Here is a 68,825-nt window from a genome sequence, read left to right as displayed (position 1 = left end):
TCTGCTATGGACTTAATTAATTAACATCTTATTAATTCCAAGAGTGGACTCAGCAAGAAACACTTATTTATTATTCATAGAGTAATAAAACTCCAACTGGCCAGTTTCCCGAATAATAAAACCTTGTTCGAGCTCCTCTTGAGGACATTATCAAACGAGACTCACCTCGCGCACGATTCAACATAATAGCAATCCTAGCACCGCTAGATATTAATCACCACTACCCAATATATCAGGATTATTAGGTTACGAAAAACCCGCACCATTTGATAAGTCAAAGTAGTGCATAATCAATACCGTATGCTCAATGCTAACGTATGTAGATTAAGAAATAGTTATTTATCAAGACCTAGTCTTTCAGTAGATAGCATAAAGACACGTCTTGCTGTTAGATCCATTCAGTGCTATACCACACCAACGTCATCTTATTTCAGTAAGGCTTAGAAATAATCGGACTGACATTGCAACCTTTCACGATAGGTAGTCTAAGCCTATCTGGGTTGTGAAATTCTTCTTTTTCTTTTGCAAAGCATTGCATAGAACCGACTGTGTTACCTTAAAGTGGACGACGCCCACAACCAGTCTACTAAGCAAAAGACTTAGACTTTGTTTGCTTCTTATACATTTAAATATTTATAAAACATCTTATAAATGCACAAGCAAACACAATGTATTAATATACTGATTCTATTTGTGCGAAACTGCTCGAATAATACTGAATCGGGTTAAAAGTGGATTATAGAGTTTTACATATACAAGCACGATTCTATTCGAGTGAAACTTGCTCGAAACATGCTTTTCAGTATACCAAACCTAACACATAATGCTCCCAATGACCCGTGCATTGTGCACCGGGTTCGCCCTCATTTTGCTCAAGTGAACATCGAGTTCAATTAGAGTCTTAACCGGTGCGCCATAATAGGCATTGAATTTCTTCAATATCTTCTCAACATAATGAGATTGGGTTAAGATGATTCCATCGGATGTTCTTAGAATTTTCATTCCAAGAATTACATCGACTAGACCCATGTCTTTCATGTCAAAGTTTCTCTTTAACATGGTCTTTGTCTCGTTAATCACTTGAGTGTTACTACCCATGATTAACATGTCATCAACGTAAAGACACACTATAATGTACCCGTTATCGGTGCTCTTAATATAGACACATTTGTCACACATTTGATAACATCACATTATCAAACTTCAAGTGTCATTGCAACGGCGCTTGTTTCAATCCATAGAGGGACTTAACTAGTTTGCATACATTTTTCTCTTGTCCGGGTAGTACAAATCCTTTGGGTTGTTTCATATAGATTTCTTCCTCTAGTTCAACATTTAGAAACACAGTCTTTACATCCATTTGATGAATCTCCAGATTGTTCAATGCAGCAATCGCGAGAAGCACTCGGATAGATGTAATCCTCGTTAGGTGAATAGGTATCGAAGAAGTCATGTCCTTCCTTTTGTTTTAAACCTTTTACCACCAAACGGGATTTAAATTTATCCACTGTTCCATCGGCCTTAAATTTTCTTTTAAGCACCCATTTACACCTTAAAGGTTTCGCACCTCCGGGCAAATCAACCAACACCCAAGTGTGGTTTAGCAAAATTGAGTCAATTTCTCTTTGAACAGCTTCTCTCCAATGTAACATGTCTGGGCCATCAAAGGCTACTTTTATTGACGTTGGCTCTTCATCCAACATAAAAGCAATGTAGTCATGATCAAATGTTTTTGGTGTTCTGACCTATTACCACGTCTTAGTACTGCATCACTTGGATCAGGCCTCACTAGCTTGCGCGATTTAGGCTCTTCATCCACTGATGTAGAACTAGTGGCTTCATCCAATGTTTTAGAACTAGTGACTTCATCTTCAATTCTTGTCTCAGAACTGATTGTGACTTCTTCTTTGTCCTTGCAAGGAAATGTATTTTCGAGAAATACAACATTCCTTGACTCGATTGTTGTTACTACTGTAATAGTCGATATTTCAGCCTTGTGAACAACAAATTTGTATGCACCACTGTTAAGTGCATATCCAATGAAGATACAATCAACCATTTTAGGTCCAATTGTGACTTCTTTGGGCGGGAGAACCATCACCTTCGCCAAACACCCCTACACTTTTAGGTATTTGTAGGATGGTTTCCTTCCTTTTGATAACTCATAAGGAGTGATGTCTTTTCCTTTGAGTGGGATTTTGTTTAGGATATAGTTGGTTGTTAAGATAGTCTCCCCACATGTTATGTGGTAATACTAAACTCAATAGCAACGCATTCATCATCTCTTTTAGAGTTCGAATTTTGCGTTCTGCTACACCATTAGATTGTGGTGAATATAGAGTTGTTGTTTGATGAATTATACCACTTGCGTTGCATAACTCCTCAAACGGGGCTACATACTCGCCTCCTCTATCACTTCGAATCGCTTTGATTTTACAACCAAGTTGATTCTCAAGACTCATCTTCTTTCGATTGTGCTTGAGATAGTGCTTGAAGTCCTTCCAACTAGGAGGAAGCTTCTGGATGAGTATAAAGTTGTCGGGCCAAATCATCCCTTCAGCCATGAGTTAGTGGATGATCATTTGGAACTCTTGAACTTGTTCCATGACCGGTCTAGACTCGACCATTTTGTAGTCCGTAAATTTGGATACTACAACATGTTCAGTACCTGCAGCATTATCGATACTGTACTTTTTCTCTAGGCTTTCCAACATCTCTTTGGATGTGGTTACAACGGAGTATACATTGTACAAGCTATCATCTAAAGCACTTAGAATGAAATTTTTACAAAGATAGTCTCCTTTGCACCATTGTTCATAGTCCGCCAAGATCTCGAGTCTCGTCTCTTGATCACTTGGCGCGGGCGGCTCGTTCTCCGTGAGGAAGTTGGCGACGCCCAATATTGTCACGTAGAACAACATTTTTTGGTACGACCTTTTGAAGTCAGATCCTCCAAATTTTGGTGGCTTCTCGGCGGGTAGCATCATTCTTGGTGCCGCACTTGGTCCTTGGAAGGAACAACATGGTTGGGCATAGAGCCCCCACCATTCATGTTGAACATAGAGTCCGCCATGGTCGTACCGGACCCGAAGGAACCGACACCCATGTTGGACCCGAAGGCCCCAATACTCGATCCATTAAAGGATCTGAAGGAACCACTAAAAGCGGAACCAACCTACCCACTGGAGGAGGATCCAACAGTGGGCTCAAAGGGGTTTGAAAACCCCCATGAGAGAGTTGATGAGGAGGTGAACCCAGGGGTTGGGATCATCGTCGAGATCGGTCCAGTGTTCGCCATGGTGGAGGAGATGTCGGCGACGGTGGTGGCTGGAGTGGTGGCAGCAACAGTGTTGGATTCGGTCGACATCTCAAGTAAGGGTGTTATGTTTCGAAAGTAATTAGGTTCAGTTTAAAGGTCCGAATTCCTTCAACGGCAAGTTATATCTGTTTTTGTGATTGTTGGTTTTCTGGATTACAAGAGATAACCGGGCGTAATACAATCCAAAGAAGGAAAACAGAATGTAAAGAATTGAAACAAAATTACAACGGAAACTGAAACAATAAACCGTGAACAAAATTAGCCGAGTCGAGGAGGCCTCTCCGCAAGACGAGATACGCCCCGGTAGTGCTCTTCGGATTGGCGTTTCATCCCCAAAGATAAAACGGCCACTGATGCACTTTTTATTAGCAGTAAAAATACCTGCAAGTATAACATGGTAGATCTAGTATAGCTAAAGGTCAGTACCGGGATATCGAACACGGAGAATAAATTTACAGACTGTCTACCACATACTCAGTCTCATATACTATTTGGACACAAAGTTGAGATTTGATTAGAGCATCCGCAATGGTTTATAGGCCAGCCATAGGCCAGCCATTCTCTCCTCTGCCACGTCAGCAACACTAAAAAAACCACCTGTCACGTCAGATTTAGGCCAGCCATAGGCCAGCCGCAATAAAAACAATTCAAAATATACTACATTTACGTAATTAAAATTGCGATGTACGGAATTAAATTTACGACACATATACGGGAAAAATAATCCATTCCATTAAAAAAAAGTACAAAGATTTTTAAAAAAAAGTACATGATTTTTTTTTTTTAATTAAAGGGCTTCAACACCCGAGCCCCGCCACTCTCTACTCCTCATCGCCGTCGCCGTCGCCCTCCTCGTCGCCGCCGCCGTCTCCGCCGCCGCTGCCGCCAACCGTGGTATCTGAGCCCACGTCGGAACCCCCCAGCCGTGACCTCGCGATCTCTAAATCAGCACGCATGCTCTCGAGCATCTCGTAAAGAATCCTCTTCTCCGTGGGGTCAGTGGTGTTCTTCCACTCTCGGAAGACCTGTAACATCTGAGCCCGCGTTTGGTTACGCGAATGGAGAGTGTACTCGAGTGGGGCGGCTGGGAGGGCGGAGGACTGGACCTCGCGGGGCGATAGGGGGGATCCGCCCCTCGCAGCCCGCTGCGCCCGCTTCTGTCCAACCGGGCAGGGGCGACCAGTAAATGAAGGAGGGGATGGAAACTCCTCAGCATCCGGGGGGAGGTCGTGGGATCCGCCGCTGCTGCCGCTGTAGTCGCCGCTATAGTTAAGTCGCTGCTTCTTCGGCCACCCAACGTCGCACCCCGCCCGGAACTTCTCCGAGTCCTTCAGCAACAAGAAGCACTCCCAGAAAGTGAACTCCTTATACGTCCCCTCCAAGGGGAACTGACTCGCGGCTATCCTCCGGGCGTCGTCCTCAGTCTGCCCACTTCTGAGCTGACGGAGGGCGTTGGCGTACAAATTCGCAAAACGGCCAACCGCGGCCCTGGTGCGCTCCCACCCCTTCCGGACCTCCTCGTTGCTGAAGTCCTTCCCGTGCGGGCAGTGCCTCTTATAGGCAGCACTGATCTTCGCCCACATGTTGATGACCCGCTGGTTGTTCGCAACCAGTGGATCGTCGCACACCTCCAACCACCCCTTGGCCACCGCGGCGTACTCATCCTCCGTCCACTTCCTCCGGCCGGTGGCAGTGGGCTGTGATGACTCGCCGACCGCCTTGTCCTTCCCCTTCCCCCTCGTCTTCTTCCTCGGCGCGGCCGGCGTCGCTCGAACGGGAGTATCATCGTCCCCGAGATCGATCCCCATATCATGCAATGACAGAAGGTCATCGCCAGAGAACTGCGTCTCCACCGGGGTCGACGTGTGAGACGATGCCGTCAAAAAATCAAGCGAGGGCCGATATACCGCGTCCCCTCCCGGTGACCCCTGCACCCCCCCCCCCCCCCCCCCGGCATCCCGGGATACATACCGTGCAGCATCCCCCCCGGCATCCCCCCTGCCACATCATCCCCATCATCTGCTGCAGCATCATCTGCTGCTGCATCTGGGGCATACCCCCCCACCCGGGCGCTGACTGCCCGCCGCTCCCCTGCCCGCCGCCCGGCATCCCCCACGGCATACCCCCCGGCATACCCCCCTGGTTCCACCCCATCTCCCCCCCCGGCGCACCAGCCATCATCCCCATCATCTGATTCCAAGGGATGTTAAATCCCGGGCCCATCTGCCCCCATCCAGATCCCACGGGTACTGTGGGAGTCTGAGAGCCGCTCGTCGCCGGACTGGACTCGTTGTTGTGATCCATCACTCAATGATGCTCTTGAACAGAAAGTTAGAGAGAGAGAAAACTCGTTAAAACAAGTGGTGCAAATGAAAATGAAACGAAAATCGCGTTTATATATGATTTAAAAAAAAAAATCGAAAATCGGCGCTGGCCGATCGGGCCTCCACAATGGCGGCTAGCCGATCGGCTAGCGTTTCGGCCAGCGACGAGCGATCGGCGAGCCCACGCCGATCCGCTCGCCGATTTTGCGCTGGCCGATTGCAATGGTTCGGCTAGCCGATCGGCCAGCGCGACGAATCGGCTAGCCGGTCGCTAGCCGACCATTGCGGATGCTCTTAAACTAAGAAAAACGGAAAATAAAAGCAAGTAAAGAAAGCAATTAAGTGAAAATAGTGGAACAGATTCGCAGTTTGCAGTTAACTTGGTTTGAGAAAGCAAATGAGACAAGGGAACCCTAGGGTAGTTATTCCTATTGTGTATCAACTCATTAGTAATTCTAATTATTTAGTTCTATGTTCTCTGACTAAAGCTCTACTAGGAGTTATTCCTATTGTGTATCAACACTCATGTCACAAATATTGTATTGACACATAAACTATAAACCACTCAAAGTTATCACCAATAAGAGATTGACAATAATCAAAGTAACAACCAAGCAATTAAATATAAACCAAGGAATAATTAAAAAAAAATGAGTTCTGAACATTAAACAAAACAAAAAGAACTACATAGACTCAATTACTTTCATCCCCTAGGATTCTATAAATTTAGTTATCCATAGACAGATAATCTAAATAAATATAAGCAAATTAAGACATGTTCAATCAAATAAAAACTAGATAAAACCCGGAAGAATTAATCTTGCTCTTGCTTGATCTCCCTTGAATTCTATGCTCCTTGTAGGCACGAAAAAGGTTTGGAGAAGGTAATTTTCGTTCCCTATAGTGTAAGGAAAAGATTTGGATTCATAAGGTAGTATCTTCTTTCCTTCTTTAAATTTCCGCCTACACTGCATTTTACAGCTTTGCGCGACATTGTAGAACGGCCTTAACTCTCTCCACAGAACTCCGATTGAGGTGATCTTGGTACCATCTTGAAGAAACTTTCAAGACGAAAAGAATGGTGTGTAGAACGCCCCGATCGGACTTCAAGATCGCCAGAAAATTGAGTTTGAAGATAGTTATCGCGTGTCGCGTTTTCCCAGCAGTCGCTGGCAAGGGCCCAGTGACCGCTGGAGAGAGTCAGAGCCTTCTGGAGTCTTTGCAGCGACCGCTGCGCATGTTGCAGCTGCCCACTGGGTGTCCCTTCAATTCCAGCTTCAGAAATTCACCTTTTTATGCTCTTTTTCTGCTCTATTTTGCACATTTCTTACAAAACACGTCAAAATACCAAAATGGATAAAATATACGAATAATGAAACCGTGCAATATCCGTGCAAAATAATGAAACCGTGCAAAATCCGAGTGTATTTACTACGTCTCTGGTGAAGCAGCACCACTATCAGCAAAGCTCCGACGAACTGAATGGAGGTGAGGGAAGAACTTCGACAGAAGAACTTTGCTAAAGAGAGAGAGAGCTTATGTTTTGGTGAAATGCTTGTGAATTCTAGTGTGTAGAATGCATGGAGTGGCTAGCCTATTTATAGGCTCAGCCACTGCAGGGTTCAACACAGCCTTGATGGTTGTCATCATGGTGAGGCTGTAACGGTCGGGCGTTACAAGCCGTTACGAGCTCAGAGCTGGAGAGGTTGAATCTAGACACGTCTAGGTTCATTCACGACGTGGACTATTACTTGTCAGCCACGTTAGCTTTACCGCGTCATCCTGACGAGGTGTCATCCCGCTTGGCTTGCTGACGTGGAAATGGTGGTGGTCTAAAAATAACTAGACCCGCTAGCCTTGGGTAAGCCCACGACCAGGCCAAAGAATAGCCCAAAGACCAATTGCCAAGATCCAAGGACAAGGGCACGGGCACAGGCTCGGGGTCGAGGCTCGCGGCGCGCGCGTGCGGGCGCGTGTGAGCTCTTTCACCCATCTTAGTCCACTAAAATTATTACATGTAATAGTCCTTCTTATTAAATACTTTTTTAATAAGCTTATCATTACCAATGTGGGATAATTAACTCTCTTAATTAAACACTTGGCTTCTCTCGTAGCTCATTTAATTAGTTTGCAATTTTGCACAACTTTAATTCATTATTTTTCACACACCGGGAATCGGATTTGAGAAAATGAATATACTACGGTCATCTACTCCGAACTTAGATCGATGCTATATCATTTAATTTCACAAAATTAAATGTCCCGTTAAAATTATACTTGGTCAAAGTCATTTGACCGGGCATAGATTCCAACAAGAAATTATCTAAATTTGAATAGTACTCCCTCCGTCCACAAAAAATAGATCACTTTTGCCATTTTGGGACGTCCACAAAAAATAGATCACTTTCTAAAAATGGAAAGTTTATCTCTCGTACTTTTCCCACTTTTTCTTCCCTCTCTCATACTTTACTCATCTTTTCTCCCTATCTCTTTTACTTTACCTACTTTTTCTCCCCATCTCTCTTACTTTACCAATTCTAAATTAAAACCCGTGCCGAACAACAATAGATCTATTATTTGTGGACGGAGGGAGTATTAAATAAAAATAGCTTAACTTGACAAATTAGTGGGTTATATAAACATGATTAAAGTTATAATTATGGAAAGATTGGGTAGGACCTTTGTCTTATATTGGGCTTTGAGTTAAGCTTAAATATAAAATCAAACAATTAGAAATGTCCATATATAATTCTCTATCTTGGTATTACCATATTATCAAATATTAATGTTTTAATAAAGGTATAAGTCTTGTACATATATAACTTGATGTACATGGATAATAAATAGGGATAACATTTCATAAATGGAAATGCTTATATATTTATGGAACAGATGAAAATAAAAAGTGCATATTTTTATGAGACAGATAGAATAATATTTATAAAAAATCAAAATCTATTTTTTTTTATGAGATAGATGGAATAATATTTATGAAAAATCAAAATCGTTCTCTTTTATCAAGCATGTGATATCATCAATGTCAACATAAATACATAATTAATGGAATCACACTGGCAATCTATGACCGACTTGAATTAATTTGTCAATGGGAGGATATTTCCTAGCTAGCTCATGCACTCGCGGTCGATCACTTTTTATTCACATTATTATAAAATAAAATAGTCATGCGACATAAATTTCATGTATACGAAAATGAAATAGTCTTGCGACAAAATTAGAGTTTCGCATTTGAATTTATTCATCACATGTATACGAAAGTGTTATAGCATTAAATAACTTTTGACAAATTAAGTTTGGAGCTGGTGACTAAAAATAATGGAGGGGGGTGAATTTTGGGTTGGATATCAATTTCAAAATATTTTTAAATAAAATCAAATACTATAAGAATTATACTGTCCTTAATTTTATATCTATATTTTAGTGATGGTACAACAATAGTACTCTTACTTTGGAATGGTGTGATATAGAAGGTAAGATCCTTCTATTATTAGCCCAACTTTTCCAAGTGGAAAATGGAAATTAAACCTCGAGTTCCCTAATGTCACTGGCAGTATGTTGAATTAGTAGCACCAACCTGGATATTGATGTTATTTGATTTTGATCTAATAGAAAACACTGTCTCGTTTAAAAATTAACACTCCTTCCTATGGAAATATAAAACCAAAATAGTGTTGATGGTGATTTCATTAGAAATTGAAGACCGTTTCCATCGACGATCGTCCATAATCAAAAAAATCAGGACCAAGGATGCGACAAGTCAACCTTCGTGACTTGACCGAATTAAATATTGTATATTCGCCCACACAATGCACTACATCAACTTTCTCTCTCACACAATATTACATAAACTTGTCTATCTCTATATTGCTGAGAATGTTCCTTTTTCTAAGGCGTACATCAAGTACGAAGTGGTTTCACACAGAAAGTTCAAGGAAAAGAAAATGGTGATTGATTAATTTGCTACTACATATACACGTACGATCTGTGGAAAATAAAGTAGTAGTAATAGTTTCCGGTGGTGTATTATCCATGATGGAAGAGGAAAACGTGAGCAGCACAATCTCAAAGGAAGAGGAAGAGGATGAGGACGAGGACGTCCAGCTTCCGGGTTTCCGGTTTCACCCCACTGACGAAGAGCTCGTTGGGTTCTATCTGCGACGCAAGGTCGAAAAGCGGCCCATCCGCCTCGACCTCATCAAGCACGTAGACATCTACAAATTCGACCCATGGGATCTTCCGAGTATGTTACTTATAGTATTAATTTGATATGATAAATAGTTGTTTTGGTGATAATAAAATAACAGATATGATGATAATTAGCCACAGGGGAGAGAGAGTGGTACTTCTTCTGTAGAAGAGGGAAGAAATACAAGAACAGCATGAGGCCAAATAGGGTGACTCGGTCAGGGTTCTGGAAGGCCACAGGGATCGACCGCCCCATCTACTCCTCCGACCGCGACTGCATTGGTCTAAAGAAGTCCCTCGTCTACTACCGTGGCTCTGCCGGCAAGGGCACCAAGACCGACTGGATGATGCACGAGTTCCGCCTCCCCGCCACTACCCTACAGGAACCAGTAACCCCACTCATCTCTAATCTAACTATCTCTTGTTTGGTTGCACTTTTCTCATAAGCTTGGTAATGCCAAAATTAGATTAACCATCTCATCCTTACTGCCATGTTAAATTTAATTCTAGATAAATATTATTTTAACAATATAATATGTTACTACTTTTATCTGGTCTAACAAACTGACCGTCACCAACTCATATACTATGGTGGCGTTCGGTTGCCATGACTAATTATCATGAGACTATCCATATCTGGGATTAAGTTGTAGGATTATTTTAGTTGGAGGGGGAGGCTATGACTAATTATCATGAGACTATCCGTCTAGGATTAAGTTGAGGGGGTCAATCTTATGAACCAAACATGATACATATTTAATCATGAGATTTAGTCTTGCCAACCGAACACCCCCTATGTTAATTTGGTATTTGTATATGCAGGAAGTGTGGACTCTATGCCGAATACTGAAGCGAAGCACCTCCAACAGGAAGTACGTGCCGGACTGGAAGGATATGGCGGCAGCGAAGAGAGTGACAACTGTAGCCGCGAGCGAGGATCAGCACGGGCGGAGCTACATCAGCTTCACAGCTCCGCTTGTGAAGAAGCAAGTATCAACTGAAACCAGTGTGGAGAATCTTCAGCAGCAATCTTATTCAAACTACAGTATGTACGGTGACATCGATGAGTTTTTGAAACACGCGGATTGGGAAGATCTTCGATCCATGGTCGATTCCGCTGCTGTTGCTGTTGCTCCTACTCCTACTAATCCTTACTGTTTTTGAGTTGATTATCATCTACTAGTATATAGTTAGATTGGAATGAACAAGAAGGAAGTGGCAGGGAGACACACCATGTATAGGGAGTAATAGTTAGTACATGCTTTTCAGTTATGTATCTCACTCTAGCATATCCTACAGATCAGGTTTTCATGTTTAACAATATTATGTGTTCTAATTTAATTAACTCACGGAATATAAAGAAAAATGGAATGAACAAATTCAAGGAATGCGAGCAACTTGTATTTAAAAGCACAATACTATATGCAATTTCTAAAACGCAGAAATTCACGTGATATGCTCATTTCTTTTCGTCTCTTATTTCTAATTTTCATTCTTTCTATGAAGTATTTATATATTACTAACAAATATTGTTGAATTTTTGAGTTCAATTATGAAAATTTTAACAGTGATCATTATTTCTAAATAAAATGGTGAGCTCAAATATATTTAAACGCATGACAGGGTCTTGTTTAGGTTTACATCTTCAATTAATAGTAACCGACAACTATGTCAATAATCTAAGTTATAGATGTCAATACGAAAACATTTGTATGTCAATTAAATGTAGTTGAGATAGGTACATATGTATGCCAACTACGTTTAGTTCACATACAAATGTCTTCATGTTGACATTCATATGTAAGTTATTGAAGTAGTTGTCAGTTATAAATTTAAGATAGTTATCAACAACTGATGATATCCCACGCATGATATTCTTATACTCCCTCCGTCCCCTATTAGGAGTCACTCTTTGACCGGGCACGAGTTTTAAGAAATGTAAAGAAAAGTTGGTTGAAAAAGTTAGTGGAATGTGGGACCCATTTTTTTATATTGGTTTTATAATAAAATGTGAGTGAATTGAGTTATTGGAATGTGAGACCTACTTACTATTTATGGTAAAATTAAAGTGTGACTCTTAATTGGGGACGGACCGAAATGGAAAAGTGTGACCCTTAATGGGAGACGGAGGGAGTAGTATTTTGTTTATCGTGTTTTTTAATAATTTTTCTTTTTATATATTTTATATTTATACAAATTACATTTCTAAAATAAGATGGTCAACTCAAAAATATTTATCCTTAACATTTTCATTTTTGTAGTTAATCATTAAATATAGAATGAACGGCATAAATAGTATTCGATCTTTCACTTTCGCACAAAAATGGTACTTGATAATTGTTTTATTCATTTTTGGTACATAATAATCAAATTTTATTATTATTAAATTATAATAAGTAGTTATTAATTGATTATGTAATATTAATATATTTATTTATTTTTATATTCATAGTTAAGTATGATTCATAATTTTAAATTATTTTAGGTTTTATTGCTTAGTTATTACTCCCTCCGTTCCATAGTAATAGAGGCATTTCATTTTGCGCACTCGTTTTGAAAAAATAATTATAAATGGTTAAAGTGGAGTAAAAGTAAAGCAAGAGAGAGAATATTATAGATAAGACTCTTCTCTATATTATTCTTTCTTTTATTTTACTTTTTCTCCACTTTAACTATTTATAATTATTTTTTCAAAACGAGTGTGCAAAATGAAATGCCTCTATTACTATGGAACAGAGGGAGTATTTTATAGTATTATTGTTATTATTACTAACATACTCGTATAAAAATTTAAATTATAGGAGTATTAAATAACTAAATATGTAAAGATTCTAAATATAGAACAAAGATAAATACTAGTAGTACATAAAAGTTGGAGAATTAGAATTCTGAATATAATAGTTAATGCCTTAATGGTATTGCGATAGAAGTTATACAGTAATACTTGATTTATTTTCATGACTTTGATTACTTTTATTATTTAATTATAAATAAAGGGATCAGCTTATTTCTCTATAGAATTTTAACAAATAAACATATATACATCTGAAATTCAACCTAAGGCCTTTAGCTTTGGGAAGTATTCCCCCAATCGGCCGCATGCATGTGATTGATTTTCGTTTGAGACAGGATTTAAGAAAATAATACTCCCTCCGTCCCGGCTAAGATGACACATTCCTTAGCCGACACGGAATTTTAGGAGTTATTGATTAAAATGTTTAATTTTAGAGAGAATGTGGATGTAAGTATTAAAATAGAGAGAGAGAAAGAAAGATGAATATTTTAATAGGAGTGAGAAAAAGTTGTTGGGTGTATTAATTGGAGAGAGAAAGCTTCCAGAATATGAAATGTGTCATCTTAGTTGAGACAAACTAAAAAGGAAAACGTGTCATCTTAAGCGGGATGGAGGGAGTAATTGTTAACACAACGTTGTGTTAAGTTGGAGATAATAAAATAGGAGAGGTGATAAAGTAAGAGAGATAAAAATAAGAGTAAAGTATGAAAAAGAGTAAAGTAAGAGCGATTATATATTTTCTTTTTAGCTAAAATGAAAATTAATCACTTATAATGAGACAACAACAAAAAAATCAATTACTTGTAATGAGATGGAGGAAGTACGTAAGGGCATCTGCAGCGCGGATCGTCGCCGTCTCGATCTCGTCTCTTCGAGACGAGACGGCGACGAGACAGCGTTGCAAACTCCATCTTGTCCCATAGCACCGCGCTAGCTCGTTGCGCGTCTTGCGCGAACGAACACCCCATCGAGACAGCGCGTTGGCGCTAGGCGTGACACCCACTCGCCGGCCGTCGAGTGGGCGTCGTATTTATGACGTCATAATTATTATTTTTAAAAAAATTTGATTTTTCGAAATTTAAAAAAAATGTTAAACGGTATATGAAAGTTCAACGGTCAATTTTTATTATTATTATTTATTTATTCTTTTTTTATTCTGTAAATACTCCCTTTTCATTCCTTTTCATTCTCTACTCCACTTTCATTATCCGTTCTACACACAAACACTCATCTATTCTTCTCTCAAATCATCTCTCTTTCCTATCCAAGTTTTGAAAAAATGTCCGGTGACGGAAACTCTGGCGGCTCCGGCGGGTTCGACTTGAACACGTTTGGCGATTGGGGGGCATGTACAACGTTTTGGGTGTTACCGATTTCGGTTCATCGCCGGTCACCCAAGGCTCTGTTGGGGTTTTGGTGCCCCTTGCACAGCGGAAGACTTGTACAAAATAAATAAATCAGACAAGGATCTATTTGACCGATTATGCGATTAATCAATTCACATGTTAAACAGATAATTGCATGCTAGAACGCAAATAATTCATGCTCATAGAAAGTAAACCCTAAACATGAATATTACGGTTTAGAGTTACCGATTTGATTCTCCAAAGAATCGACGATTGCTCGCGTCTTCTCCACGTGATGATTTTCAATACTAGACCACGGATTTTCTCTCTGGTTCCCGAACTGTATCTCGATATTAGGGTGGGCTGATCTAATCAAAATACTAGGGCTCGAATAAAGAAGACAGAAAATTCCTCACGGAGAAGGAGCTGAAAAACTCACGGAGGAGAAAAATAATGGAAAAAAATCGTCCCTACTCTGTTTAGAACTGGACGAAATTTTTCATCAAAAATTAATTATTTTTTGTCTCCTTTATTCTCCTATTTATATTAAGTTCCTTTTGGGCCCAGACATGGATCTATGGAAGGTTTTGGATATGTGCTCACCTCAATTAGCTTTTTACTAATTAAATTGAACCCACAATTTAATACAAGTTTATATTGGAATATTACGAGCAGCCACTACAGAAGTAATATTGACCTCCCCATCTAAATCCGAAATTACAAGTAATCCGGGTTTCCGTTATATATATTATTTATTTCTCGTGCTTAAGATATAAATGTCTATTAATTAATTAATGTCTGCTATGGACTTAATTACTTAATATCTTATTAATTCCAAGAGTGGACTTAGCAAGAAACATTTATTTATTATTCATAGAGTAATAAAACTCCAACTAGCCAGTTTTTCGAATAATAAAACCTTGTTCAAGCTCCTCTTGAGGACATTATCAAACGAGACTCACTTCGCGCACGTTACAACATAATAGCAATCCTAGCACTGCTAGATATTAATCACCACTACCCAATATATCAGGATTATTGGGTTGCGAAAAACCCGCACCATTTGATAAGTCAAAGTAGCGCATAATCAATACCGTATGCTCAATGCTAACATGTGTAGATTAAGAAATAGTATTTTATCAAGACCTAGTCTTTCAGTAGATAGCATAAAGACACGTCTTGCTGTTAGATCCTTTCAGTGCTATACCACACCAATGTCATCTTATTGCAGTAATGCTTAGAAATATGAGGACTAACATTGCAACCTTTCACGATAGGTAGTCAAAGCCTATCTAAGTTGTGAAATTCTTCTTTTTCTTTTGCAAAGCGTTGCATAGATCTGAACGTGTTACATTAAAATGGACGTCGCCCACAACCGGTCTACTAAGCAAAAGACTTAGACTTTGTTTGCTTCTTATACATTTAAATGTTTATAAAACATCTTATAAATGCACAAGCAAACACAATGTAATAATAATAGTGATTCTATTCGTGCGAGACTACTTGAATAATACTGAATCGGGTTAAAAGTGGATTATAGAGTTTTATGTATACAAGAAGGATTCTATTCGCGCGAAACTTGCTCGAAACATACTTTTCAGTATACCAAACCTAACAGGCTCAACAATGCCGGCGGCGTACCAAACACCACATTTTGATGTGGATGCATCCTATCGTCCCTCCCCTCCCAGAGGTATGGGCAAATGCTGGGATTATCCCAAATTCGGGAGAGTTTCCGGATAAACACACTGCGGGAAACCTTCCAATAGACGGTGGAGGCTCCGCCAGTCGCGGTGTCAATGCCGAGGAGGAAGAGGGCGACGAGGAGGAGGTGGAGGATCTAGGCCATCATCCATATGGTCGCAAGGAGACGTTGGCTCTATACGACGCTTGGGTCAGCGTCTCGTACGATCCCATCGTCGGGAATCAACAAACCCACTTGTGTTTTTGGAAAAAAGTCACTGAAGCTTACAACTCGACAAAGCCGAAGGTGTCCCACCGCCGCACCCGCAGTCATTAGGACCGATGCGACAAAGATGTCAAAATTTTTTGCGCGATATACAAGGAAGAAGCGGCGAATTACCAAAGTGGAGCCAGTGGAGCCGACATTCTGAGAGCGGCGTTGCGGGTCTTTAAAGACGACACCGGTAAAGATTTCAAACATGTCGATGCTTGGTCGCAAGTCCACCACCTTGAAAGGTGGGCTGGCGGTGTCCAGTCTTGCACAGGGTCGAACTCAAAACGCACGAAGCATGCGGCGGGTGGCCAATACTCGTCTAGTGAGGGCGGGTCGGGCAACACCTCACAAGAGGTTGAGGGCATGGCACGCCATCGGCCGCAAGGGACAAAGGCGGCGAAGGCGGCTAGAGACAAGGGGAGTGGGAGGGACCGAGGCGAATCAAGCCAGCGGGCTCGCGCTCGAACACCCTAATGTCCATGTACCTGCTCGCCACGATGGCTGACACTTCAAAAATGACGTCTCCCAAATATGAACTATGAAGCCCATCTGGACGGCATTGAGCATCTGACAAGTCAACTTGGTATTCGGCCTCGATCTAACATGGATGCACCGCCACCGACTTCGGGGATGATTCACCGGCGGAGTAGTTTTTATAATTTAATTTAGAGTATTTTAAATTATGTATTTTTTTATTTATTTTTTTTGGATTTTAATTATGTATTTTTTTTTAGTATTTTAAATTGTAGTTTTATTTTATTTAATGAAGTGTGTTTTTATTAATTGAATTTGTTGGAATTAAAAACAAAAAAAAAATTGAATAAATAGTTAAGGGATGAGATGATTAAGAGATGGATGGGCAGGTATTGTGTTTTAGTTAAGAGATGGGGTGAAAAGTACAGTGAAATCCATGAATAGTGAAGAGATGAGATGATTAAGAGATGGATAAGAGATAGGGATGTGGACAGTCTAATGTATCCAAAAACATTATCCCTGATTTTAAAATGTGGATGACACACAATTTTTCAAAATTTATAATAAAAGAGAGAGAGAAAAAGTGATTAAACTATTATCAATACAAAATGAGATTCATCTTATTAAAATGAAAAAAATTAATAAATATATTAATCATTTTTAGCATGATAAAACTAAAATGAAGTGCAAATATATTTTTTAGGAAGTGTGCAAGAGAGTTGTTCAATGCTTCCATATTTCCAGGGTTCAAAGAGTTCAACTTTATGCCTTATTTCCCTCCTATTTCCTCTCCCTTCACCAAATTTCTAACTTCTCTTTCTTCTTCTGACTCCGGAATCTCATCAATTCTTGGACACGATCGCCATACTGGTATGTCATTTTCTACAATCCGCCATTCCTCTCTAATTTATTTAGCATTTTGGCATGAGTTGTGTATAGCCTGACCTAAATCGGATTCATTCCTCTATTTTTAACGTGGATGCAATGTTGAAAATTTCGCACAACATAGTTTCCAATTTAATGTCGGTAGTTGATGTTGCTTTAATAATGGATAAATCTTATGTCATTCATGGTAGAATTCCAACAACATCGATCAGTAATTTCAGTTGTTTGATGGATGCATAAAAGAGGTCGGATTGAATCTTCAAGCATTGAACTTGATCATTGCTAATTGCTTGATAAATTAATATCATATATCGACCATTTTTCATTTAATGTGTTTAGAAATGTAAAGTTCTGATCGTTTTGATTGATGAAACTATTTAGATGTTTAATGGCTCAAGTAAGAATCATTCGAGCAAGCGAATCACTCACCAGCTATTTCATGTTATAGTTTATCTATTTCATGTTACAGTATATAATACTTTCCTTTCTCGATTATAAACTCGTGATTTGTTTTCAATGAAAAAATTAGTCAAACTTTATGAGTTTCAGGATCATTAATCACCATGCGTGGACCTTCTTCATTCCTTATTTATAACCAAATATAATTGGAATAATTTTTTGTACAGATGGCCAAATGTTGCTGGATTATATGCTTTTTCGTGTTCTCATCACTTGTCAGAGTATATGAAGCCAGTCCTAATCCTGGTGATTCAGACCAATTATATAAGTAAAGCTCGGCCCTTGCTTTTTGGTTTCGTATTGAAGATAAATTAGTTGTTTGCATTAAGCAACTTTACCAAGTTAACTTACTATATTTTGTTCAAATCAACTGCTCATATAATTTTGCTATAGGTTGAACCTTAACTTCTACGTACTTTTAGGGCTTGCTTTTCACAATGTCAAAAGACTGGTTGTGTTGGGGCAAAATGCTTCTCGTGCTGCAACTCGGCTTCAGATGGTTCTCTCCTTGATGGCTCTTGGTACAAGATAAAGAATCTTTATTTTTGGTGGAACCAATGGGACTGCCAAGGTAACTGTCGTTACCATTGTATGCTTTACAGAGAAAAAGAAAGAATAGAACTTGGATTGGAGCCTGTTAAATATCATGGAAAATGGCCTTCTCGGTGCCAATATGGATTTCAGGTTGGCTGCCTTAAGAGTTGAGCCATGTTTTTTCTTCCATGTATCATTCTCTTCACTCATTTTATGTATGCACTGATAAGATGTCCTCAGTTTGCACAGGAACCAATCTCTATAGCCATTTCAGCTCTAAACCTTGTGATGCATTTTCATGGTTGGCATTCTTTCTCCAACCTTCTTTATTACAGCTTGCCTTTGAAACCGGATAAGACGCCATTTTATGATTACGCTAGCCTCTTTAAAGTCTACGGTCTCCTGGCTATGAATTCATGGTTTTGGAGCGCAATATACCACTTCCGGTATTAATTTTTCATTTGATCTTGTGATGTTATCCTTGATTTTTGTTTGCACTAAGCCTAGGGAAGTTAAAAATGTACATTAATCCAAAACATTATAACACTCTGTCGAGACAAATTACTTAAATGGAAAAATTTTGACACCTTTAAACCTTCAATGCAGAGACATGGCCTTGACAGAAAAGCTTGATTATTCATCTGCTGTTGCATTTCTTGGATACTCAATTATATTGGCAAACATTAGAAGCTTTGGTTTAAGAAGTGATGCTGCCAGAGTCATGGTTGCTGCTCCAATCTTTGCATTTGCCACCACACACATTTTGTTTCTTTGCAACTATAATATGGACTATGGTATCATCTTACATCTTTATCTTAAAATGATCTGTTATCTTTATAGGTATAGTATGTGTTCTTGAGAGGTATCTCTCTGTCACAACTCACAAGTCCTTCCTGAACATGCATATCACTGCCTACTTTGATACACCAGTTAAAAAAAAAAAAGCAAAGAATGGAAAAAGCAAACCTTTGAGATATGAGATATGTGCATTTAAGCTACCATGTCACTAGGCGCCTATGAACTCTTACTTCATGTGCTGCTTGAAAGTATGTAAAGATAGATAGATGTGTGTTCGTATTCATGATTTTTCAAATTTTTCTATCATCATACTAAACTGCTCAAAATGCTTATAGAAATATCTCATCGCATTTTCATGTTATTGAGACCTCATATGAACTAGTGTTTTGAAACTTCAGAGTAGTCGCACAGTGAGAACAGGAACAACATGTGATAATTGTTTTGGTCGTACCGACTGAAGTTGGATCTCACATGTTGTAATAAACTATAGGAGATGAAAATGGTATCACATGAAAGAATATTGGTCTATTTGAGTAATAAATAAGTGGTTATGCTAAACACTTATATGTAGGTTTAGTAGTTGTGACCCTTTAAAAAATTGTTGACAGAGTGGAATACAAAAGTGTGCATTGGCATGGGCATTGCCCAAGCGGTGAGTTGGGCAGTTTGGGGTGGGACGACGAATCTTCCTTGCAGATGGAAGTTGTGGATGGTGGTAGTGGGAGGTGCATTTGGTGTGGTGGTGAAGATGCTAGACTTTCCTCCTTATCAAGGAATAGTGCATGGTGAAACTGTTTGGCAAGCTTCCAATATCCCTCTCACATACATTTGGTGGAACTTCATCAAGTATGATGCTGAGTCCAGAACAGCCGACCTCTTGAAGAAGGTGCGATAGTGTCTGTCGCCCGTTTGGACTTTCATATAACACCTTGCTTCTTAGTTTCCTACAACCTTTTACTGTAGTAGTTCCCTCTGTTTCTCTATCAATAGCTTTGTTTATCACAATCTGTTTCTTTTATTGGTTTTGTACATGGAGTTGTGCTACATTTTTGGGAATTATATTGTATGTTATCTTTTCCGGATATCCAACAATATCCACTTTGGTCTCTCACTAATATGAATATTCATAGTTAAATTTCAAGTATTCCTTCCAACAACTATTTCCGTTTATTTGAAATTCGACAATCAAATTTATTTTGACAGACGGATAAAATTTAAAAATTGCGTCATACTAAAGTTAAGAAACTGGAAGAAAAGAGAAATAAATAATTTCTTCGTAAATGAGAAACCCGTGTTAGAAGCAGCCCAAGGAAAGCCCAAATCCAGATATCCCAAAACCGATCCTCGCAAATTACATATACTTTGGGGACGTAGTTGTAATTTTTCTAAATTATTAGGGTTCAAGGAATTGAACAGCCATTACTGCTCAGCTTCATCCCTCTTTTCTCTGTACCCTCAACAGCTCCAAGTGAGTATTTCTCTCTCTCATTCTTTTCTTCAATTAGTTTGGTGCGGTATTGGGGTCACCGGAAGATGAAACAATGACCGGAATAGCACCGATGCACAAAGAGTTGCTTGTAGATGAAGACGGGGAGGAAGGGAGAGCACTTTGCATTAAATCATAATAATGAGATTACAATTAAGGAAATTACAATTCTTATAGTGACTCAAGTGTACGATCTAACAAACTTCACCTCCTCTAACTACATTTCATTCCTAATGTGCGCCGTGTGTGTGATTTCATCCCCTATGATCCTGCGGTTGCATGCACCCATGCACCGCTTTATTTATCTCGTCACCTTTCGCGCTTATTTCTCGTATCAAATCTCCCTCCTCGAAATAAACCTTGCCCTCAAGGTTTAAAATGCGGAAACCGCTCCATCAACTCATGCAAAAACTCCCATGTAGCATCCTCCGGAAAAGAGTTTGCCCAATGGACCAACACCTGAGTGGCTGGACGATTTCCCCTCTTCACCAGCTTGCGGCCCAAAATCTTGACTGGTTCCAAGAATGTGGAGTTCCCCACAGAAGGAAGAGTCCCATGCAGCTTGTCAAGTGAGCCAATCTTCTTCTTAAGCTGCGATACATGAAAAACAGAGTGTATTTTGCACTCAGCCGGCAGCTGCAATTTGTACGCCACTGGGCCGAACTTATCGATCACCTTAAATGGCCCAAAGTAACGGGGACTAAGCTTTTGAAACTGACGATCACGGAGGGTGTTTTGGCGATAAGGTTGAAGCTTTAAATAGATCCAATCGCCCACCTTAAACTGCATATCCGAGCGGTGTCGATCATGTTGTTGTTTCATGCGTTTCTGAGCACGCCCAAGATGATGCTTAAGCACCTCAAGCATAGCCTCACGAGCAACCAAGGTTTCATTCACATCGTGAACCGAAGAGTCACCCCGAAAATAAGGAATATGGACCGGTGGTGGATACCCATAGAGAGCCTCAAAGGGAGTAGTTTGAATGGCTGAATGAAACGATGTGTTATACCAAAATTCAGCTAGACTCAGCCATTTACTCCAGGTGGACGGCTGATCCCCACACATACATCTCAGATATGTCTCCAAACACCGATTGACCACCTCCGTTTGGCCGTCGGTTTGAGGATGATAAGCCATAGACATATTCAGCTCCACACCTTGTAGTTTAAAAAAATCCGACCAAAAAGCACTCAAAAAGACTCTGTCCCGATCACTTATAATAACCGAGGGCAAGCCGTGAAGCTTGAAAACATAGTCCAAGAAGGACTGAGCCACAGTCAGAGCTGTGAAAGGATGGGCGAGGCTCATAAAGTGAGCATACTTGGTGAGACGATCAACCACTACCAAGATCGCTGATTTACCTGCAGAGACCTGCAGACCCTCGATAAAGTCCATGCTAATGTGAGACCAAGCATCCTCGGGTAAGGGGAGGGGTTGTAGAAGCCCATGGGAAGCGCTATGATCATATTTGAAGCGCTGACACACATCGCACTCCCTTATGTATTGGCGAATTTGTTTCTCCATATTAGGCCAATAGAATAGGGAAGAAAGGCGTTTATAAGTAGCCAAAATACCCGAGTGGCCGCCCGTACTGGAGTCATGGAACAGACCTACTATTTTCAGCCTTAAACCTGCATCCTCACCAACCACTAATCTCCCTTTGCGGCGTAACTGATCAGCAATCCAGGAAAATTTGGAGTGCTTCGAAGGGTCCTGTTTAAGCTCCGAAATCAGAGAACGGAGAGTCGGATCAGAGGACCATGTGGCAACAACCAGCGGGTAAATATCAGTAGAAACAGAGGTGATAGCCATGCAGAAGATCTCCGAGGAATGCACCCGAGACAGAGCGTCAGCCACCAAATTCTCGGTGCCTTTCTTATAAGTAATTTCAAAGTCATATGCCATCAACTTCGAAAGCCAAGTTAACTGCCCGGGAGTAGAGAGTTTCTGATTCATCAAATGAGCCAAAGTCTTATGGTCCGTTCGAACCTCAAAAGGTTGATGGCTCACATAGTGACTCCAGTGAGTGACCGCGAACACCACAACCAACAATTCTTTGTCGTAAACCGAGAGTAGTTTGTGCTTAGGGGAAAGGGACTTGCTGATGAACGCCAGGGGGTGCCCACCTTGCATTAACACTGCACCAATGCCATAACTAGAAGCATCGGTCTCAATAATGAATGGAAGGGAGAAATCCGGTAGAGCCAGCACCAGAGGTGTTAACATGGCCTTTTTAAGGCAGCAGAAGGCCTTTTCGGCCTCATCATCCCAAAGGAAGGCGTCCTTCCGTAACAGGTCAGTCAAAGGCTTACAAATCACTGACTCGATTTATTTTAACACGAGAAATACCCGCAAGTGTACGGGGCTATCGTAGTAAAGGCAAGTCAAGAGTATCGTATCCACAGAGACTAATTAAGGGCTTAAGTACCTCAAATCAAGATCATTCGCTATTTAGACAACCGAAGATTGGGTTTTTGTATCTAAATCCTAGGAACAATGAATCAAAACAAAGTAAATAAAATGAAGATGAGTGAATTGAAGAGAAAGTGGAGAAAGAGTAGAGCTTTGGGATCCAACTACAATGTTATAGTCTTGATTAATCTCACTAAACCTCTAAATCAATCTTCGAGCTATGCCGACAGGGGTCTCAAGAGTTACTAAGCTATCACGAAGGTAAGATCATGCCTTCTCTCGAATGCACATGACTTGTAGGTTGCATGCTAGGCCCAAAGTCTCCTTATAGTGTAAGCACACAACTCCAAAAGGCTCCTAAGATTTATACCCTCACACAAAACCTCACTCCTCTCGGATGATATTGATTAAGGTGTTGTCCACTCCCAAATCACACATTTGTTAATCAACTCTCGTATATTTTAACAATGTAAAGATGCATTCAAACGGGTAGCTAATCCAATGAATGTAAAGGCGCGGGAATGACAAAATAACTACATGAGCCAAGTATAACATTAAAAGATCGATTCACCTATTTGTGTCTCTAGGATTATTAGGAAAGTCGCGATTCTAGAATAAGCCCTCTCTCGAGTGCACCTACCCTGTAGATTAGATTCTAACTATCAAAGTCTCCTTCCAATAGATTAGATTCTAACTCCTTAAGTTCCTAAGACTCAAGCCCTCACATAGGGTCCCCTCTCTCGAGTGTAGATAAACCTATGTGTTGTACTCGTTCCTTTTACCACATAAAACTAGCTATCTCTCGATTAATCTAGTTAAACGGACATAGTTCTAATGTTGGCCAAACAAAAGAACAATAAAAGCACAAGAACAAGCAAAATAACCACAAGAGCTAGGCGAAGGTTCAATTCAATTAAATCAAAACATATTCAAAGTAATCTTCACCCAGAGCTCCACAAATGTATCTAGCTACTCATGTTTACAAAAATCCCACAAAATAATCGGTAGAAAACATGGAAAACACAAGTAAATTGATACTAATTGCCCCGGAGATGAATTGGGGGTTGAGAATCCTTCGTCTTGATGGTTGAACTCTTCTCAATCGCCCTCCTCTTGCTCTTGGACGAAAATTCGTGTATATGGATGTTTGGAGGCGGAAGAATGGCGTAGGAGGCGGATGGGACTCTCTCCCGTGAACTCTAGGCGTTGCACATATATATAAAGCAAAACATCCGCCCGGGCGCCGTGCCCGGGCGTTTTCTTCTCAAAACCGGGCGTTTAGTCTGTACCCGGGCGTTTTCTTCTCAAACCGGGCGTTTTCTTCCCAAACCGGGCGTTTTCACTGGACTGGGCAGTGTTCGTCTAATGGCCATAACTTCTTCTACGGGACTCCGATTGAGGCGTGCAAGATACCCACGTGAAGCTCTTTCGAAGACGAAGAGAATGGTATGAATTAGAGGCTGATTGGACTTCGAAATCTCCAGAAAAACTGCCTCGAACTAAGGCTATTGCACATCCACTTGTTTTGCACATTTTTCTACACATTCTTCACAAAATGGTCAAATACCAAAATAATAGAGAAGTAATCATAATCATATCCGATAATAGACGAAATGTGATCAAAACCATGCAAGATTACTCTCTAAAACCAAGCAAAATCCAAGTATGTCAATCACCCCTTAGTTACGGATGAACCGTCTATAGTACCCCGTAAGGCCCAAGAACCCCCTCAATTTCGATACATCTGACGGAGAAGGCCATTCCTGCATAGCTCGCAGCTTTGCTGGATCCGTCGCCACACCTTCCACAGATATAATGTGACCCAAATATTCAATACGACTCTTAGCAAATTCACACTTAGAACGCTTAGCGAACAGAGAATGTTCTCGCAGCAACTCAAATACTTGTTTCAAATGAGAAAGATGAGATGCAATGTCACGGCTATACACAAGTATATCGTCAAAGAAAACCAATACAAACTGCCGTAGGAAGGGTCTAAAAATATCATTCATAAGGCCTTGAAAAGTGGCCGGGGCGTTGGTGAGGCCAAAAGGCACCACGGCAAACTCATAATGGCCGTCATGAGTTTTAAAAGCCGTCTTGGGAATATCCTCCGGCTTCATTCTGATTTGATGATAACCCGCACGAAGGTCAATCTTAGAAAAAACAGAGGCACCGTGGAGCTCCTCAAGGAGTTCCTCAATTAAGGGAATCGGATACTTGTCCTTCACCGTGAGCTTATTAAGGCGCCTATAGTCGACACACATACGCCATGTGCCGTCCTTTTTCTTGACAAGCACGACAGGGGAAGAAAAGGGGCTTGAACTCGGCCTAATGAAACCCTGTTGCAACAACTCCTTAACTTGTTTCTCAATGATATTCTTTTGCAAAGCTGTGTGACGGTAAGGGCGAGAGTTAACCGGGGCTGCTCCAGGAGTAAGAATGATCTGATGATTATGAGAACGGAGCGGTGGAAGACAAGTAGGCTCCTCAAACACCACGTTCTGGTCCTCCAAAAAAGAGTGAATGAAGGAAGGAACCTTCTGCTCCTCTTGAACAGAGCTCTCCAAAGCAAGCAGCTCTGACTGACCCTCCTCATTAAGCTGAATGCAGCAAAGTTGGATACCCTCTCCATGAGCTAGCAACTTATTCATTTCCTTATCCGAAACAGTGGAGACCCGGGGGAAATGTTGGCCACCCCTCAAAACATACCGTTTGCCATTCAACTTGAAATCCATGGTGAGGTGTTTGAAATCCCAATTAATCACCCCAAGAGTTTCCAACCATTGAACACCCAAAACCATATCACAATTGCCTAAGGGAAGGAGTAACACCTCAGTAGTAAGGGAAGTTCCCCTTAGAGACCACTTTAGATCCTTGCACATCGAAGCACATTCAAGCCGATTTCCATCGGCCACATCAACAAAAACCGACTTAATAGGAGTAAGACGAAGACCAAGCTTCTTAGCCAAATTCAAATCCAAGAAATTATGAGTACTTCCGGAATCAATAAGGATGTGAATAGTACGCTTACCAACACGTCCAGCGATACGCATTGTTTGAAAGCCACGAGAAGTTGATCCACTAATTGCATTAATAGAAATGAGAGGGCTATCCTCCTCCTCTGTTTCATCGCACCCCTTTGCCTCCTCCGCAGGTGGTTCCTCCTCACGGAAACCATCGTCCACCTCCATTACATACAGATACTTCCGAGCACATCTGTGGGTCCTATCGAACTTCTCATCACACCCAAAACAAATGTTCCTAGCCCTCCGATCAGCCACCTCCTCCGGAGTCAGCACCCGTTTACTCTTAAAAACAGGTGTAGTAGGGGTGGGCAGCAAGGAAGGTGAGCTGCGAGAATCACTGCCCGATCCTTGAGAATTGAATCGCTTAGGGCCCGAAGGGAAGCCCTCCTTAACTGGAGCAGATAGATCCTGAAGGCGCGCTAATGCATACGCGTGAACAAGCGTATGTGGCATGAAGAGGCGAACCGTCTTCTGGACGTAGGGTCGGAGGCCGTTGACAAAGTGACTGATAGCGTAGGCTTCGGAGATTGAAACACGACCCAGCAGCAATTCGAAGCGATCGTGGTACTCAGTGAATGAACCCGTTTGCTTCAGAGCAAGGAGCTCGGACATCGGATCGCCCAAAAGGTGATCGCCGAAACGTCCCTCTAAGGCTTGAAGAAACAGAGGCCATGGGGTAGCCGTGGGCACCTCTTGATACTTCGCCCAATTGTGAAACCATTGCAGAGCACGGCCCTCCAAGTTGATAATTGCCAGCCTGACCTTCGCATCCTCCGGCGTAAGATCCACCGCGAAGAAATGGTCACAACGTAAGATCCACCCAGTCAGATCCTCGCCGGAAAAGATCGGGAAACCCACTTTCGACTGCCTTGTTGCAAAATACTGTTGGGGCCTCGCCTGAAAACCACCTCCGCCCCCCTGATGCGCCACACCACCACCACCCGTGGCCATGAAACGGGCCATGATCTCATTCTGCTGAACCTGAAGAGCCAGGAACTCCTCCCTCAGCTCCCGCAGCGTCAGATCGCGCGCGGAGTCCGATAGATCGCGGGCTTTGTCAAGCTCCTCACGCCGACGATCGGCGTCGGAAAGCTTGGTAGTCAGATCTGTCAGAGCAGCAGTCAGCATCTCCTCGAGACGGCGGTTGTCGCCGGAGCGTGTTTCCACCATAGGATCGATGAAGCTGATACCACTTGGTGCGGTATTGGGGTCACCGGAAGATGAAACAATGACCGGAATAGCACCGATGCACAAAGAGTTGCTTGTAGATGAAGACGGGGAGGAAGGGAGAGCACTTTGCATTAAATCATAATAATGAGATTACAATTAAGGAAATTACAATTCTTATAGTGACTCAAGTGTACGATCTAACAAACTTCACCTCCTCTAACTACATTTCATTCCTAATGTGCGCCGTGTGTGTGATTTCATCCCCTATGATCCTGCGGTTGCATGCACCCATGCACCGCTTTATTTATCTCGTCACCTTTCGCGCTTATTTCTCGTATCATAGTTCCTCCATTCATCATGAATTAACTTTAAATTCTACATTCATGCTGCAATTTTATCGTCTAGGATTTTATTTTGATCTCTGTGCAAGGCTGAAATGGCAACCGAACAAGCTAAGCCAGCTACTGACGAAGTAAAGATGGATCTGTTTGAAGATGGTGATGAATTTGAGGAGTTTGAAATCGGTCAAGGATGGTGATTCTTTTTTAGGGTTTATTTAACTGCTTAAGTTTGATTTCTCCTTTTGCTAGATGTTCTGTTGATTAACTTCGTTAGCACGAAAAGAATTTTATGCCTCCTTTTTTTCTGAGTATAATCTGTTGCATCTTATTGTTGCCTGAGATTATAATCATGAGAACGCTACTGAAGTTAGTCAATTTTATTCGCTCTTGATTTCTGAGTATAATCTGTTGCATCTTATTAATTCCCTGGGTGAATTCAAAATATATATTTATGATATCTAGATCTGCCAGGGTGATTTTGCAGTATTTTTTGCTTCTCTATGAGTAAATTTTAGCATCACCGCTGGGCTCTGGTAAATTGTAATGAGACAGGTCCATAAACCATGAAGCAGCGTTTGAAATCCCCAATGCATACAGCTACCAATTTGATTCTAGCTAACCACTCATATGATCAATGACATTTCTTTATATTGGAGATTTATGTGCAAAAATTAAGTTTGGCACATCTCGAGTTGATCTTCAACTAAATGCTATTTATGTGAAAAGGCTAGAATCATTATTTAGGCCTTTCAGTATATAATTGTTTGTGAACAACGAACTTGTAGCCCGTTCTTGGGTTCATGGTTTGTAATCACATTGTCATTGACTTAACATACTAGACATGAAATCCTAGGTCTTCAAGTTCTAATATTCATATTGAACCCTTTCTTAGGTGGAGAAAAGTTTCCCTTCTGCTAGGGCAGGGACATTGGGAACCAATCAACAACTAATAAGATACTTTGATACTATGCTTGTCTGATATATAGTCTCTTGATTTATGTTGATTACATAATAGTAGTAAAATGATAATGTACTCCAATTTACCTGGCCTCTTAAGCTGGATTTTCTTACTCAAACAATAACTTCTTAGATAGCAGAAAATTTGAAATCTGGTTTCCAACATCCTTCTCTGAACTTCTGAGTAACTTATGCTTCATTACCAACCATTTTCATTATATTTTGTACAAATTTATTTTTATTTCCTTCTTATTCTATCTGTATTTCTCTGTTCCTTGTTCCACTGTTCTTTCTTAGTTTATTATCAGCATATCTGTATTTTTACGTGCTACTTTCTCTGATTCTTCTCAGAGTGGGGGGGACAAAGAGGAAGGTAAAGAAGTAGATCAGCAATGGGAAGATGACTGGGATGATGATGATGTCACTGATGATTTCTCCTTGCAGCTGAGGAGGGAATTGGACAGCAATGCCGAGAAGAAAGAGGGTAAAACTTGAGTTGTCTGTTGTATGTTTTGGATATATAACTCTGATTTCAAACTCTAGTATAATGACTTGCCGTCTTCTTGCTTCTGAATATCCCTAATTGGGCAAAATCACCTTCATCTTTATAGTTTGAACGATGAAAATACACCCGTTGTCAGTGATTTGGTTATATTGTGGGATTCAGTTCTGATTACAAAAATTCTTAAATTCAGGAGTTTTCATTGCTGCCTTTCCAAGATATGTGAAAATTTGTATTGATTTAAAATGTATACATGTGTTGAGTATGTTAAACCTAACTGTATTATCTATAAATTAAAATTTTTGTACTTATATTACTATTTATTACTATTATATTTACGTACTCCCTCTGTCCCACGTTACTTGAGTCACTTCTTTTTCGCACTCGTTTTGAAAAAATAATAATAAATAGTTAAAGTGGAGAAAAAATAATAATAAATAGTTAAAGTGGAGAAAAATAAAGTAAAAAAGAAAATAATATAGTTAAGATTCTTCTCTACATTATTCTCTATCTTACTTTTCTTTCTCTCCACTTTAACTATTTATTATTATTTTTTCAAAATGAGTGCAAAAAAGAAATGACTCAAGTAACGTGGGACAGAGGGAGTATATAAAACGTGTGCTACGTTATACTCCCTTCATCCCACTCTAAGTAACATACTTTTCTTTTTAGAATGTCTCACTCTAAACGATGCATTTTCTAAATATAAAAATATTACTCCATTCGTTCCATAGTAATAGAGTCATTTTCCTATTTTGATACGTTCCATAGTAATAGTCATTTTCCTTTTTAGTAAACTTCAACACATTTTTCCACACCTACTTTACTCTATCTTACTATTTTTTTCTCTTCATCTCTCTGCTATTTTCATTTTCCACTTTATTCTCCATTTACTTAACTCACCTGACACAATTTTTCTTAATCTCCGTGCCAAAAAAAAACGCCTCTAATACTATGGAACGGAGGGAGTAGTCTCTTTACTTTTTCTTTCTTTTTTACATTGCTCTCTCTATTTTACTCACATAACAACGCTATGTAAAATTCGATGATTAGAAATGCTTCATTTAGAGGATGGAGGGAGTTTACATTGTTCTCTCTATTTTACTCACAAAACAACGCTATGTAAAATTCAATGATTAGAAATGCTTCATTTAGAGTGGGATGGAGGGAGTAAAACGTCAAGAATGAACGACTTCTAGGTAATACCGCTTGGCCAACTCACACACAGAGTATTAGTGACACTATTGATTCTAATCCTAGAAGGAAAAATGTTCACACAGAGTATTACTGACACTATTGATTCTAATCCTAGAAGGAAAAATGTTCTTGTGCAAAATCTAGTTCTGTATATAGTTCAGCAATTTATTGTCCGAAGACTAGTAAAGTTGACAATGACGATCGTTCTTGATTTTTATAAAATAATATTAATATGGAGTATGCTTGTATTTAATTCAACTATTGGCTGTTTCTATATGCCAACAAGAGATGCTCATGGTTCCGGAACTGCCGGTTCCGGTTTTGGAAATTGTTGAACCGGAACCGAACCGCGAGGGTATTTCACGGTTTCGGTTCTGGTTCCAAAACCGGCAATTACGGTTACGGTTCGGAATCACCGGTTTTCCGGCAGTCTTTGGCAGTTTTCATGGTTCTGAACTGGCGGTTCCAGTACGGTTTCGGTTCTGAAATTTTGGAATCTGAACCGAACTACGGTTTCAGTTCGATCTAAATCTCACGATTCCAGTTCAGAACCGGAACCGCCGGTTACGGTTCCGCAGTTAACCGCCCGAACCGAAAACCTTGGGTATCTCTAATGCCAACATCTCTTGTGACTTATCCAACAAGCCAGTTTATTTTTTGTTTTCACAAACTATTGTGCTTTTTATTGCTTTTCACACATTATTTTATTATTTTTTTTTCAAATACATGAACAAAACTTATGTAAATTTTAATTTACGGTCATAAAGCAATGATCTTTAATATGCACGAAAATTTATAAATGATCATTAAGACGCCAATATATTTTCAATTTAAGTTTATAAAATAATAATTTTTAAGATCACCCATGCCAATAAATATTCTTAATATATTATGCTTTTTTCTATATACGAGGATCAACAATGATTATCCATTTACTCCATAATCACTTAACAATGATCCTTGATATTATGCCTTTGCCAAAAAGTACATGTAAGTACAAAATAAAGAAGTACTCCCTCAGTTTCAATCAAAGCGAAACATTTATATTCAAAAGATATTATATATTACATTCCAATTAACTTAAATATAATTTCATCAATGAATCAAAAAAAACATATCATCCTCTTTTAAATATGGATTTTGTTTGAGAATTTATTCCTGACGGTAAAAATATACACTATCTACAATCAATGCAATCATGATTATGCACATATGATCTCATTATATTTAATGATACCGATGTCCACCTAAATATATTTAAAAATCAAATGGTGAGTGTACTATTGAAAACTGCATTATGATCTAGTTAGATCTTACAAAAATATACTGTACTAAAATGTTAGCTTGACCAATAATCATGAAATAGAGTTATTAGAGTAGTTATAGTCGGAGTCACTATCCATGAAGCGTAGCTGAATTAACAAATCTTAATTGCGGAGTGGTTTGCGTTAGGTACATAATTTAATGATGCATTTAATGCCTTAATAAACACCACGAGAAAAAACCATACGACATCTCTTTCGATAATACTTAGGTAAACACTCTTTTCTATCATAAGTAGGTTTCCAACTATAAATAATGAAGATTAATTTTCTTTTAAAAGGAAATTAAACGAACATCGGAAATAGATCTTGATGCAATATCTAATCGGAATTTCAAAAGGAACTAATGTATTTGGTTCATTACACATATAGTTTGAGATCACTTCTAGAGCAACAAACTTAAAATTCATGAGACATTGTCGCTATCTGCAATTAATGAAAGGGATTAATGATCAAACTACTTGCTTCCAATTATTAATAAAGGCCTTTGCGCACGTGGCAACTTTTATTGTTCCATGATGAACTCATACGAACTTTAAACAAATCAATGTGAATTACTTTGCATTTATTTAAATGCGAATTCCATGTTAGTAATAACAATAGCAGGCATAATGAGACTTTAATTGTCATATTTCACATTTATATTGTATTTTGGTCGGCTCTCATTTAAAGTTGTGCTTAACTCTCATTCAATTGCAAAATATTTATAATTATATAATATTGCTTCCTACGTGGAAATTGTGAAAAGAAGAACAATAGAATTGGTGGCGGTAAAAATATTATGCAGACGTCCAAAATACATTATCGTTCACCGAGAATAAGCTAATATCATGATATGACTTTGTATATTGTGTCATTGACTTTCAATATGTGTAATTGTTTTAGATTTTGATTGTTAGAATTTTGTTGATTTGAAGTTGTATTTCTTTGAGTGTCATGATTTATGTTTAGTTGTGATGGAATTTTATTGATTTGGACATTATCTATATTGTTAAAATATTACTACTATTTTTAATATAAAATGTATGATAGTAGCTTTTTTTTGGTAGAGTTATGATTCTGGTATATTGATATGTTGGTATACCATATCGTACAGTGCGATATACCGTAGCATGGTATGGTTCACCGAAATGTCGGTAAGTAAAATTTTTCATAATTTGATTATCGAATTTTAATATACTAAAATTCGGTGTATAAAGATCATGTTGATTTCAGTATGATATAAAAACCCAAACCGATATAAGTGTATCGTATTTACAAGGACTATTGTATTAGAACTAAGTAATACAGATAAATTAGAATCACTATATAAAAGAAAATCTAGGAATGGTTAGTTTCTATATCTATTTGATTCAACAAACATAAAATAAGCACCATATTATCGAAGTTTCCATCTAGAAATGAGCAAGAAACTCCTATTAGCTCCTATGATTCAATGCTTCACATAAAAGCTAGAGTTTCTCCATTACTATTGGTTAAGGTGATTATTCCTTATTCAACCAAACTATCCATTTCTCAAATATTACAGCAGAGCAAGATGCATTCATAAGATAAGCAACTAATTAAATGTAAAAGCAAAGGAATAATAAAAATAATCACATGCACTGAGGCTCGAATAATGTCTTGCGACCAGGGATAATACTCGCATAAGGTATGTAGAATATCGTTCTACGTACCTACAAAACTATCAATCACAAAAAATCTACACCCTTCATCCCCAAAAAGTATGAATTGTTTCCTTTTTAGTCTGTCCCTAAAAGTAGATGAACTTTCTAATTTTGGAAACCCATTTCTCTCTAATGAGGTGGGACTCATTCTCCACCAAAAACAAATTTTAAAAAACTTTTTCTTTCTATCTCTCTTTTATTTTTCCAATAATGCATTAAACTTGTGGAAAACCAAATATTCATACCCTTTGGAGACGGAGGGAGTTCAAGTTTATCAAATGTGAATGGTGCTCACGGATAGTACTCCCTCCGTCCCAAAATAGATGTCACACTTGTGGGACGGCACGAAATTTTAGGAGGTTTTGTTTTGTGTGTTAAATGAAGAGAGAAAATATAATTTTTATATTCATGTGAGAGAGAATTTTTTCCAAATATGGAAATGTGACATCTTTTGTGGAACAAACTAAAAAAGAAAGTGTTACATCTTTTGTGAGACGGAGTGAGTACTAAATATGAAACCTTTGCTCTTCTACATGAGATTTTATGTAGTGTTGTATTATGAGTTAGACCATCTCCAATGGTACATTAAAACCAAAAGTGGAGTAGGCAATTAGCTCCAATGGTACTCCTAAACAAATCTCATTTTAAGTTTTTGAGTACAATATAAAAATTTTAGTTTACACTAGAATAAACTCAAATCACTTTTTCTGTGAGTGAAAATAGATAGTGGATAGATAATATTTCTTTAAGTTTGAGTTTAGTGTTAAAATGGCTGGAGTAAAATCACCATTTGAAGTGACATTGATACTAAAATGAGTTTGAATATAATTTAGTATAAATAGTTGAAGGTGTAATGAACAGAGAATAAAGTAAGGGAGAGGAAAAAATAGAGATTACGTAGTTTCTGTTTTCAAAAATATTTTATTTTTAATATTCCTAACCTAAAATGGACAGCGTTTTATTTTTAAGATAGGCGAGTTTTATTTTTAATAATATAGGCGAGTATATATATTACAAATAAATTTTACTATAACTGGGTACTGAATGCCTTCAATCTGTTAGTAGAGGATCAATTGGGACAATTTCTTCTAGAGGGAGTTCATATTTGAATAGATGATAGTAATAGAGTTTTGACTTTAAAAATCACTACTTTAAACGATGTAGTAGTATGCAATTATGCATGTGTACAGTATGAGGTCAGATAGTGGGTACTCACGTACGTAGAAAGTTTCATGGTCTGAGGCTCTGAGCATTATGATATATCTATATAAGATATGATCCGTTTGCATTGATTCTCTTCTTGATATTAGTTGAGATTATAAATTCAACGAGTCCTTTTGTTTACCTCAATAAATACACGGTCAAATGTATAAATATAGGAAAAGGTAGATTCTAAGAGCATCTGCATCGGTGCTTGTGGGGAAGGACGTCGTCCGTGTCGCCAGCACGGCATGCCTCTGTCCGCTGCTGTGCTCTTGCCGACGGTACGGCTCTGCTCGATGCATCGAGCACGTCCGTGCCTCTGAACAGGGCGACGTGGCGTGTTTCTATTGGCCAACGGCATTTTCTTTCTTTTTTTAAAAAAAAATCAAAAATAATACCAAACAATTTTAAAAAAAATATTTTCGGATTCCCAAAAATATAGTTGTTTTATTACCGTATTTTGAATTTTTTTAAAAAAAATTTATTCCCAAAATCATCTATAAATACACACATTCATCATCCGTTTTCACATCAAATTATCTCTCATTCATATTTTATGAATTTAATAATGTAACTTTTAATTTTTAGGATTTAAATAATACTCCCCCCGTCCCACTTTAGAAATCCCGGTTTACTATTTTTGGATGTCCCACTTTAGGAGTCCCGGTTAGAATGTTCCATAAATGGTATTAGGCCTCATATTCCACTAACATTTTTCCACTCACATTTTATTATAAAACTAATATAAAAAAGTAGGACCCACATTCCACTATCTTTTCTCACCAACTTTCCTTTACATTTCTTAAAACTCGTGCTGAATTCAACCGGGACTCCTAAAGTGGGACAGAGGGAGTATAATTTTTAATTTTTAGGACTTTAACTATGAAATTTTTAATTTTTAGGATTTTAATTATGTAATTTTTAATTTTTAAGTAATTAGTAATAGTATTTGAATATTTTTAATACATTTTAATATTGTGGAATGTTTTTATTTAAATTGAATAATAAAATGGTGAGACCCTTGAGCATGTCTTTGTGGAAGAGTATAAATGTGGGTGACTAAAGAATAAGAAGTAAAAAATGAATAAAAATGGGTCAGGTCCTATATCCATGCTTTTTGTCAAGAGTATGGATGGAGATGCTCCCCATCTAAATATAAGCTATTCTATTTTATTTGGATATAAATCTAGTGTACATTAATTTGAATACATTTTTTATGGGATGCAGTGCAGATACAACCATTTTTAATTCTCGATAAAATTTAAATACTACTCCTATTAGTTCAGAAAATTTCAAATGATGAGTTTGGAATATAGATAGGCTGCAACTAATACTCAAACTATTGTCAATTTAATGTGTAAGTATGACAAAAAAAAATTAAGGAGCTAGCAGAGAGAACTGAGTTATTTGTTGGAAAAAAAAAATGTTTCGCTTAGATTAGGACAGATGGAATATTAAGACAGAGAGAATATGTTTTTTCTCATCTTCAATGGAAAACTCTAGGAAATTTTATTTTCAGGGCTATCTTTATCATTCTAATTGATCCGGTAAATATATGATTTTTGGAGAAGGTTCAATAAGTCATAAGTGGATTTTCGATTTCACATTCATACACTTTCTCCATTTTTTTGTCTTCCATCTTTTTCTTCGAATTAACTAGCTTTTTGTTTATTAGACCCTATTAATTTTTCTATTAATTGAAGGGTTGAGCATGTAAGAGTAAATCTTGAACAATCTGATTCATGGATCACATTAGAAAATATCAAATACTCCCTCAACTCTATATCAAGTGATTAATTTTCCATTTTGGATTGTTCCAATTTAAGTGATTGAATTTCATTTTTGCAAAAAAGTAATTTTACTCTCTTTTAACTTATTTAGTCTTTATTCTCCTATTTTTCTTATATTTTATTCTATTTATTTAACTCAATAAAATATTATTTTCTTAAATCCTATAAACGAAAAGAAGTGGATCATATGTAGTTGGATGGAAGAAGTATCAGATACTAGTACTCTTATTAAATTGTGCTTCTTCATAAATTAACGAAAATTGCAAATTTTCATATCTAAAGTATAAATTCATTTATTTTAACTCCACCTCCCATCTTTAATAATTGTGGAAGCTTAACTGTTTCCTGTAACACGTGTACTACATTGGGTCATAATCATACAACTACTACATGGATAGGTTAACTGGGCTTGACTAGTATCAAAAAGATCGAATTTACAATTGTATGGCTACATCGTAATGCATACATACCACAAATGACTTATTGTCTACATCCAAATGTTCTGACTTTTACATTCATTTGTAAAGACAATTTATATAGTTTTTAATTGATATATAATGCTACAAGGCGTTCACTTACATAAATGATATGAGCCACCTCATTTAATATCTCTTTAGAGCGTTGAGTTCATTCATTTGACCACAATTAAATCCCATTTTAAACTCCTAAGGATTCACGCATATTAATGCCGCCATAATGCCACAAAATTTGATCATATCTTTGGTTAAATATAATCATTTCAACGCCTATAAACTACTCCATCCGTCCCCGATTAATTGCCACTCTTTGACCGGCCACGAGTTTTAAGAAATAAAGAAAAGCTGGTTAAAAAATGTTAGTGGAATGTGAAATCCACTTTTTTATATTGGTTTTATAATAAAATATGAGTGAAGTGAGTTAATGGAACGTGAGACCTACTTACCATTTATGGTAAAAATAAAGTGTGACAATTATGGAGAGACAAACCGAAATAGAAAAGAGTGACAATTAATCAAGGACGGAGATAGTATTTTAATTGTGGTCAAAGCATGAAATATATGAAGACTTAAATAATTTAATATTTTATTTATTTAATCTGATTATCCTTGTACGAATTCGAAAACAAAGTTGCAGGACCAAAAAATTGAATGGGAGGCAGAGTATATTAAATGAGACAGAAGAAAATCAATTGCTTCTCTTCACACAGCTGGGGAAGTTAAAATCTATCTCCGAATCCAACTACAAAGCACATTCAACTCAAAATGGCATTAACTGCAATTAAAATTTTTGCTGACAACAACTCTTATGACAAAGTAGGTGTGTGTATTCAAAGATGGTAGGAAGATATAATTATCATTTATTATTTGTTAGGTGTATTAATCAATTACATGATGCCTTAATTTCCCTTTTTAATGCGCATTTACACCTTTCTTTGACGCCCAAACAATACATTTTCCTTTTCTTACAATCAAACAAACAAAGTATTGTAAATGTAGATAAAAAAGGAAAATGTGCATTGAACTTGATCATATCTTTAGCTACATGTAAAACGTTTATATTTATATACCAATTCCTTAAAAGCTTATGAAAAATAAACGTATTTTTCTATCTTTACAAAAAATGGGAGCCAAGAAATATGAAATATGGCTCTCTATTCATCTCAAATGGATATGTTGAGATCAATTCTAGGCTTCTTGGCAGCGAGAGGTAACGGTACATTCGAGTTACACCGAGGGCACTTCGGATTGTTGCTCGAGATGAGCACGTAGAGGAGACACGAAGGGCAGCCGGCTGCAAAGGACGAGGACGACCTCTCCTCCTGATCGAGATCGCTAGACGATGAGTTTGATGACTTGGACATTGATATTGAGCGCTTCCTCACCGTCTCCTTTTCCGCCCTCTCAAGGGCGGACTTGACCTTATCCAGGGTGCACACGCTCTGGTATGGGGACGGTGATGGAGACGAGAGGGACACGAGCTTCAAGTCCAGCCCCTCGTCATCGAAGAGGTTCAGCGTCTTCTTCTTCGATGACGGCGGGAAGTTGAGGTCTTGAAATGCCTTGTTTTCTGTTGTTGATGTTGATGATGAGTTTGAGGGATTGCATATCTGCAGATACACCTTTCCTGACTGGAAATTAACCACAAAATTGATCAATTAATTGAGTTAGCTACGTGATTAATGATGATGATACAAATGAATACGTGAATTAGTGTATAGTAATTGCACTTTATTAATGAATATGTAAGAGATTTAATTTAATCATGGCTCCACAATTCCAAGAAAAATAACGGAACATAATTCCACCATTAAACACCTTTTAAAATCACGCGGAGTGAAATAAACGGGGGATGATAAATAAATTCAGCATAATTAAATCCATTAAATACCCCAATTAATTTCCACATATTGCAATTTGCAATTACTCTCCAAAATGCAAAATCAAGATAATAGAAAACAAAACGCCATTCTCCACCACAAATTAAAAATCGAATACTGTAAAATAAAAACATCAGAAAAATCAATCAATAAATCATAAAAAATTGAAAAATTATGCATAGGGAGATTGTACCTTAAGGTCGAGGCGCTTCTCCCAGCCGCAGGGGACTTGCAAGTCGAGGTCCAATTCCTTAGCATCAAGGGTTGTACATCCGGCTAGCAAGTCTCGGGTGATCGGAGCCGTCGGTTTGGGGGAATCAGCAGCATCGCCGCCGTTGATCAATCTGACCAATGAACTGACGTCAGCAGCCATCTAATTAAGTAGACTACGGAGCAGAATTGCAGGAAAAAGGCAAAGAGAGAGAAAGGGGGAATGAAAATGTTTGGGTGAAATGAGATTGTCACGCTATAAATATAACAAGGGGGGAGAAGATGACGAACCAAAATCACCACCTATAATTAATTAAATTGTCATAATGAAGAATTGAATGTGATCTTGATTTTATTCGGATACATACGGGAAAGTAATTTGAATAGTAAGTGTTTATTTTTGATTTGGAGTAATAAATAGGATGGATGGGTTAGAGAGTTGAGATTCTTGGGGGGTGCAATAAATGCAGAGAGGGAAGAGGAACACAAAAAGACAGCTGTGAATTAATGCTAGGCACAATACAAAGACCTTTTGGCTTCCTTACCTTAGATAAGCAATTAATGCTGGTAATGACTGCTTTTTTCTTCTCTATTTTGTATCCATTTGCGTTTATGATTTTTTAATGCCGCATTAATCACCTTTTGTTTTCTCTATTTATTGAATACCAGACTTTAGTTGAGGCCCTGTTTGGCTCCATCAATTTCAAATTTTCAATTTTTTACTCCCAAATTCAATTTACAAAGGAAGGGCTCTAACTTCGTAACCCTACCTCGCACACTCAATTTGTGATTATAGTTTTTATACTTGCATTCGCAATAGGGTCTTCATTCGTGGCCTCTGGCTCGCGACGCGGATGCCATCCTGTTGCAGCTTCTGTGTTTTATCAATCGATGGCTCACAATCGAGACGAGTGGCTTTACGGAGCAACTGGTTTTCCAACTTTGTTGTAGATTTCAGTGGCGGAGCCAGAATTTTAATCTTGGGGGCGCAAATTGATATTAAAATTTGTTGAATGTTTTTTAAGTCAACAAGTGGAAACAACTTGAATATAAGTAATTGAGAGTTGCGTGTGAGAGATGGATAATGAGATGAATAACTAGAAAATGAGTAATAGAAATTAGAGATACAATGATAACATCAGCATCAAAATAATTACAGATTCAATTAGTGCTTACTCATAAATAGACGAAGGTAATTAGTATCGTTTATTCAAATTGTAATACTAATATGAATTTAAATGAAATACGCATTAAAACTTGCATACAAAGTCATTTTATCGAAAAACAAGAGTGATTGATAAGAAAAAATGAGTTTTTACTTTTTACCTTCTATTCGGATTTCATTAACTAAAAGATTAGTTTATCATATTCATTGTCATACAATTGAATTTATTTTAATTCGCTGGGCCTGATTTACCTGTCGATCCGGTTAAATGAGTAACCTTACATGTAGCAATAATAAATCCATCATACATGCATTGTACATATCATGTTAGCAATTGCGGAGGCAAAAACTTTTTTAATAGGGGCTTTATTGTATATATGTGCTTGAAAGAATAACTACTCATTTCGTACATGAAAATAACTTTGTTAATGATAATATGAGTTTAACTGCAAATTGAAAAGTAAGAGAATGATTTTTAAAAAATATTAAAGGGGCTAAAGATCAGTATATGAAAATTTTGGAAGTTTTAGAAAATGAAATACTCCCCTCTCTTTATTGTGTCCGCCGGTGCATGTTAGTATAAATGTATAATGTATTAGTAGTATTTTTTAGTATCCAATTGATAATTTAAATTAAATTGCACAATTGAAGTCAAATGTCAGCGGCGCGGTTTATGCGAAAAAACTGATGATGCAAAATAGTTTGTGATATGGGCATAATTTAGGTGATATTGGTGAAAAAATTAAAATAACGTTTGTCTAGAGATAATAAGTAATGACGAACATGGGGTTTATTATTGAATATGTGGTCGGATTATTTATGTGGTGGCGCTTGAATGATGAGGAGTCGTGGGAGGATAGAGCGTGGACCAAATTACTAGTTTTGAGTATTGAAATGATTTAATTGTATGGCTTTTCTTAGTCAAATATTTTTAAATATGGCTTGACAAAGAGTAATGGAAGGTGCTTCCTAAAACCAAATTAATTCCAAAAATGGATTTCCTTTTGACCCCAATTGGTACCTTCACTTTGTTAAATAGTGAACATATATGTCATGATGCTACATATTTATCTTTACAAAAGATCTATACAGCCCACATATATCCACATTTTATTTTAAAACCAAAATCATATGTATAATACTCCATATGATATCAGTATGTGTAAGATATCTATGAAAAAAATTAAACAAGCATTATTTTTTAAGATATACACTCCATCGCGTTGACATTGACCTAATAGGAGCAGATACCATGAAATGAGGGGAGGGAAGGAATGCAGGGGAACTTTAATTATGAGATTTTTCAGTTATATCCGATGACTTTTTTGATTAATCTTATACTCCCTCCGTCCCGCTTAAGATGACACGTTTTCCTTTTTAGTTTGTCCCAACTAAGATGGCACATTTCCTTTTTTGGTAACTTTCTCTCTCCAATTAATACACTTAACCACTTTTTCTCACTCCTATTAAAATATCCATCTTTCTTTATCTCTCTACTTTAATATTTACACCCACCTTCTCTCTCTCCAATTAAACACTTTAACCAATAACTCCTAAAATCCCGTGCCGACTAAGCAAATCATCTTAGCCGGAACGGAGGGAGTACTACTTTTAAAACCTAAATACTACTCCCTCCGTCCCAGATAATTCGTTCCAATTTTCTATTTTGGTTCATCCCATATAATTTGTCCCACTTCATTTTTACCATTTTTGATAGTAGACCTCATATTCCACTAACTCATTTCTATTCACATTTTATTATAAAACTAATATATAAAGGTAGGACCCACATCTCACTAACTTTTTCAACCACTTTTCATTACAATTCTTAAAATCCGTGCACGGACAAAATGACCCGAATTATCCGGGACGGAGGGAGTATAAAATTATAAATTTTTAATTTTTTTTTCTATTATCCCACTATGATCAAAATAGAAATTAATACTGTATGACAAAATCAAATTGACATAACACAAAACAATGTTGTTCGTGACAAAACGATTTGAATATATTTTGATTATCATTATTTCTAGAACGATATGGTATTTATTGTCATATCATATTTGATTTTACCATAAAAGCTTCAATTTTGACTATCATGGAACAACTGCGAAAAATTGTGAAATTAAGATTTTATACTCCAATTTCAAAGTTATGAGATTTTTCAAACATAAATAAAAAATTATAATTTCAATGACAATTATCCCTTTATAATTAGATTTTTGTAGTTAAGAGTGTCAAATAACTTAGAATTGGTTCCAATTAAGTATTTATATAGTATTACAAATTAATACGCATATTATTTATATAGTGTAACTTTATAAGAACTACACATATTATGAAAAAACACAAATAAAATAAATCTTGATAGGGAGATGCTGTTGGAATTTGATTTGTGGCGACACATATTGTAATTTTACTAAAATTGTCACATACTTCCTCCGTCGCTAATAATTCGTCACCATTTGACCTGACACGGGTTTTAAGAAATATAATAAAAAGTGGATTGAAAAAGTTAATGACACGTGCGTCCTATTTTTATATATTAATTTTATACTAATAAAATGTGAGTGGAAATGAGTTAATGAAATATAGGGTTCACTGTCAAAAATGATAAAAATGAAGGATAACAAATATTTAGGGACGAACAAAAGGTGACAAATTTTAAGTGAAATGTGACAATTTTTTAGTGAATATGAGATCGATCTCTTACTAAAATTTTTAGAAATGATTTATATAATCAAATTTATTTTGTTACACTCAGTTGCGGAACCAGCATAGGCCAAGCCCCCGCTGGAGCGGGGGCTTGCTGGTTCCTGATCATTATTACCACCGGAAATTGTAAGGGCGCCGCCCAGTTGCAGAATCCGTTAGATTGCTTAAGGATGAAGATGAACTTACAGACTTAGGTTTTGCTATTGGGCTGGAATGTATAATAAAATCAATTGGGCCTTTGGTATTAGAAGATATTAATACTCTTATTTAATTCCTGACCAAATATCCCTCACTATAGATAAATCGATAGTCATTAGTTTTATAACTCTAAGTCATTTATTTAATTCTTTTTTCCTCCTATTATAAATTTTATTTCATGTACGCTTGGTGCATGAATTTAGTTCCTCTATCTATTATTTGTATTACACAGTAATAGATGGTGTTCTCTTTATTTTGATCAGTTTACTTTATTTTTTACTTCCTCCGTCCCGCTTTAACAGTTTCATTGACTTTTTTGTCATCTTTTTGTAAAAATAATAAAAAATAGTTAAAGTGGAGTAATGGTAAAGTAAGAGACACAATAATGTAGATAAAACTCTTCTCTATATTATTCTCTCTCTTAATTTACCATTTCACCTTTTTAACTATTTTTTATCATTTTTACAAAAAGAAGACAGAAAAGTCAATGAGACTGCTAAAGCGGGACGAAGGGAGTAATTTTTTTAATATCAATTGCTAATGAGAGTATGAGTTTAGGGGATATGGTTTCATATCAGAAAATGGGGAGAAATATTTATAAAATAAATTTATCTTTATAATTTTATGGTGAAAATTTATATCAAAAAATTTGTTATCAAATTGTCTTAGAATTTTGGTGTATAGTTTTACTTGAGAAAATGTTAATCTATTTAACTTTTGTAAAAGTTTATAGGTATTATTAAATATTAAATTATTTTAATATTATTATTTTTTATATTTCAGCACCGGCTTTTTTCTATTTCTGGTTCCGCCACTGGTTACACTTAAAAATTTATAAAAAATACTGTCGTCCATTTCTAAGCTTACACGAGGTCATAATTGCCAATGACAGTGAGACCATCACCTTTAGCAATAAGACTAAATAATTTGAATATTACGAAACTGGATATTGGACCATATGTTTGAGACACAAATTACGCAGTATATATGATTATTAACGGGAAATAAACAACTTAAGAATTATAATTAGGCTGTACGAGATCATTGCACCATTTACAAAATCAAATAAAAAGATGTTTGAACTTTGAATTCTACCATACCAATGCACGATTTGGTTGACTGATTTATTATTTATTTATAACTATTCGTACTTAGAAATTAGAAGTTCACAAAAACAATAGACACGCAGAATTTAATGAGGTTTGGCTTTGCGCCTTTGCCTACTCCCGATTGGCAATTGGTAACTCCTTTTAATAGCACAATTTCCTCTCTTCAAAATGATTTCGCCTCATTCAATCTCATTAAATTAGGTTTAATAAAGTGTGTGATGTTTCGGTAGCTGTAAGCATTATTTTATTTATTCATAACAAATTAAAGACTCTATTGATGCAATTTTAAATATCTCTGTATTTTTTTTCAGTCATTTTATATTATTAATAAAAATCTAATATTTTAAATATTTCTTATTTTATTGCCACTATTATATTTTTTCTTAATTTTATTCTTATATTATTTTTCTTCTTCTAACTTATCTTACTAAACACTACTTTTAAATCTCGTATAAAGGAAATGTAATTTGTGACAAATATAATAGGTTATGCGTAACACAGTAATAATATGAGAAACTCCTCATCCAACCAAAGAAGGAAAACAACATTCATAGGCCCAAGAAGGCCCAATATCTGTTGCAAAGTGGTCCCTCTTAAACGGTTTGAAATTAAGAGATTTTGGATTGTTCAATCTTATCACGAAATTGCAACAAGAATCATTATTGTTTAATGTTGGAGTTATCAAACAAATATCCAGAAAATAATTATTAATAAATTTTATTTATATCTACGCAATATTTTCCAGGTGATGAGTTGTATGGATAGATGAAGCGCTGGAGATCGATTAGGATAATGTGGTTAGTTGTATGGCAAAATAATACGTAATTAAATTGAAAAAAGGGGTAGTAGTAGATGATAATATTCGAATTCCCTGGTCCTCATTTATTGGTGGAATACAGAAAATCTCACAAAACTCTAACTGACAACTGACAAGCATATATGTATGTGTATGTTTTTTTTATGTGGGTCTAATTAGAAATTAATAGACAACTCGACTTTATATTCATTATTGCAGCTATAACTTTGAGTGTGTCCAAATGTTTTTGTCCCAAACCACATCTTTAATGAACAGTCTACGATTTAAGCTCAAGAAGGACATACATTGCCTTTCAAAATTATAAATGCTCTGTTGGAGCTATTCTTCTATTAAAAAAGGTTAATTTAAAGAAGAAAAGATGAGTTTGTACTCTAACTCTATAGCTCCAATTTTGATAAATTTTCAGTTATTACTTAATTATCAGAAATTAATCATATTTAGCAACAATTATGTTAAATTTGCAATTGATTTGCAGATGTTTTATAACAGTGTTCACTAGATTGACGCATGAGCGTGGTCGATAATGTTTAGACGAAGATCATGACTTAATATGTGACAATTTTCGCTGAATAACTGATAACCAATTTAATAAAACAGAAAGAGCGAAGGATGACTGTTGTTACAATTTTGCCAAAATTTGTTGTCATGACTCACAAAATTGTTGCAGAACTTTACATTTTTGTTGTTGTTAGTTGTATGATATTTCTCGGAGTTGAAACTTCAACAAATAGGAACATAATTTGGTCATGGCATCTTGTCATGAGATAAGAATGTGAAGAAAAGAAAAAAAAACAAACATTCCACAACCTCTAACTACTTGCAGTCTACTATTTTTCGCTAACTACCTGTTTTTTCTTAGATACTATTTCCCTCTTTTTCATTTCCTAAATACCTCTTCTATACAGTGTATCTAATTTTATTTCATCATCCTTTCTAGTTTGAAATTGGCGTGGACTATTATTTGGGTTGCCTTTTATTTGAGCTCGGAAGGAATTAATTGGGTTAAACCCAATGACTTAGAGCACTCCCAATGGAGGTGGCGAATTCTCGGCGATAAATCGCCGATTATCGCCGAATTATCGCCGGCCATTGTGGCGAAGTCGGCGATAATTCGGCGATAATGTTACCGTTGCTTCGCCGAGTGGCGATTTATCGCCGGATTATCGCCGAGCGATCGCCGGCCACTGTGGGCGACGCTCGGCGATAATCGGCGATTTTTAAAATTTTTTTTTTTTTTTTTGGCCGAACGGCTATTTTATCCCACCCCTATAAATATTTCATCCTCTTCCTCCATTCATCACCCACAAACTTCATTCACACAAATTTTCAATCTTTTTTCTCTCCATCTTTATTAAATGAGTTCTGATTCATCGTCTCGTGCTCAGTCCGACGAGGAAATATCACATTCTTCTTCCGAAGAAGAGGTACCTCCCGCTCCCACCGGATGGGATGTAGCGGGTTTCGCCAACAACCCAATCAACAACTATATCTCCCGCTGCATACAAAGCGAGATCGCTCGAATGCAGCAGCCACCCCCCCAACGGCCAATCCGCCGGCGGCGCCGATACATCCCTCGCAACCACACTGGTGCGCACGATCGGCTGTTCGCCGATTATTTCGCGGAGGAACCACGTTATCCGGCAGATGTATTTCGTCGCCGGTTCAGAATGCGCCGCTCCCTCTTCCTGCGCATTGTTAATGCGTTGTCCGCGCGTTACCCCGAGTTCCGGCTCCAGCGAGACGCAGCAGGGAAGCCCGGACTATCGCCCCTACAGAAATGCACTGTTGCCATCCGGCAGTTGGCATATGGAGGGTCCGCCGACATGTTCGATGAGTATCTGCAATGCGGCGAGACGACTGGCAACGAGTGCCTGAAGAATTTCTGTCAGGGCGTGCGAGAGATATTTGGGGAGCACTACCTTCGCTCGCCGGACGCAGCTGACTGCCAGTTCCTACTGGATTGGCACTGGAGGACCCACGGCTTTCCGGGGATGCTCGGCAGCATCGACTGTATGCACTGGCAGTGGAAGAACTGCCCAACCGCGTGGCGAGGCCAGTTTACTACCGGCTACAAAGGTACGCATCCCACCATCATTCTTGAAGCCGTTGCCGACCAACGGCTTTGGATTTGGCATGCTTATTTTGGTATAGCCGGGTCGAACAACGACCTAAATGTTCTCAATTCCTCGCCCCTTTTCAACGAGCGGATCAACGGATTAGGCCCCTCCATCGAATTCACGGCCAATGGCAATGTGCATAACATGGGGTACTACCTGGCTGACGGCATCTATCCGCAATGGCCCGTGTTTCTGAAGACGATCAGATGCCCACTCGGAGATAGAAGAAGGTATTTTGCCCGAGCGCAAGAGTCTGCGCGCAAGGATGTGGAGAGGGCATTTGGGGTGCTCCAATCGCGATTTGCACTGGTAAAGGGTCCGACGCGCTTTTTCTACCAGGGGGATATTGCCGATATCATGTATGCGTGCATCATCATGCATAACATGATCATCGAAGATGAACACGAAGGCGTCCTCGACGTCACCAACGACCCAAGTGTTGCATCATCGAGTCACGGTGTCTCAACCGAGTCCGCCCGCCAGGGTGTACCGCACAACGAACATGAACGGTTCCAGGCGTTCATGGACATACACCAGAAGGAGGCCCATCAAGCACTACAACACGATATCATCGAAGAATTGTGGGCAAATAGAAACCGCGCCCACCGCCCTTGAATTTTTTTTTCTTTGAATTTTTTTTTTGATTTTTTATTTCCATTCGTGTACTTTTTTTTTTTTTAATTTTCTTCGTTGTAATGTGTACCCGTGTTTAATACAACGAACTTTATTACTATTTATTTGATTTATCTTTATAAATTAAATAAGCTAGCTTTATTATATATAAAAATAAAACAATTAAATTAGTGATGATGTAAAAATGAAATGTTGAGTTAGGGAGAAATAAGGGAGAAATAAGGGAGAAACCATTGTAGGGGTTGGCTAAAAACTGGGGATAAAATGTGATGCTGATGTGGCGCTGATGTGGCAGGAGTTAGGGAGAAATAAGGGAGAAATAAGGGAACTCCATTGGGAGTGCTCTTATCTCCTCTCACCAGATGCTGCCACGTGCTCTCTCTCATAGATCGTGCTCCTCCACCGTTGGATGTAGGGCTGTGTTTGTTAATGTGAGAAGGCTATGCGCCGTTCTCATTTTTTCATTCTCTGATCTCTCTCTCTCTACACTCGATTCAGTGTATTCTCTCTTCTCTCTTCTTCTCCGATGAGTTTCCGGCCATCTCTTGGTGATCTCTCATGGTTCTTTGAGTGGTAGATCTTTTGTGTGTGTTGGGATAAGGCAATCTCTTCGATTGCTTGGGTGCCGGAGAAGAACTAGGGTTTGTGAGACTTGAAGGTTCTGTGCTGAGATTTTGTTCGGTGGAACTTGATCTGGTGTGAGGGGAAAAATACCGAAATACCGGCCTTATCGTACCGAAAAAATACCGAATTTTCGGTATACCGTGACTTTCGGTACGGTATGATACCTTACCGAAAGATTCCGGTAAGGTAACGGTATGAATTTTCAAATACCGCGGTATACCGCGGTATACCGAAATTCGGTATATACCGTAAATTAAGGTATATACCGTAAACTAAGGTATATACCAAAAAAATATAAACACAATTATATATAAAATACTCCCTCCGTCCCCCATTAGGAGTAGCACTTTGACCGGACACGGGTTTTAAGAAATGTAAAGAAAAGTTGGTTGAAAAAGTTAGTGGAATGTGGGATCCACTTTTTTATATTGGTTTTATAATAAAATGTGAGTGAAATGAGTTAATGGAATGTGGGACTTACTTACCATTTATGGTAAAAGTGAAGTGCTACTCTTAATTGGGGACGGACCAAAATGAAAATTAGTAACTCTTATTCGGGGACGGAGGGAGTATATTTTATATATTTTTAATTATAAAATCTATTGTTAAATATAAATATAATTATGAATAAATATATTTAATTTACTTTTAAAATTATTAAATATAAATAATATCTAAAAACTCTAATTTTCTATTTTAATTGATGTTGAAAGTCAGTTATCGCAAAAATAAGGTATACCGAACTTCGGTACGGTATACCGTAAATGAGGTACTGTATCGGTATGGAAATTCGTCGTACCGAAAATAAGGTATACCGAAAACTTTGGTAAGGTAAAGGTATGACTTTTTCGCATACCGTATTTACAGTAGGGTATACGGTATGGTGGTTTCGGTAAGGTATACCGTACTTACCCACCCCTAGTGGTGAAGGCATCGGTGGTGTGAGGGTGAACTCTAACCGGTCCAGTTGTGCTCCATTGGATCTTGTTCTGGTAGAATAGATCAGTGTGGTTGTGGCGGGATCTGAGCCATATTGTGTGATCTATTCTGTTTTGTTTCTTCTCTTTGTGTTAGTTTCTCTTCTTTGATCTGAGAAGATCTTGTGTGAAGTTATTGACCTGTTTCTTGAGTGTGCAGGATACGAATCAAGTGGATGAACTAGCTAGGGTTTTCGGTCAAGAAGCTTGTAATAGTTAGGGTTCAATTTCTTGTATCCTTAGTACATTTACACCATTATATTTGTATAAATCAGCCGCGTGGTTGAGAGTTTGGCTGAGCTCTCTTGTACAAGTACAAAGAGGTCTCCGTAGTTAGTGAATCTAGACTAATCTGATCCCTACATAAATGAAACATAAAAGAAAATTCAAGTCGTTACTCATTAGTCAACAAGTTTTTTTTTCCCAATACTAATAGTAATACCTAAAAATGTATTCCCTCCGTCTCACTTTAAGGGATACATTTTTTCTTTTAGGATGTCCCATTTTATAGTATGACATATTCCTAAATATAGAAATATTACTATGTCTACTTTTTCTACTCTCTCTTACTTTATTCTCTCTACTTCAACATTACATAAAATCTGGTGACAGAATTAAAAATGCTCTACATAGCATTAATCTTTTGACGAAAAGGAACTGATAAGTTTACTGTTTAGAGATCAATAGTAGTGCGCTATTATGTGCATTCCCAATATTGATCAGATTCACAAATTTTTGCAATGGTTTATAAATAGAGATAAAACAACGTGCATAATACTGGACCCTTTTATCCGTTGGAAAGTGTGGGCTACTCTAAATTTGGTCCCAATGGCCCAAACCCAGTCCAAACTATCTTTATTTTATTTTATTTTATTTTTTATTCTCCAGAAGATGGGATTTGCAGTATTACATTAGGTCTGATTCAATTTGAGAGGGAAATCAATCAATCTCCAGCGATGGGTAAATCCAAAGATGACAATCACAAGCTCAAGAGATCGTCTTCCTCTCCGCGAGGTGCTTTTTTTTTTTTAAATCAATAATTTTGCTGGTTTCATTGCGCGGCGTAGAGCTCTTTTGACGGCGGATTCTCGTGCAGATGAATCGAGAAGCAAAAGGCGTAGAAGTAAGGACGATGATAAGGAACACAAGTCTAGTAAGAAGCATAAATCTCATACTTCCTCCAAGCACCATTCTCGTAAAGGTATTTAACTTCGATTTCGATTGTGTAATTGGTTCAGAATTTTCACTCTGTTGTTGATTTAGCATTTTCTTCTGGCTATAGCCCTAGGGTTACGAACATTGATCAAATGATAACGAATCCGATTCCATCACAAATTAATTCGCCGAATCGCGTTACTGATTGTGATGAATTCGAATTGAATTTTATATTACATCACTGATTGATTGGTGCTGATTCAGAACAGAAATCTAGTGGGAAGCGCAAGCATAAAGGCCACAAGCATGATAAACTTCCAGTAAGTTCCCCTGCTAACCTCTGTAGCTAAGAATTAGGGTCTCTTGATTGGTAGGTGATGGTGTTGGTTTAGGCTGAAACATTTGTTCTTGTCTCATCAAATTCCACAAGATTAGTCTATTTTGTTTCACATTGTCCTCATCATTGAGTTATTCTCAAAAGGTTAATATTTTCTGAATTAATCTTGATTGTGCTTAGATGTTCATTGATTAGCTGTATCTTGATAAAATTTTGTGTATGCTGTAGTTAACAAATTCTCCCTCAAATGAGTTGTTCACCAATTTATGAATGCTGCTTACTGAAGTTTAATTTTGTGAATGCTGCATAAATAGTGATACATTTTCTCACCTCCTCATAGAAGCTGGATATCCAAGAATTGACTGATGATGATTACTTCTCCAAGAACAACGAGTTCTCAACATGGCTAAAAGAAGAGAAGAGAAAGTTCTTCGCGGATCTGTCTTCGGAAGCTGCACGGAGTCTGTTTAAGGAGTTTGTGGCAGAATGGAACAGCCAGGAACTCGAACCCCATTACTACGATGGAATTGCAACGGCACCACGGACATCACATAAGTGGAACATCAAAAAGTAACGTAGTAATATAAATTTAGTGTTTGTGACTGAACTCTCGTCATGTTAAGCTAGCTCCTGACATGTTTGATGATAAGCTATATATCTTCCAACAATCACAAGTCATGTACAGTCTTGCACTTGCATTTTCGAGCATGCGATGTTGCCTCTTGCACTTGCATTTTCGAGCATGCGATGCCTACAAAAGTGCTCAGTGCGGCTTCAATGTATGTTATGTTGTGGTTCTTGTTCTTTTATGGGGACTGTATTTGTTGCATTTTTGAATTAGTGAAGGACAAAGGTGCGCATTTGTAACTGGGAACGTTCAACTTACGATGCATGACACATGAAGCTAGTAAAATTTTTCATACTAGTATATGTTGGAGAAAGGATTGGTTAGTGTGATTGATGCAAATTCAAACTACATAACCTTGATCAATGTTCTTGAATCTTGACATGAGCTTCTAATTTACGGAATGCCTCTGCATGAACATATATTGTTTACTAATTACTAGAGTCGAGTGGGATGCTTATGTAAGAAGCTCATTTATGTCAATGTAGCCAATCTTAGTTCAAATAGATCCATATTTTCTGCTTTAGTAAAATGGGAGCATCTTCATGGTTTAGCTATCTCAGTCTCAATCATTTTTGTTGCAAATAATAGGCCATGGAATGATGAGTTGAAACTGATTCCAGGGACAAAAACGCGATCTTGAATCTAGATTATCGTGACATTGAATATCTATCTGCCTTTTGCTGCAGTGATCCACTGGCTTGGAAAATCCTCTCAAAAAATAAAAGCAAAATTGTATAAAAAAACATAAATCATGCTCTTGTTGAGAGTTGAACTCAAGACCTCCCGCTTACTAAACGGGTGCTCTAACCAACTGAGCTACAAGAGCTACTTGTACTGTTGCTGTCTATTTAAATTGTAATGGGGATTAGTCGGATAAAACATAATCAAACAAAATCAATTCTGGTCTGTGGAAGCAATCTTGTTTGCAGAGTCTACGTAAATAAATTGAGATCCAGTATCAGACGAGAGGGAGGAGACCTATACGAAAAATCAATTAATATAAGTAAAAGTTGGGATAAAACTTTTTTTTCACTCTGTTTAACAAGAGAAACAAAAAAGAGAGAGGTTAGAGGAGAATGAGTTACTACTACTATTTTTAAAAAAATCTTTGCCGGGCAGGGTCAGACTGGTTAATGAGTGACTCACTCTTGGGTCTGAGGGGGTCGGGACCAGAATATGTGCATCACTGGGTAATGAGATGTATCGAGTAAAACTGCTCAAAGAGTTAGGGCGAGCATAATTATGGGAGTTTCCGCATTTTAACCACAGAATCTAGAGACCTGACTTGATATTGTGAAAAATACATTATCAGAGTAAAAACCGAGATTACAATAAAAATTTCAGAGGATACAAATCTCTAAAATCTTTTGCTGAAATACAAAAGGAAAGAGAAGTGAAGATTTTCAGGCCAATACAGGATATGCCGGATAATTGTAATAGTCGAGAGATGGAACTCAACTATTCCACCTCTTGCAAGTAATCCTCCACTTCAGATGGGCTCAAAACCCTGCACAACAAATTTTGAGAAAAAAAAAACATCTCAGACTCCCTTTTGCATGCAATTTAAAGAAACTTCATAGACAGACAACACACTCACCTGAATATTCTGTCGCTGCCAATCACGCCAATCTCAATATTTTTGCCAGTAATTTGCCCTTCGAATCTGGAAATCCAAGGTGCCAACAATTATTAATATCAATTACCACACCATGCTACATAAAAGACCATATTACTCTAAGCAATTATAAACCGTGGCACCTGAACATGCTTCTTCTAGATGATTTTATTGAGAAAAACATGCAAAAAATCATGTGATTTTCCCCCCAAGAGACGTTGAAAAATAGATATAAATTCAAACCTTCCCCAACAAAAGAGAAATAGAGAGAGTTTTCACACACAGACCAATTTCTAAGAGAGAAAACAGGCGCTTACCCCTCCTTCAAAGTCAAAATCGCTGTATGAACAGCATCATCAAGTTCCATCCCCTCGGTATATCTGCAAAGAATTCCACAGGTAAATTACTAAAATTTGGAATCAAGGAGCAGTCAAAGAATTAGATGGGTACAAGAGTAATTGCAATAGTGAAAAGTTTAATCCACTCAAAAATATGTAGAGTGCAGCATGCTTCTCTAAATGGGCTAAGGTAACATGAAATAGATAGTGTAGCCCGATCTAGTTGAACATCATGCAACTCAAAGAAAAGAAGCCATCCTCCACCCCCAAAAAAATGTAAAAATAAATCACCTCTTCTCCAGAAATGCCTTTGCATTAGAAACATTCTTTCCCATGGCTGAAGCTTTCCAAGAGAAATATGAACCTGAAGGATCAACCTATAGAAGAAAAATTAACATCTCAGTAAGTAGATGCTCTGATTTGGTCAATTGCTGCAAAACAAGAAAATATTACTCATTCATGAATTATTTGTGTATCATGCAAGTGGGATTACAAAATGAGGCAATCAAATTATAGCAATATATAACTGTGTTTGGAACAGCATGCACACCCACAGTACATTTCAGGAGAAATAGATAAGGCGAAAGTAATGTATAATTTGCAATACAAGATAAATATAATGTTGGCCCGGTCACCAAACTAAAATACTAGATATGGCACAGAAAATGCAACTGCAAATTGATAGAATTAGTGCTTCGTATACCTGATATAGCTGGGGGCCCTTATCATCATATCCAGCAACCAAAAGTGATACACCAAAGGGCCTCACGCCACTATCAGAAAATCCAGAGAGTTTTTAGATTAGTAGGATAAATGTTAACACTCCCTCCGTCCCACTTTAGGAGTCTCATTTGAGTTCGGCACGGGATTTAAGAAATGTAAAGAAAAGTTGGTGAAAAAAGATAGTGGAATGTGGCGGTGATCATAATGAACTGCCTAGTGAGTAGCAACAGATATAATAAATTAAGAAATGAATTAATTTAATTACACTTTATCAGACAGATCTAGTTTACTCATATGAGATCAAATCATCAAAAGCAGTTGTAGCCAAAAGAAGAAAGCCATCAAAAATAAATAAATGACCCTTGCTTTTTTAGAACAGGAGAGCAATAAAGTAACGAGTATACCCCGACTGAGTGAACTCCTGCATAACAGTAGCAGTTTCCCTCACCAACTGAGTCACCGGAATTGGTTCCTATAATATTTTTGGCAGATGACTGATTGTCAGCATAGATTGCTATATTATGTCTGCAGAGGACATATAAATGGATACATACATAGCATACAGTTAGCTGTTAGTTAGAAACTTAGCACTACCTATGGGATATCATGTGTAAGATAACTTTATTTTGAAAAGAAAAAAGTAGGAACCATAGGGCACCTCAAGAAGTAAAGTGAAACTTTTTATTGTAAAATGTCCCTAGGCCTTTCTCGTTCATTTTATTATTACAGATGTAAAATGGAATCCCAGGGAATGTTGATCTACACTTAAGTTAAAGGATTTAAACTGACTAACAAAGACTTCCTACATGTTCAGTTGTTCACACAACCTCCCACAACTAATGGATATTAAACCTAAACAGACATAGAAATACTAATTCAGTAATAAGATATGCTGATATTTGCTCAGTCAGATTTGTCTTGCAATGTGTAATTGACTGCTTTCACTGTGTAAAGAATTTGAAAGTTCTTATCACGATATGTGCTTACAGATTTCAGCTGAAATATTACAAGGCATACTCAAGTACATGATGATTTCTTATTAAGATATTTCCAGAAAAGAAAAGGCCACATGCAAATAATATTGTTGTCGGATAACAGAAACATCAGTGGGCATGGATTACATACTTTATAAAGCCGATAATATTGCTCAGCCTGTTTTCTACTTTTTCGAACCAAAACTCGAGAATCGGGGCCCATGCCACTGCACAAAAGAGAATCTTTATCAAGCTATCAAAAAACCCTCAACAATGAAAATTCCTGAAAATAATAATGCCTCTGTTTACAAAGATGGAAGCTCAAGAAGAATATAATAGATGTCGTTTTGAGTTAAACATAACTCAACAGAGAAGGATAAGCAACTATCAGTTCACAAAAGCAAATAATTTTCTTGAAATGCCCTTGACACAAGATTTCAAACATTTCAACCTTATCGAAAGTTTCTTTCATACTTTGAAATGCCAAAGAGTGGTCACTCTTTACTAGCAAACAAGCAATCAGATAGTTGCAGTCAACAAGGATACCAGGAATCCAGGATACATTAATAATTTAATAGTAGTATACAATTATATCATCAGGGGCCTCTTGATGATCATTCTCTTTGCATGACATGCTTTGATTTCACCAGGTTCCATCAAAATAAAGCAAGGGATTGTGGAGCTACAACAGTATGGCAATAGCAATACCAACCTGTATACAACTCCAATGTTTGGAGTCAAACTCTGAATTTTCTGCACCTGAAAGAAGCAGATAAACCTTCAGAAAAAGGATGCCCATCAACATAATTAACAGCTGTGTACAAATTTAAATTCAAGTAGAAAAGTAATCAATTCCCTCAAAACAGCTAATTGAATGCAATTCCATAAATAAGTTTATATACAAAGCATTAAACACTATATATAATATCTGGACTCTGTATGGAATGTTTATAAAAATGTTAGCATTAATATTGTCAAACCAAACTTGTAATATTAAATTTACAATTACAATTAAGCAAAAAGATATTATCATTCAGGCAAAATTAAAAACTTACATCCTATGCGAAACATGATACTTAATATTAGCTGTTTATGCACTATAAGCACTTCAGCTTATCAGGAAGAGAACAGCATCCATTTCAACATTGAAAAGGAATAAAGAGTTGAATTGCATATGAATGAAGTTGAAATGCTATTGTAAGAGCATGTAAAACTTACAGATGTTTCATCAACCAAAATCGATGGCAGTTTCTTCTCAGTTGCAATAACAACGCCATTAGTAGCTGCAACCACACGATATAAGCATTCTCAGTTTCTTGAAAGAACAATTGATACATCTCTTTTTCATTTTGTGAGTGTGTGGAAGGAAAGAAAAGTATTTTCAACGAAACACCAGTATAGTAATTTTTCCACCATATGTTCTTTTAGAAGAGCTTGTTAACTATTTCAAACAGATAATGTAATTGTATAACCTTCAGTGTTACTCAACAAGACCATAAACAATGATGACCCTTTTTAAAATAATAAAACAAAACGATTACAATAGAAATTATGGCAGCCCGCTTATGACTGTAACTCATTCATGTTCAACATACAAATCAAAAGCTTCTGCAGTTGTAGCTTACATCATATCAACATACGCATAAGCCAAATCATCATTTAGGCAGTTTTGTGAGAGATGATCAGCGCTAAAAAACGATGTGACTGTGAGCAGGGGCACAGAGCAAAAATTCACCTTTAATTCCCAAGGATGTTTGCCCAGATCCAACTGCAGTCAGAGCATGTTCGATTTGAACAAGTTTTCCCGAAGGGCTGCACAAATGGAAATGAGGAACAAGACATTGTAATCAACAATCGCCACCATTTAAAAAAAAAAAAGGTTAGAAAAAAAACATCAGTGCAGCCGGCTAATACATACCTGAAAGTGGTGAGGGAGAAAGAGTACTGACTATCACCCATTGATTTCTCAACACAATTTTACTAATCCTGATGAGCAAACTGCATAATTAATCAAACCAAGATAAGCACTCTCGCATAGTGAAAGTAAGAGATTAATCACAATTGAAACTTAGTGCCCTAAAGGAGCGTAGAAATCCAACTTGGACAATGAAAATTCGACCGCGAAAAAGGTAGAGAAAGATTTTTCAGGAGATAGATATAAAGCATAGGGTTGTGATCTACATCAAGTGCGAGCAAAATTGATAGAAACGACTTGCTTTCAAAAAGAGAAAAGATAAGTAGTCACAGCTAATTGAAGACACGAAATATTCCTGAATTACTTGCAAAATGAGCTCCCAGAAATGCACTAGTATGAATTGCCGGAGCAGGGAATGCGCGGTTTCTTGGTGGAGACGAAGCTGATTCTGAATATTTAACGATCTTGGGGATTTTGACGCCAGCATAGGCCCGGCCCGTGCCCGTCCAAAACCCACCTGACCCGGATTCGGATCAGATCAAAATTTAATTTATTCGACTTTGTTAAAAAACCATTCTATGTTTGATAAATTTAAAATACTAACTTATGTATGATCAAAACTAGGGACGTCAATATAGCCTGCAACCCGTGGACCGGTCCGAATAGCCGCATAATTTTTAGGGTTAGGGCTGAAAATTTCTAGCCCGATAAAATTACAGCCCGATTAGCCCGCACCGATTAACCCGCAACCCGTTAGGACCAGACCCGAAAATCCGATGGGCTAGCCCGAAAACCCAATAAAATTTCTATCGTTCTATTTGTTTGACTTTAATTCGACACTTCATTGGTTATTTTATAATATAGATTACTAAAAAAATAACTTTTGTTTTTATATATTAAATATATAAATTATATATTAAATTTTTATTAACATAATAATAGATATATAAATTAAAAACTTCAAATTCACTAAAAAAAATATATTTAAATTTTTAAAACATGCTTTAAAATTTATCGATGATTATGTTTTATTTTGCATAAATTTCAAATATTAGTATTTGATCATGTTTATGTTTGAGTTTAAGCATTTATCTCAAATTTATAATAATTAAATATTTTACATTTTATAAATATAACTAATTTTAACCATTATTTATTGGATTGAATGTAAGTTAATTTTATCGGTAGCAACCCGATTAGCCTGCTGGGCTAGCCCGAAACCCGAGCTTCTAGGGTTAGGGTTGAACTTTTATAACCCGTAAAAATCACAGCCCGAATAGCCCGCACCCGATTGACCCGCAACCCGAATAGGGCTGGCCGGAAACCCGATGGGCTGGCCCGATTGACATCCCTAATCAAAACCAGAACGAAACACTAGATTTATTTGCATTTTGAAATTAATCAAAATTCAAATTTTGTATACATATGTTCTGGTTAACTAACAAGTTCAATTTGATCTTATACTGTAATTATTAATTATTAATCAAAATAATGTTGAACTTGGTGAAGATGAATTTAGATATATAGGCAGTATGACATCTAATTTTTCAGAAGAAAGATAACACGTAGTGATATCTAAATTCATTAGTAATTTATTCTAGCTAAAAGAAATAATTTTAATTTCACGAGACGATCAAACAACAAGGACCGCGTGGCCTAATGGATAAGGCGCTCGCCTCCGGAGCGGGAGATTGTGGGTTCGAGTCCCATCGCGGTCGAGGAATTTGTTACTACATTTTTTTTATTGAATATTTTTCATAAACCATAATATTGCGCCATTTTCAGTACTCTCATCACCAATCATGTATGCTTTTTCTCATTGTCTTTTTAAATCTAAATTTTTACATCTAGATTCTGGACAAATTCGACAGATATCTGATCTTTCTATTTTGTTTTATACGTGAAACCTTGTGTAATTGCGGTTGGCTAGGCTTGGTAGTACAAGTACTGCATGTCATCATGTAACCACAAATATTTTGAAGTTTACATTATCAATCTGTATCTTAACACAACTCACGAATACAGATAAAGAGAATTTCTAAACAAACTAAATGCACTCGCTGCCATAGACAAAGGACATGTCCGAATCATTTCTTAGATAATAAGACCAGTACAGGAGCCGATGGCCGGTTTAACATTTGGAGTGTGCAGCACACCCAATTATCAACAGGTAATTCAGCTGCAAAGGACCTTACCTTCTCAAATTCCTCCCTACAAAAGGAACACAAACACCTTAACTTATCAAACTAGAAAAAAGCATCAATCACTACTAGATCACCACAGTTTCATCACAAATTTTAATGAATTAATCACAAGCTTTATCCTACCTTCCACCAAAATGCCCAACATAAGCCAGTATACTTATTAGACCTCCTCGCGCAAGGATTTTCTTGGCAGCTTCTAATGCAAGTAGAGTTGTTTCTGACTCCGTTTTGATCTTTTTGTCACCTCCTGGTAGGTACCCCAAATTGAACGCGACTAACCTTCACAAAACATTGCAACAACCATACAGTTTCTTTGAACTTATACTCAACCAAACCACTTGCAATTCATATAGTGTCACAATACAGTACCTCACAGAAGCACCACTAGGAACAAGATCTTCCATTTTAGTGTGGCACATAGCATAAAGCTCAACGAGTCCTCTCTGCATCCCCAAAATTAAGGAAGCAACAACTTTCAGTTTAGACAGATGCAGAAATTCAGCTGCTGAGCAACACAAACAAGAACCAAGCAGCACGAACATTTATACTTACAGTGACAATAAACAGCTAACCAGAATATTTGTTACCGACCAACTCGAGCAGAATCAGTAAGGATGAGTGCTCGAGATTCAGAAATGATACCAAGAGCATCCTCAAGGTAAAACTAAGGCGTCGTTCGGTTTCCATGACTAATTATCATATGATTGAGTTGTGAGATTATTTTAGTTGGATGGAGTGAGTTATGACTAATTATCACGTGATTATCCATCTAAGATAAGTTGTGGGATTCAATCCCATGAACCAAACACAATGCATATATAATCCCGAGATATAATCTTGCAAACCGAACAGACTTATGATTTAGAGTCAATACATGATGCTATAAAATTAAAGCAACAAGAGAATATAACCTGATGAGGAGTGAGTGATTGATCGAGCAAAGATGAAGTGTTTTCTAAAGCAGATTTCTGAAGGTCCATTGCAAAGACGCGGCCTCTGCCGGCATCATCTGCAACTAATCTCGCCATAGCCACTGTGTCGTGACCATTGCCACAAGTGGCGTCAACCACCAGATCCCCTTTCCGGACAACATTGTTCCAAACCCTAATGCAACCACCGGTGAAAACGCTTACGAAATTAAAAAAAAAAAAAAAAACATTTACGGCCGGAGAAGAAGTACCTACGCGTGAGCAACTTCAGTTGCCTTCTTCTTCCCGAATATGAATCCCGTCATCATCTCATCCAACCCTAATAATATAGTAATACGATAAATTAAGCCAAAGAAAAGGAAAAAATTGAGGCCGTATTGGAGCAATCGAGAGGGACCTGAGAAGGGGGAGGAAGAGGGAACTTGAACATCGTCGTGCGTCGAGATCGATGATTGTGCTGAGAATGAGCGTAAGGGCGAGTGAGAGGAGCGGAAGAGTTTGAGATTGTTGTGCAGTTGAGTAATTTTGTGGGTCGCTGAAGGGTATGAATTTGGGCACCATTTCATCATATTCATCATAGCCACTTCCGCTTTCAACGTTAGTCTTGAGCAAAAATATGCCCTCTCCTTCGTGTTGTGCTCTCACTCCTTACACGAGTTCATGTATACAACTTTTTATTTTAAAAAATTGGATAAAATGTACAAGTATGAATATTTATCTACATTGATAAATTTTTATGGAAATATATCTAAAATATCAATTGATTTTTCAATAAAGATAGCCAGTTTTTTCTTGTTTTCTTTTGGGCTCATGACATGATGATGTGCGGCAATCTATCTATGTCAAGATTTGAATTAAACCCAGGCGATTCAACTGTGGATAACAAATCATACATTCTACTATCATTTGCAAGTATTGGATATTCCCACCTCCTAAACATATAATAACCATGTTGAGAAGTGAGAACTGAGCATCCAAACACAGGATTCATCCATCGTGGTTTCTTACTTCGGGTGAAAAAATGCAACAGCTCTTCATGAGTAAAAAACAAAGATGAAAAATCTCCGTTATTGTACCAAAATATATTGGTGACGATTATTAGCGTTTACAGCCTACCACTCTACAAGACCAACTCTAACATCTCAACAATGTGTTTTTCACAGAAAACCAGACACGCCAACTAAAAGGGCATTTTGAGACGATGAAACAAGATAGCTTATGCATCATTAAGGGCAAGGACTCCAGGTAGTGTCTTTCCCTCGAGAAGTTCCAAGCTCGCACCACCTCCAGTTGAGATATGGCTCATCTTCTCTGCGAGTCCAACCTTCTCCACTGCAGCAACTGAGTCACCACCTCCTATGATTGTTGTAACTCCCTTGCCACTGAGTTCTGCCAACTTCTTTGCGATAGCCTGAACAGGAACCATTGCAAATTATCTTTAGTTTAAAGTCTCGTCCAGCAAATAGATACTTGCAGTAATGTAAACTTGAAGATATCGCATTTTAATACTGAATCAATACCTCTGTTCCTGCTGCAAACTTGTCGAATTCAAAAACACCCATTGGGCCATTCCAGATGATTGTCTTGGTAGAATCAAGAGCTGCACCAAATGATTTTATCGAATCTGGTCCAATATCTAATCCCATCCATCCATCGGGAATGGCAGATGCTGAAACAGTCTGAAGGTAAATGCAGAAATTAATATTTACGATGAAAAACCGCACAGATAGCAGCAAAGGTGCTTTAGTTGTTTCTTTTTGGTCATCAAAGTAAAGCCAATGAAATAATCACCCTTGACTAAACTTAAAACAATTTAATACATATACAACCAAACTATAGCTGAGCTTGTATTTACCACTTTTGCAAAAACTGCATACCTTGCTATTGGCATCAGCAGCAAATTTGTCAGCAATAACTACATCAGAAGGCAGCAAAAGAGATACTCCTTTAGCCTTAGCCTTCTCCATGAGAGAAGTTGCAAGATCAAGCTTGTCGGCCTCCACAAGTGAGGATCCCACCGCAAGTCCTTGGGCTTTGTAGAAAGTGAAGATCATACCACCACCGAGAATCAGGACGTCTACCTTGGACAACAGTGATTCAATAACACCAATTTTGGATGAGACCTTTGAGCCCCCCACAATGGCAGCAAAAGGCTTCTTTGGGTTGGACACAGCTCCAACTAAATAATCAAGTTCCTGATATGTATTAAATGGGCAGAATCATAATTTCAGAATGCAAGTTCATTGATACAAACGTGTATTCCAGTTTGACATAACAAAAAAAATTAGTGAACCAACCATCTAAGATTGAAAACTTAACAGGCAGTAGCTTTAAAAAGTACAACATAGACTATGCGGGATTGGCTTGATTCTTTTGTGAAGTAGAAAAGGATAATATAGTGTATAGAAGCGCAACAAAAGATTAGTCAGCTGACCTTCTGCATAAGGAATCCAGCAACAGATGGCTTCAAGTACTTGGTAACTCCCTCTGTTGAGGCATGAGCTCTGTGCGCAGTTCCAAATGCATCATTAACATACAAATCTGCAAGAGAAGCAAGCTTTTTTGCAAACTCGGGATCATTTTTCTCCTCTTCCTTGTAAAACCGAACATTCTCCAGGAGAAGAACACCACCATCTGGCAATTCAGCCACCAGCTTCTGAACTTCTTCACCAATACAGTCATTAGCCATCTTGACCTGTCAACACAAAATAACTCAGATAAGCAAAACACTTGGACACAGATCAACAATATAAAGGTGATTGCTGTACTCAGAACCTGGATCCCAAGAAGCTCAGATAGTCTGGGAACGAGAGGCTTTAAACTGTATTTTGGTGTGACACCTTTTGGACGGCCCTGAAAAACCAACATATTATTCAATAACAAATAAGGTAACACATCATACATGGCAGTTGATTTATTACTAAGATCAAAACGTTAGCTCAAATAATTAAATTAGTTCACAGTAAAGATACCTTGGATACTAGCGCACAAAAACAAGTAGCTATAAACATATTTCCAAACGAATCGAAGAACAAATTTATCTAACACAGCCCTAGTATTGAGCACTCATATCTACCTAACTTAACCTAGAAAGCACAATTAATTAAGCAAGCAATACGCATACTCCAAAGCATTACCAACATTAAATCATCATGTTTAGAAATTTATTGAAATGTAAACATCCCCGGTCATACTACAAAATTAATTCAAATAAATGTAGAAAAGAAGAAACCTCTCGCAGAATATGTACTCCATAAAACAAATACGAATGCTTCCAGTTTAATCCAGGAATTAGTATATATGAAAAATGAATACGTACAAGGTGAGAAGTGAGGATGATTTTAGCACCATATCCCGTTAAATACTTGATGGTAGGGACAGCGGCTCTGATCCTGGTATCATCGGTAATGTTGAAGTTATCATCCAACGGCACGTTCAGATCCGCTCTCACCAGAACTTTTTTGCTCTTTAGATCGGCTTCCTTCAGCGTACCCACACTCTTCTTCGTCGCCATTTTCAGATCAAATCCTGAACAAAAAAGAAGAATCAGGTAACAATAGAATTATATAAACATATAGATATTTGGGCGAAGATAAGAGAGGTCGAGCTTACGTTGATAAAATCGATGAATGTATCGATGCAGAGAGATCAGTGGGATGAATTGAGTGGGGTTTGTAGTTTTATAATGTAAAGTTGAGGCGTAGGTTATGAGCATTATGCAATATATGGGGCCACCCGACCACACTCTAATTTCTAACCGTTAGATAAATGAAAATTGAATAATTTCTCATTATTTAAAAAGTACTCTTCCACCAATGAATAAAATAAAAATAATAGATAAAATATGAGAATGAAGATGAAAAAGATGTGTAAATATAAAGTGAAGAAGAAAAAGTGAATAGAATTCAGAATAGTGTACACAAAATGAAAAAATGAAACATTTTTCATAGTATTTTTGGATATCCAAAATGAAAATAATCTCATTATAGAGAATATTAATAAAGCAAGAAATGAAGGTATAACTTAATAATACGTGGAATCTTTATAATCCAAAAGCAAACATGTTTTGTGGTTACAATAAATGGAGTATATATATATTTGTATTTTAATGGGCGAGTGCGCCATTAACTTCGGGAAAATCTCATGTGGTGTTTTAGTTGGTAAATAGTACTAAATACTAAATTGAGTCCACCAGCATATTTCCTGCTTTTCCTTTATTTTCTATTAATGGAATATTTCACTTTTTCAAGATATATTTATTTGTTATTTATTTTATTATGAGTTCTTATGTACAGTGAACTCTACAATTTTTTGTCTCTAAAATTTGTCAGTTTATCAAATGCGGCCCCCAGTTATTTAAATGAAATAATTAAATCTATCTTTTTATTTATTTTTCCCCTCCATGTCCATCATAGCCAGACATTTTTTTGAGTTCATAAGTTAACGAAAATAGTACTTAAGAGCAACTTTGAGGGCTTGGAATGCTTGTTCGGCTTCGCTAGGGCAAGTTCACTTGCGGGCGTCGGTTTTTATAGTAGGTTAGTTAAAGGAGTTGCAATCTTGCCATAATCCTTAATAAAACGACGATAATAACCTGTTAGACCGAGGAAACCATAAGCCGTGTGTAGAGTGTGTAGAGTGGAGGGTGTTGGCCATTTGAGTACTGTTGTGATCTTTGTGGAATCTCATCGTTACTGAACAGGATGGACCATTACGCCGTCTTAGGTTTCAACCCCTGGATCTGGATATATATTCTGCTCCGCTGCACCGATGTTGAACTCTAGGAGGAACTGCTTCTTCTACTGAACGGGGCACAGTGGTTTCGCTCTGAAGAAATCGCGTGGCTGAAAGACATTAACACATGATATAGTGCAGGCAGTTGATAGAAGCCAGGCTTGCCTATCTGAAAAGGGTTCCATTTGATGAACCAAAACAGAGCTACCACATTTTAACCGAGAACATAAATAAATGCCAAGACATTCGAAACATCAATTTTCATTCACAAATGATCATGTAATCCTTCTAATTTACTACGAAGGAGATTAAGTTATTTCCTTCTGATTTTTAATGAAACCTGTAGAATTCAACAAATGGTGTTCCAACTAAATGCATACGAATTTAGTCCATGATGTATGCAGCGCAATTTGAACTTGAGCTACAGTTTGCTCATCGGAAGGCCAACTGGGGCAGCACGAGATCTCTTCTCTATGGATCGAGAATTCTGCTTCACCTCATCCTTAGCTAGATGACGAGGACGGCTCAGCCACAATCCTCCATCAACAGGGAGGATGCTCCCATTGACGTATTTACCTTCACATAAGACAGTTACATTACAACAGGAAAATGAAAAAACACGGTGTCAAAGCCTAAAACCTAAACACAGTAGCTGCTTCAAGTAAAGTAGGCAGGTTGCTTCATCAAATGTGCCTTACCAGCATCCGAGGCAAGGTACACGGCAGCCATGGCAATGTCCCACTTCTCACCAAGTTTGTATAGAGGCATATAATCACTTATTTTGTTACCAATTTCATCAGGCAGAAGTTTACTCAGGCCAGCCGTATCTCCTATAGGACCAGGTGCAATCCCATTAACTCTTATATCAAAATCGGTGCCCCATTCCAGTGCCAAATTTCTTGTCATCGCGTCGATAGCAGCCTGGATACAGAAATACAGAGCGACAAATTGACTCAAAGTACAACGATGTTCACCACAAGCATCAAACTACAAACCTTGGCTGCAGACACATGGATCTGATACCATGATGCTGTGTAGTGCAGAGTGGCGCTGATGTTCAAAATAAGGCCTCCGGCTTTTCCAGGTCCGTCTTTCTTGAGATACTTGAGCGCTTCGTGACACATTGTGAATGTCCCAACACTATCAATGTCCATAACTGCATACAGTATTCATTCATTGTAAAAGTAAAGATCTCAAGTCTTCATTTTATGGTTGATTCATCATCACATCATTTAAATTAGTTCCAGACTTGACTAATATTCATTATTCAAAGGACAAAAACTAAATCAACCTGTCTTGAAGCCTTTGGGAGAGAGATTTTCAGCTGCAGATAGAAAATTGCCGGCGGCCGCATTGACCAGAATGTCAAGCTTCCCGAAATGCTTCACCGTTGCCTCCACGACTCTTTTTGCATCTTCCAAATTCCTAACATCCCCTTCAAAACCAATTGCCTGAAAAATTTCCGGTGAGAAATTAGAGACGAAAATTGGTTTGGTAGCTACCAAATAGCAAGACAATCAAAATCGAGAAAGCAATAAAAAACATAAAGCAAAAAAGCAGCAGAGCAGATGATAAGCAGAATTGAGATGGTGAAAAGCGGAATTGGAAGCGAAAATTAGTTGAAAAGTGAAAGTTAAGAAATAATACGGGGATGCCTCGGGAGGTGAGGGCGGAAACGGCGTCGTCGAGGACATTCCTGCGGCGGCCCATGATGGCGACGGAGGCTCCGTGTTTGCCGAATTGGGTGGAGATCTCAAAGCCGATGCCGGAGCCTCCGCCGGTGAGCAGGGCAACCTTGCCTTTGAGGACGTCGGATTTAAACGGGGACTCCATTTCCATTTCTCCGCCCAAACCACTAACTGATGAACTAGTTGACTGATTAATATGCAGCCGCCCTATTCTTATTGGTATAATCCGCCTCTCATTTTATATTCACCAACTAAAAACGTCTCATTTTGATATTTCTACATCTCAACGTCTTGAATTCCTACGGTCCAAACTCTAAAGTCTATTTTTCTTGGTATAAAAAATAGTTTATTTTTCATTTATTTAAGGTTACTACTCTTTTTCTTATCTGAAAAGCATGTACACTTAATTCAATGTACGAATTTTAATACTCCCTCCGTCCCAAGATAAGTGATTTGTATTCCTTTTTGCGATGTCCCACTATAAGTGACATATTTTTATTTTTAGCAAAAAGTCATATCTCTTACTTTATTTTCCTCCTACTTTATTCTCTCTTCTCTCCTCTACTTTTCCCCCTTTCATACTTTACTCTCTCCACTTTAACTTATTTAAATATCATTCCTTAAATTCTGTGCCCAAAAGAACTAGATCACTTATCTTGGGACGGAGAGAGTATATAAATAGCAAAGTAAGAGAGATATGATAGTGTCAGAAGTGCTAGTGAAGAGTGAGTTCTACATCATTAGTAGTGTAGTTTAGTGTAATAATATAAGTTGTAAATAAAATTATATGTAAGGATAATATGTTGTTTAAAGTATAAAATTAGAAAGTTCATATACTATTCAGGGATTGACTAATAAGAAAATAGTTCATATTTTTTAGAGATAACTTCTCATTTTTATATTTTGAAATATCTATGACTTTGAAGTCCAGTGACCCCATGATCTATAGACTACCCTCATCGGTAACCCTTACCCAACTTAACCAACCTCAAGCAACTTTTTAATAAAATATGCATTTCTCACTCATTTACATATACAAACCTCAACTTATTAAATTTTTACTTCTATCAATAATCCCTACTCAACCCCATTAAATATTTTCTTTGTCATTTATTTTTAATCAATATAAATGTTATAATTTATTCAAATATATTACAAAACTATATTAAAATCATATAAATTATTTTATAATCCAAATATATAACAATTGAATAAAATAAATTAATAATTAAAAGTAATAAAAAAATCAAAAATTAATTTAGGGTAATTAAAATGTCAATACATGAGTGATGTAGAATTGCATATTTGTTAATTGTTATTGTGCAGATTTATTACTCCCTCCGTCCATAAAATGTTGTCCAGTTTTGTCATTTCGGTTCGTCCATGAAATGTTGTTCACTTTGCTTTTTTTCCCCCATTTTTAGTAAATGGACCTCACTTTCAACTAACTCATTACACTCACATTCTATTATAAAAACAATAATTCCTCCGTCCACAAAAAATAGAGCACAATTACCATTTTTGGCCGTCCACAAAAAATAGAGTACATTCATTTATGGAAAGTTTTCAACAAATAATAACCCCACACATTATTTCACTAACACTACTTCTCAGAGTATCCTCATCCATGCTCTTAGCTAAGAGCACATAAGTGGACCCGGACCCACTTGTACTCTTTGTCCTTAGCTAAGAGAACAACACTCACATCCGTGCTCTTAGCTAAGGACAAGCTCAAGGTCTTACCATTCTATTATTCAATTTAAATACTTCAATTACTAAAAACATTCCTACATTATGAAAATACATTAAAAAATAAAAATTACATAATTAAAATCCTAAAAAATAAAAAATACATAATAAAATTCTAAAAAATAAAAATTACATAATTAAAATCCTAAAAAATAAAAATGCAAATTAAAGACTAAAAAATACACCTGTGGAAGACTAGTCCTCTATCCCCAATGTTCTCTTGAGACCCCAGATCATTCCCACATGTGTTGCAAGTTGGTCGGGAGTCATGTTAGACGTATCGGTCGTATTGAGTTGACCCAAGAAGGCCCACAACGAGTTGTTCGGGGATGGAGGTGGCACAAAGGGAGCGAGAGCGGGGGCGGATGAAGTCGGGGCGCGACGGCGGTTGGCCGTCGCCTTCTTCCTTCCTTCCGGCTAGCGGGAACTGCTAGGACCAGCGTCAGAGCTACCCAAGTTAGTTCCGGCAAGTTGGGTAGCCACATCATCGGAGGCGCCGTCGGATAGGGCTACCGACCTCGACCGTTTGCTGGAGGAGCTGTAGGAGGATGCTACTACGCCACCCCTATACTTCGGATGTTGGTGCCCCTCCTGCCAACAACTGAGGTACTTGAACGGTTTCAACTCCAAGCTTTGGTAGGTCGCCAAGGTGGCACTAATGATGTCGAGCTCGCTCTTGCCTCTCTCCGCCGCGCGCTCTTCCTGTTGGTAATACCCCTGGAACTTACTGATTGCCTCGTTGC

The 68,825-nt window shown here is 37.6% G+C and overlaps 9 protein-coding genes, 2 non-coding genes and 1 pseudogene across 19 annotated transcripts; 5 read left to right on the top strand and 7 right to left on the bottom strand.

The window, feature by feature from the left end:
- The first annotated feature begins 9,499 nt into the window (after nt 1-9,499).
- On the top strand, nt 9,500-11,170 carry LOC125190787 (transcription factor JUNGBRUNNEN 1-like). 2 transcript variants are annotated; one of them, XM_048088189.2, is made up of 3 exons: nt 9,500-9,904; nt 9,991-10,238; nt 10,672-11,170. In XM_048088189.2, the coding sequence occupies exons 1-3, from the start codon at nt 9,694-9,696 to the stop codon at nt 11,011-11,013; spliced, it is 801 nt and encodes a 266-aa protein (XP_047944146.1). In that variant the 5' UTR covers nt 9,500-9,693; the 3' UTR covers nt 11,014-11,170. The 2 variants fall into 2 exon arrangements, with proteins under 2 accessions (XP_047944146.1, XP_047944145.1); XM_048088188.2 differs by having other exon boundaries at nt 9,504-9,904; nt 9,985-10,238.
- A 6,758-nt stretch (nt 11,171-17,928) lies between these two features.
- On the top strand, nt 17,929-20,178 carry LOC125186337 (uncharacterized). The gene is made up of 5 exons (XM_089057914.1): nt 17,929-18,032; nt 18,187-18,448; nt 18,539-18,744; nt 18,905-19,092; nt 19,705-20,178. Exons 1-5 carry the CDS (start codon nt 17,932-17,934, stop codon nt 19,989-19,991), a joined length of 1,044 nt encoding a protein of 347 aa, XP_088914040.1. The 5' UTR covers nt 17,929-17,931; the 3' UTR covers nt 19,992-20,178.
- Nucleotides 20,179-20,460: 282 nt separating this feature from the next.
- Nucleotides 20,461-29,203, top strand: LOC125189953 (protein DELETION OF SUV3 SUPPRESSOR 1(I) pseudogene; annotated as a pseudogene). Its single transcript, XR_016130749.1, has 3 exons — nt 20,461-20,564; nt 27,599-27,727; nt 28,800-29,203. The product of XR_016130749.1 is annotated as a protein DELETION OF SUV3 SUPPRESSOR 1(I) pseudogene (transcript).
- LOC148924252 (uncharacterized) lies at nt 20,598-27,274 on the bottom strand. Its single transcript, XM_089059028.1, has 2 exons — nt 26,607-27,274; nt 20,598-20,655 (listed from the first exon to the last, which is right to left on the bottom strand). Exons 1-2 carry the CDS (start codon nt 27,191-27,193, stop codon nt 20,598-20,600), a joined length of 645 nt encoding a protein of 214 aa, XP_088915154.1. The 5' UTR covers nt 27,194-27,274.
- An 8,441-nt stretch (nt 29,204-37,644) lies between the features above and the next one.
- On the bottom strand, nt 37,645-39,011 carry LOC125186767 (uncharacterized). The gene is made up of 2 exons (XM_048083212.2): nt 38,722-39,011; nt 37,645-38,279 (listed from the first exon to the last, which is right to left on the bottom strand). The coding sequence occupies exons 1-2, from the start codon at nt 38,899-38,901 to the stop codon at nt 37,812-37,814; spliced, it is 648 nt and encodes a 215-aa protein (XP_047939169.1). The 5' UTR covers nt 38,902-39,011; the 3' UTR covers nt 37,645-37,811.
- A 10,902-nt stretch (nt 39,012-49,913) lies between these two features.
- SCI1 (splicing regulatory glutamine/lysine-rich-like protein) lies at nt 49,914-51,452 on the top strand. Of its 4 annotated transcripts, none has more exons than XM_048083821.2 (4): nt 49,914-50,107; nt 50,190-50,294; nt 50,518-50,568; nt 50,929-51,452. In XM_048083821.2, the coding sequence occupies exons 1-4, from the start codon at nt 50,066-50,068 to the stop codon at nt 51,157-51,159; spliced, it is 429 nt and encodes a 142-aa protein (XP_047939778.1). In that variant the 5' UTR covers nt 49,914-50,065; the 3' UTR covers nt 51,160-51,452. The 4 variants fall into 4 exon arrangements, with proteins under 4 accessions (XP_047939778.1, XP_047939776.1, XP_047939777.1 ...); XM_048083819.2 differs by having other exon boundaries at nt 49,915-50,107; nt 50,513-50,568; XM_048083820.2 differs by having other exon boundaries at nt 49,918-50,107; nt 50,926-51,452.
- Nucleotides 51,453-51,965: 513 nt separating this feature from the next.
- Nucleotides 51,966-52,039, bottom strand: TRNAT-AGU (transfer RNA threonine (anticodon AGU)). The gene has a single exon. It is a non-coding gene; the product is annotated as a tRNA-Thr (tRNA).
- A 431-nt stretch (nt 52,040-52,470) lies between these two features.
- On the bottom strand, nt 52,471-57,287 carry LOC125186499 (proteasome subunit alpha type-2-A-like). 3 transcript variants are annotated; one of them, XM_048082865.2, is made up of 12 exons: nt 57,143-57,287; nt 56,782-56,861; nt 56,599-56,675; nt 56,082-56,146; nt 55,576-55,622; nt 55,015-55,090; nt 54,294-54,361; nt 53,870-53,939; nt 53,458-53,543; nt 53,146-53,208; nt 52,811-52,876; nt 52,471-52,720 (listed from the first exon to the last, which is right to left on the bottom strand). In XM_048082865.2, the coding sequence occupies exons 2-12, from the start codon at nt 56,820-56,822 to the stop codon at nt 52,672-52,674; spliced, it is 708 nt and encodes a 235-aa protein (XP_047938822.1). In that variant the 5' UTR covers nt 56,823-56,861; nt 57,143-57,287; the 3' UTR covers nt 52,471-52,671. The 3 variants fall into 3 exon arrangements, with proteins under 3 accessions (XP_047938822.1, XP_047938823.1, XP_088914278.1); XM_048082866.2 differs by having other exon boundaries at nt 57,109-57,220; XM_089058152.1 differs by having other exon boundaries at nt 56,782-56,864; nt 57,137-57,200.
- Nucleotides 57,288-58,423: 1,136 nt separating this feature from the next.
- On the top strand, nt 58,424-58,496 carry TRNAR-CCG (transfer RNA arginine (anticodon CCG)). Its single transcript has one exon. It is a non-coding gene; the product is annotated as a tRNA-Arg (tRNA).
- A 218-nt stretch (nt 58,497-58,714) lies between these two features.
- On the bottom strand, nt 58,715-60,595 carry LOC125190242 (S-adenosyl-L-methionine-dependent methyltransferases superfamily protein). Of its 2 annotated transcripts, XM_048087490.2 has the most exons (6): nt 60,309-60,593; nt 60,167-60,230; nt 59,894-60,086; nt 59,352-59,425; nt 59,106-59,261; nt 58,715-58,989 (listed from the first exon to the last, which is right to left on the bottom strand). In XM_048087490.2, exons 1-6 carry the CDS (start codon nt 60,487-60,489, stop codon nt 58,866-58,868), a joined length of 792 nt encoding a protein of 263 aa, XP_047943447.1. In that variant the 5' UTR covers nt 60,490-60,593; the 3' UTR covers nt 58,715-58,865. The 2 variants fall into 2 exon arrangements, with proteins under 2 accessions (XP_047943447.1, XP_088914662.1); XM_089058536.1 differs by having other exon boundaries at nt 60,167-60,595.
- A 353-nt stretch (nt 60,596-60,948) lies between these two features.
- On the bottom strand, nt 60,949-63,679 carry LOC125191210 (phosphoglycerate kinase, cytosolic-like). The gene is made up of 7 exons (XM_048088720.2): nt 63,524-63,679; nt 63,231-63,439; nt 62,687-62,764; nt 62,346-62,606; nt 61,789-62,106; nt 61,432-61,590; nt 60,949-61,322 (listed from the first exon to the last, which is right to left on the bottom strand). Exons 1-7 carry the CDS (start codon nt 63,624-63,626, stop codon nt 61,128-61,130), a joined length of 1,323 nt encoding a protein of 440 aa, XP_047944677.1. The 5' UTR covers nt 63,627-63,679; the 3' UTR covers nt 60,949-61,127.
- A 1,211-nt stretch (nt 63,680-64,890) lies between these two features.
- LOC125187272 (peroxisomal 2,4-dienoyl-CoA reductase [(3E)-enoyl-CoA-producing]-like) lies at nt 64,891-66,589 on the bottom strand. Its single transcript, XM_048083827.2, has 5 exons — nt 66,293-66,589; nt 65,937-66,096; nt 65,641-65,801; nt 65,344-65,566; nt 64,891-65,221 (listed from the first exon to the last, which is right to left on the bottom strand). Exons 1-5 carry the CDS (start codon nt 66,482-66,484, stop codon nt 65,067-65,069), a joined length of 891 nt encoding a protein of 296 aa, XP_047939784.1. The 5' UTR covers nt 66,485-66,589; the 3' UTR covers nt 64,891-65,066.
- Between the last annotated feature and the right edge of the window lie 2,236 nt (nt 66,590-68,825).

The sequence above is a fragment of the Salvia hispanica genome, chromosome 5, assembly GCF_029641045.1.
Source record: "Salvia hispanica isolate PSC_SH4W2 chromosome 5, Shi_PSC_v1, whole genome shotgun sequence".
Lineage (NCBI taxonomy): Eukaryota > Viridiplantae > Streptophyta > Magnoliopsida > Lamiales > Lamiaceae > Salvia > Salvia hispanica.
This window is presented reverse-complemented; position numbering and strand designations above follow the sequence as displayed.

Excerpts from the sequence above, each read along its gene's own strand:
- LOC125186337 (XM_089057914.1), top strand. The coding sequence starts at position 17,932 with ATGGCCAAATGTTGCTGGATTATATGCTTTTTCGTGTTCTCATCACTT. Across the intron at positions 18,745-18,904 it reads AGCGCAATATACCACTTCCG|AGACATGGCCTTGACAGAAA; the intron begins GTATTAATTTTT and ends CCTTCAATGCAG. Across the intron at positions 19,093-19,704 it reads CAACTATAATATGGACTATG|AGTGGAATACAAAAGTGTGC; the intron begins GTATCATCTTAC and ends AATTGTTGACAG.
- LOC125190242 (XM_089058536.1), bottom strand. The coding sequence starts at position 60,489 with ATGATGAATATGATGAAATGGTGCCCAAATTCATACCCTTCAGCGACC. Across the intron at positions 60,087-60,166 it reads GCAACTGAAGTTGCTCACGC|GGTTTGGAACAATGTTGTCC; the intron begins GTAGGTACTTCT and ends TGGTTGCATTAG. Across the intron at positions 59,426-59,893 it reads AATCACTCACTCCTCATCAG|AGAGGACTCGTTGAGCTTTA; the intron begins GTTATATTCTCT and ends TTGGGGATGCAG.
- LOC125186499 (XM_048082865.2), bottom strand. The coding sequence starts at position 56,822 with ATGGGTGATAGTCAGTACTCTTTCTCCCTCACCACTTTCAG. Across the intron at positions 55,623-56,081 it reads TTTTGGTTGATGAAACATCT|GTGCAGAAAATTCAGAGTTT; the intron begins GTAAGTTTTACA and ends TGCTTCTTTCAG. Across the intron at positions 53,544-53,869 it reads AGGGCCCCCAGCTATATCAG|GTTGATCCTTCAGGTTCATA; the intron begins GTATACGAAGCA and ends TTTCTTCTATAG.
- LOC125187272 (XM_048083827.2), bottom strand. The coding sequence starts at position 66,484 with ATGGAAATGGAGTCCCCGTTTAAATCCGACGTCCTCAAAGGCAAGGTT. Across the intron at positions 65,802-65,936 it reads TCCCAAAGGCTTCAAGACAG|TTATGGACATTGATAGTGTT; the intron begins GTTGATTTAGTT and ends TACTGTATGCAG. Across the intron at positions 65,222-65,343 it reads GTACCTTGCCTCGGATGCTG|GTAAATACGTCAATGGGAGC; the intron begins GTAAGGCACATT and ends TCTTATGTGAAG.
- SCI1 (XM_048083818.2), top strand. The coding sequence starts at position 50,050 with ATGGGTAAATCCAAAGATGACAATCACAAGCTCAAGAGATCGTCTTCC. Across the intron at positions 50,108-50,189 it reads ATCGTCTTCCTCTCCGCGAG|ATGAATCGAGAAGCAAAAGG; the intron begins GTGCTTTTTTTT and ends ATTCTCGTGCAG. Across the intron at positions 50,295-50,512 it reads CAAGCACCATTCTCGTAAAG|AACAGAAATCTAGTGGGAAG; the intron begins GTATTTAACTTC and ends GTGCTGATTCAG.
- LOC125191210 (XM_048088720.2), bottom strand. The coding sequence starts at position 63,626 with ATGCTCATAACCTACGCCTCAACTTTACATTATAAAACTACAAACCCC. Across the intron at positions 62,107-62,345 it reads CTGGATTCCTTATGCAGAAG|GAACTTGATTATTTAGTTGG; the intron begins GTCAGCTGACTA and ends AATACATATCAG. Across the intron at positions 61,591-61,788 it reads CTGCTGATGCCAATAGCAAG|ACTGTTTCAGCATCTGCCAT; the intron begins GTATGCAGTTTT and ends ATTTACCTTCAG.
- LOC125186767 (XM_048083212.2), bottom strand. The coding sequence starts at position 38,901 with ATGGCTGCTGACGTCAGTTCATTGGTCAGATTGATCAACGGCGGCGAT. Across the intron at positions 38,280-38,721 it reads AGAAGCGCCTCGACCTTAAG|TCAGGAAAGGTGTATCTGCA; the intron begins GTACAATCTCCC and ends GTTAATTTCCAG.
- LOC148924252 (XM_089059028.1), bottom strand. The coding sequence starts at position 27,193 with ATGGTGGAAACACGCTCCGGCGACAACCGCCGTCTCGAGGAGATGCTG. Across the intron at positions 20,656-26,606 it reads CTCCTTGCTCTGAAGCAAAC|CGGTGCTATTCCGGTCATTG; the intron begins GGGTTCATTCAC and ends CTCTTTGTGCAT.
- LOC125190787 (XM_048088188.2), top strand. The coding sequence starts at position 9,694 with ATGATGGAAGAGGAAAACGTGAGCAGCACAATCTCAAAGGAAGAGGAA. Across the intron at positions 9,905-9,984 it reads CGACCCATGGGATCTTCCGA|CCACAGGGGAGAGAGAGTGG; the intron begins GTATGTTACTTA and ends GATGATAATTAG. Across the intron at positions 10,239-10,671 it reads CCACTACCCTACAGGAACCA|GAAGTGTGGACTCTATGCCG; the intron begins GTAACCCCACTC and ends TTGTATATGCAG.